Here is a 72,089-nt window from a genome sequence, read left to right on the forward strand (position 1 = left end):
TCTGAACACTGCAGCCTCTACTCGTCGAGTGTAAGAGCAAACTCAACGAGTAGCTTGCATTTTTTCATGGACTCGGCGAGTTCATACGAGCAGAAAGTAGAAAAACGATTTTTTTCAAGCAGTTGCACAAATAATCAACAAACAAGCCTAGGCTTTGATACCACCAATGGGTTTTGAGCATTCTAACACTTCCTAAGTATACATGCAACCCTAATAACCTTGGATCTATGTTTGTCTAATTATCATGCAAAGTTGAATTCCAAGGTTATATTCCTATCTAGCATACATGGGGAACAATATTTAACTTGAATGGAAGATAGAATAACTTACCTTGTTGTTGATTGTGATCCTTGAAACCATGTGAGCCTAGCACCCCAAGTGTGATGCCTCAAATGCTTCACACAACACCAAATGCAAAGGAGTAAACTTTTGAGAGAATCTTACACTTGCAAAAATCGGCCTAGCCTTCACTTGTTCATGTGTGTAACCGATTTTGGTGGAGAATGGGTTCCTTATATAGTGTTGACACATCTAGGGTTACACCATGTAAACCCTAATGTGTCATGACTCTTCATTTCCATGACCCATGAGTTTGTAACTCCCATGGAGCATCCTATGGGTGGAACCCAACTTGATGATCCATGGAGCCTTTTAGCCCACTATACACGTATGAATGATTTACATAATCATCCCATATATTTAATTAGTTATCTTTTGATCACTTAATTAATTATAAATTAATTCTTGATCAAACTAATTAAATAATATTATTAATATATTAGAACTTATAATATATTAATAAACTACAAGTGTTATTTATCTCATTTAGTCTATCCAATTGCATGGTGCCATGCAACCCAAATGGACCATGCCGGGTCGGGTCAAGTACATATCAGAAATAGTTATGGACTTAGACACCTTATCCAACAATATCTGCCTCCAATACTCTGTCTGGCAAAACCTAACACCCGCTGGCTACCTCTGTCGGCCTTCCGCCCGGTCACTCTGACTATCATTACTTCTTGCAGATAATATTCTCAGGTTTACCCTAGCCCTGAACCTCCTGGAACACAACTTACTCGACTGACAATCCTTCTGGTACTCCGCGAGTACTCATGCTGGACCTCTTAGGGGTTCACCCCTCTTTTCCTCGTGTTTTCTGGCCTTCTCAAAGCAACGTCCCATATCAACTACTTCCTCTGTCACTGTGAAGGACCCATCCTTCACCAAATCCACTACTCCCACTACTTCTAGTACGGGTCGTTACCGCTAGTATCCACTGGACACTCCTCACGACTATAACTTAGTGCTGAGCACCCATCAATCAACTAGTTTTATTCTACCATAGTCTGCTTACCATTACTACCACTGACTTAAAATCTTGTTGTCCCTTATCCGCCTTCCGGATGAACCGAGACCACCCTCGTCCCTACTAATGTATCAACATCTGGATTACCGACTCCCACAGATTACTACACCCCATCATAATCTCCTAGTCGCTCCCAGCGACTTTTGAATATACTTCAACTATCTGTAACTGCTCAATCTATACTACCATTCTGGCACTACAAACATGGGATCCTTGATCCCCTATCTTGACACTACAGTCCCTACCAGGTCTCACCTGTGCTATTATAATCTCACGGGCCTCTCCCACGGGTCTCACCCGCATATAACTTCAAGTGATCTATCCTCCTAGTCTCACTTGTCTAACCACTCTCGCACGGGGCCTCACCCACAGGTCTCACCCAACCATACTACTGAGCAACCATGCTCTTAGGTCTCACCTATACTGCTACTTACATGCAGGTCTCACCCAGCCACATCCTGGAGCGGCCTCTCCGAAGGTCTCACCTCTCTAGGGCTATACAGGCAAGCTCCCTACTATCCTCAACTACTACCCATTCTTGATCCCTACCTTAATCACTAGGAGATAAGGGCCTCGTCCCAACTCCGCTAACGAAGCTACTAGGGAATGCTACGGCTTACCCGTAGTCTTACAACACCTTCCATCTCTGACTGCTGCTAGAGATATAATTTGAGGCTCCCCCGCCGCTCCACCATGCTCTACTTGCTGTCCCTGCCACTGACTATTAATGCGAAAGCATTCCATGCTATCTGTCCTCAAGATCTTTATTCCGACTCGCTCGAGTCCTACAGGAGATCCTCCAATCTGAATTCCCAACCACGTACTAACCATCACCATTACACACACTAACTGATGGGGAGTTTCTCAAACTCCCAACCCTGAACTCCTCAATCCATCAAACGCTGTGCCACTCCCTTTCCTTCTTAGAGACCGCGTACTCATTCTGGATTTTCGGGCTCTTACCCTTGTACACTCGGAGGGCTCTCCCCCACTTTGATCCTGCTTACACCTCACTACTCGATGCTCGAAAAGAATTCCTGATCCTCGCTACCATTCCATAATCAATCTGCTGAAGAGCCCAAGCTTACCATAGCTAGGGATCTAACCAGTCCATCTCTAAAACAATGCATTTCCGAACTAGCGAGACGTTCCAAGTCCCACACAGGCATGCTACAGTTACTACATCCTAAGTGACCTTCTCCGATAGGGCACATCCCCTAACTACCATTTAGATATCCAAGGTATGCAGATGGCATATAACTCACTCACAAGCGAACCGCACAAAATAAACACTCATACCAAATGATGCAGAACCATAACAATATAATCATGCATAAAGAAAACATAAAACGGAAGTCGCATACCTGCAACGTCCGACGCTTCTCGAGTCTCCTTGGTAGTCATCTGAAAAGCCCTGCTTCCAACCGCAGGCGCCTCTACCCGGCCCTGACGGTCGTCTGTGATTGTAACGACCCAATTTTCACGTCCAAAAATTTCGTTTTTAAAACATTACTTTAGAAAACGTTAATAATTAAAAACATTGTTTGATCAAACCACATCACAACGTAAACCATGTCTAAAAGCCAAATCATACAACCAATCGAAATACCAGAGTATAAATCACAGGGAAATCTAATAGATGCGGAAACCAGTGTGTGTATGATGTGCCGCTACCGCATCAGCTCCTTCCCCTTTGATGAAGAGGTACCTGAAACCAAAACTGTAAACTGTAAGCACAAAGCTTAGTGAGTTCCCCCATTGTACCACATACCATATAATCACATAACATACATAAATTGTCAAACATATCTGGGTGCCCGACCTACCCCTTCGGTCCTCTCGACCGGATACTGCCTAGCATATCTGGGTAATGGCCTCCCCTTCGGTCCTCTCGACTGGATACTGCCTAGCATATCTAGGTGTTGGCCCCCCTTCGGTCCTCTCGACCAGATACTGGGGACTATTTCGAACCTACTACTACTACCACATAATACATATATCACATAGTCTATCAAGCATGGCTGGGCATGACCGCCCCTTCGGCCCTATCGACCGGTATTCTGGGGGACTATCTCCCCCTACTGTCACTAACACCTAAACATAACACAGGTATTAGCAACCCTAGATGAATATCACAAAGACAATCATCTAATCACACATATCCTACCGCTGGGTTGGCATTGTGGCCTTAGAACCACCGCTACTGGAAGGTAACTCGCCTCGGAGTAGCTGCTGATCTGATCGAGAACTGACTGCCTACCGCTGCTGCTGCTGCTCCGGAAATCTTCCAGCTGTAATTCCCACAACATACTCAATCAAACACTGCTAACTATCCTTTGGGTAAAATGACCATTTTACCCCTGATCATGCCCTAAGTCAAAGTCAGAGTCAACTTTCAGTTGACCCGACTTGCCGAGTCCCTGTCCAATCGACTGACCTGGATTTCATTTCTACTTGTCGAGTTAGGCGTTGACTCGACAAGTTCTCCTTCCAAACTGATGTTCAAGTCCTTCATCCTACTCGCCGAGTTGTGTGAACAACTCGGCGAGTTCATCTTCATTCGGTGAACACTTATGCTGCGACTCGCTGAGTTGTATGAACAACTCGTCGAGTCTGATCTTGATCTAAGGAGATTGCCTTGAACTCGCCGAGTCAGGGCAATGAATCGCCGAGTTCCTTCATGGATGAGTTTTGGCTTCCAACTCACCGAGTCCACCCTGGACTCACTACACAACTCGGCACAATGAAAAAGGGGACAACTCGGAGACTCGCGACTAGACTCGCCGAGTCTGCTTCATGCAAGAGCCATAAACACGATTTTTCTCGAATCCAGTCCATGCCATTCATAGATCTGGGTTCCTAGAGCATGAATAACACGTAAAGTTTCCAACTTTACGTGTAAATATTCATCCATGAGGTTTTAGGGTTCAAAATGCACCAAAAGAGTAGATCTAAGGTCTTCATGCAACATGGGTCCATAAAGGCAGTAGATCTGAGCTCCTGGAGCTCAACCATACCTAGATCTAAAGGTTACTCAGCTTATTACGAACCCTCAAACATACACAAGCTTGGAAATGGTTCAAGAAAGACTTTAAAGGAGCTATAAGGGACAATAAGCATGAAAACAAGGGGAAAATCGAGTCATACCTGAGGGAACACACTGAGATAGCTCAAAGATGCTTGACCTCCTCTTCTTCTTCTTGATCTACTCTCCTTCCCACTCCAAAACTTCAAGAGAGCACACCAAATGCTTCAAACTCACAAAGAAACAACTTTTGAACGAGGTATAGAGCTCTGAGGGTGAATGGGGGCGAGATTGGGGCGGAATGAGAGTTTAAATAGGGTGCAAACCCCTGAAACTTAGGGTTTCATCCAACAACGGTGACTCGCCGAGTCCAGGATACAGACTCGCTGAGTTGCCAACTTAAAACGTGTCACGGGTCCCGGCTCTACTCAGCGAGTCGGACCTATGACTCGCCGAGTCCAAGGCTAAAAATGGAAAATACTCAAATAAGATTTACATACCAGGAACCAGGTGCTACAGTGATCCTCAAGGTTGCAAGGGCAAGTGCCATCACCCCACCTTCCGAAAGCAAACTGGGACACTGGGCCTTCTTGTGGCCCTGCTGATTACAGTGAAAACATATCAAGTTTGATCCCTGTGCGGTGGTAACAGTACAATCCCTGCTGAAATGACCAGTCCGGCCGCACTTGAAACAGCCAGACTCACCACCGCTACCACTCCTGCACGCACCCCCATGCATCCTGCCACACTTCCCGCACCGACTGTGGTCCTGATAATCCCTCGATCTCGAATACGATCCCTTGGGCCTTTTGCCCGAACCTGTGGTTATCTGAACCTCATCCGGCTTCCTCTTCCGGATATGCTCCAAATCAATTTCTCTCTCTCTAGCCCACGCGATCATATCTTCCAATGTTTTGCAGCTGGACCTACTCACGAACTGCCTGATGTCATCTTTCAACATCTCGTGATATCGTGCCTTCTTCATATCCTCACCCGCAACATACTGCGGAACAAGAGGGGCCCTCTCCCTGAACTTGGCGGTGATCTCCGCCATAGTCTCAGTAGTCTGCGTCAAATCCTGAAACTCGCGTGCCAACTGCTGCACCTCAATAATCGGTGAAAACTCACCCCTAAACCTGGTTGAGAAATCGCTCCATGTCATTGCGTCCAACGTGGCATCATCACCAATGGCATGATCAATCTCCTCCTACCAATCCCTCGCTCTGTCCTTCAGAAGGCAGGAGGCGAGTTTAATCTTGTCCCCCTCAGGGCACCGGATCGTACAGAACACGTTGGCAACATCAGCCAACCACCTGCTACTAGCAATGGGGTCCCTAGCCCCATGATAATCTGGTGCCCCACAAGCCCTGAAATCTCGGAATGTCAAAGTACGCACTCCCATCAAAGCCATCATCTCGGTACGAAAGGCTCCCAACCTCTCATCCAAGATCTCCAGTATACCCTCCTTAACCATGCCAAAGATCACAGGAGTCTAGTTTAGTATGTTGCGCATAACCTCAGCTGATATCAACTCCCTCATCCGCTCCTCGAGCTGCTCGACTCCTGAACTCGAGCCTAATCCCTCCCCGGCGCCTGATCCGCCCACTGGTCTCTCTCGCAACGTCACCATGCTGAAAATATAATACATCCACTTATCAGAATACTTATCACTGCTGCGAGACCAAACACACGCACTACCAGTTTCCTGGTCTCGTCTCGGCCTTTCCCGAATCGAGTACGGATCCTCTGCTTTAAGTAGTACGGGCCCATACTACCTTCCACATCTATCTGTACTTTCCTCAAGAACTGCTTCGACTCCACCAGGTCCCTTTTCCACTACTACTGCTCCAAGCACTACCTCATCCTAGGCTTGCCCTAGGGAAATCTCTTACTCAAACCAAACCAGTCCTCATCCGCTGAAGGCCTCCTTATGATGCCAATTATCCATCACCTAGATACCATCACATGTGACGAGGCTCGGATAATCCTTCGAGTAAAAGACTTGTCCCTACAACGGTTGGACTCAAACAAGAGCTGCACAATAGGGCCAAATCCAGCACTCTGAGATTATTCAACCCTGATCACATTACTTAAAACATATTTATCAATCCATAACATAATCAGAGTATTAATTTCCGAAACACATGTTCATTATCAGAGTAAAACATCCCAGGCGGTCTAATCTATGGTGTGTGCCATGCGATCACCTCGAGCTCTTTCCTCCGCTACCGGAAGTACCTGAAACCAAAACTAAAAACCGTAAGCACGAAGCTTAGTGAGTTCCCCCAACCTACCACATACCATGCATAAACACATATTACACATACTGGGCCACGCCCGCTATTCTGGGCCTCTCCCCTACCTCGGGCCTCGCCCGCTACAATGGCCACACCGCTCCAGGCCTCGCCTGGCTTCGAGCCCTGCTCAGGTACAAATTTGTTTCACTTAGGCCTCACCTGTCACTGGGCCTCTCCCGCCAACATCTACTAACTCATAACATATCACAACACATACACTAAACATATACTACCGACTCCTGTTCTAAGGCCTCACCCATGTCTTGCAATTGATGAGTCATGGAACCCCGTCCATGCTCCTACTGATAGTGAGATACGTGCCCGACCCACACTCACTCCTTCACTAACTTGGGCCTCGCCCCTACTCTGCTGCTAATGAGATATGGAACACCGTCCATACTCTGCTGATGGTGAGATACGGGACCTCGCCCACACTCACCTTCCTACCAGACACATACATGTATCATACAGACAACAAGTATAACTATCATGCACTATTCCTTGGGCACCCACCTACTAACATTGGGCGTCGTCCTGAATATCATAATAGCATACTGTGCCTAAGGCTAACCCCCGGGTCTTCCTACTCATGACTACATGGGTCGGCATTGTGGCCGTAGAACTATCCACACAAAAGGGAAACTCACTTGCACTTGTTGAACTTGCTGATACCCCTCTAGTTGCTGCCTGACAACTCTTTGAACTGCAGCTCCACTAGCTCCCCGAGCTACCAATATTAATATAGCACTTAGTCTAACTGTCCTTCGAAAGTCAACTCTGGTCAAAGTCAAAGTCCTGGTCGAGGTCAACCTTCCAAGTTAACCCTACTCGCCGAGTCTGCCTACTGACTCGCCGAGTTCACACGCTTAGATTCCTTCCATTCGCAACTCGACTCGCCAAGTCAGACCATGACTCTCCGAGTCCACCGATTTCCGAGTCCTATCCTGTCCAACTCACTGAGTCTCCACCCGAATCACTGATTTGAGTCTTACCTCGAAGGGTTTGCGTTTCGCGACCTAACTCGCTGATTCAAATAACATACTCGCCGAGTCCAAGGCAAACTTCAACAGACTCGACGAGTTGCTCATCCAACTTGTCGAGTTCCTCCTAATCTTCATGCTACTCGTCGAGTCCACTCGAAGGAATCGCCGAGTATATTCAGTCTTTCATACATTCAGAAGCTTTTTCAGTCATGCAGGGACTCCAAACTGTAGATCCATTCTTCCAAGGCCTATTCCTCACGTAAAGTTGCAAACTTTACGTGTAGCTAAGGAGATCTAGGCTAAACACACCACAAACTAAGGTTTAAGACAACCATGCATCACCTATACTCTCAAGGCTGATACTTTATGACTCTCTAGGCCAAGACACAACTGGAGCTGAAGGGATTCATCTTAGGGACGTCCAAACCCGAAATGTATCATACTTGGTCCAAAATCTCATAAAGAGGGACATGAAATGATCCAGGAATTAACAAGGCAAGGAAGGAACTTGATTACCAAAAATGAGCAGCTAAAGAGATGAATCTTCTGGATCCACAACCTTCCTATTGAACCCTCAACTCCTTCTTCTCCTTCTAGGCTTCAAGAACACTCCAACTCTTCAATAATGGCTCACACACTCAAAGAGAGCACTAGGTTTTTGTGGAATAGCTTCTGGACAATGGGGGCTACAAATGAGGCTGATAGAAGGTGAATGAGATGCTTAAATAGGCTACAAGTCCCGGAATTAGGGCTTTCTCAACCTAGACCAGACTCGCCGAGTCAGTCTCCCCGACTCATCGAGTCAGTCACTTAAACCCCGACACGGATCACGCTCCGACTCGTCGAGTTCTTCCCTGGACTATGCGAGTTGACCCTTTGACTTAGGGTTTTCTTTACTTACTTGGCCTTTCTGATCTTGGGTGTTATAATGAGGGTTTCAAATGCATGAGGTTCAATGAAAAATGCTAGCTTTATAAGTATGTATGGTATGAATTAAACCCAAAACAAAAACTAAACATAGGAACGGTCCGTATTAAAAGAAAAAAGTTGGTGACCCCAAAGTCCCAAACCATAGGGTCTTTTCGTGTAATTTTATAAAACTAAAGTTGTGTTGTATAAGATAATTACATGTCCCAAACCATAGGGACTTTTCGTGTAATTTTATAAAACTAAAGATGTGTTGTATAAGATTATTAGATAAAATATGCATTATTTTGTAAGATTTGAAAAGTAATTCATTATTCGATTATTTGCGCTAGGGGTGTTCGTTTGGATAGATCAGTTTGATCCGTTCCAATGAAGTGAATCCAAATTGATTTCGGTTTTCAAAACATGGATCTGAATAGTCTAAACTAAATTCAAATCTGATCCGGTCCGATCCGATTACAATTCGGTTGGATCAGTTTTTATAATTCGGTTTTCAAAAACCAAAACATTTAAAAACGACATATAATTATAATATTATCTAACTTTACACAATAAACAAAAACAAATTATTTAATTGTGATTTGAAATTTATAAACAACTACAAAGAAGATATATTATAGTTAAATATTTTGTTGATAGAAAACTTTGAGAGAAAACGCATAATAATGTTTTTTTATCGGGTAAAACGTTTTGACCATATTTGAAAAAATAAATTACAAAATTAATAAATAACTATAGATATATATTAGAAATAAATAAATAATAAATATTTATTCGGTTTTTTTGGATTATTCGGTTCTTATTTTATAAACCAAAACCAATCCGAAATAAAAAAATAATAATTCGGTTTTGTTGAAAATTCATCCGAATATCCAAATATCCAAACCAAATCGTCCAATTGAAAAATTCGGTTTTATCCGAATAATGGACAACCCTAATTTACACTTCAAGATCCTTAAAATCAAAATCAGTTGTTAAAAGATTAAGGTTAAAACATTAAAATTAATCATCAAAATCAGTTGTTAAAAGTTTAAGGTAAAAACATTAAAATTAATCATTTATAACTTAAAATAATAATAATAATAACAATAAGATAATTAAATGAATTGCACCTCTATAAACACAAGTAATAATATGTAGTATGTTACATGCTATATGTCGATCAATTTGTATTGAATTTAAAAAATAAAAAAAATAAAAAAATCATAAATACTACTAGTTTTGGAAACACGAATATTTGAATCCGTCCAAGATTTTATGATTTGACCCGTGAATGTCTTTTATCTTTACCATCTCATTTGAATTTCATTCCCCTCCCTTCATCCCCAAAACTTTTTGAATAAAAAAGTTCTGATTTTTATGAATCTTTTAACATGAATCGCAAAAGGTTCTCACTAAATATTTGAAGAAGAAGAAGGCGACGACATGTCAACAGTTTGGTTTTCTTTAAAAAAATCATTCCACTGCAAAACGGATTCTTCAGCAGTCCACGACCCGAAATCCAAGAACCATTTATCCACCATCTTGACCCGAAAACCAGGCAGATGCGGTTGTTCAAGATCCATTGCAAATCTCAAAGATGTCATCAATGGCGGAAGCAAGCGGCATTCTGAAAATACAGTCAATTGCAGTCCAAGATCTATCGGAAGTAGCGATTTTCCAAATCCCATTACCCATGAAGTAATTCTCAATAGTTCAAAATGCGAGCTCAAAATCACCGGATTTAATGGAGGCGCCACCGCTGATGGATCGACATTTGTGGGTACTTTATTGCCCGGCACACCAAGTCCCTGCGCTAACCCCGCAATGCATTTCAAGAAAACGCCATCAAGAAAGATGATAGAAAGAGATGGGAATGGAATCGGAATTGGGAATTCCGGTCATTTAGGTGTTTTCGGGAAGAACAGTGCACTTGTACAAAAAACTAGACACTCATCTGATAAAGAATCCGAAGAGTTTTCCGGCGAGGGAGTCACGTGCCATAAGTGTGGCAAGCAGTTTGGCAAATTGGAAAATCTAGAAGCTCATCATCTATCCAAACATGCTGGTATAATCTTGAATCTCAATTATTAAGTGTTATCATCATCGAAATTTGATTATATTTTTCAGAATTATAATCGGTTTCTCCTATTTTTATTGTGGCTGACTTTAAAACATTCTGTGGAATACGTTGCAGTTACAGAACTTATGGAGGGTGATTCCTCGAGAAAGATAGTGGAAATCATTTGTCGTTCGAGCTGGATAAAGTCCGACAATACCTCCGGTAGAATCGAGAAGATCTTGAAGGTCCACAACATGCCAAAAACCCTAGCTCGATTCGAAGAGTATCGAGAATCAGTGAAAACGAAAGCTAGCAAATTACCCAAAAAACACCCTCGTTGTCTCGCCGACGGGAACGAGTTACTCCGTTTCTACGGCGCCACAATCGCTTGTTCACTAGGCATCAATGGCGCCTCCTCGAGTCTGTGTGTATCGGATAAATGTTGCGTTTGTCGGATTATACGAGACGGGTTCTCGACGAAACGGGAAATCAAGGGCGGGATCGGCGTTTTCACGACTTCGACTAGCGGCAGAGCTTTTGAATCGATTGAAGTGGTTGAAGAAGGGCCGGATACACGGAAGGCGTTGATTGTGTGCAGGGTGATCGCCGGGAGGGTTCACCGGCCGCTAGAGAACATCCAAGAAATGGCGGGGCAGTCGGGGTTTGATTCGTTGGCCGGAAAATTAGGACTTTATTCCAACATCGAGGAGCTTTATTTGCTTAGTCCCAGAGCTCTTCTCCCTTGTTTTGTGGTGATTTGCAAACCTTAATCAAACAAAATGTTCAATCCTTTTTTCATACGTTTCTCTTTAATTTTTTTTTTTTTTAGGGAAAATTACAAAATTAGCCTAATACCTTAATTCCGTTGTGAAAAAAAAAAAAAAAAAAAAAAAAAAAAAAAAAAAAAAAAAACCGAAATTGCAAATTTAGCCACTGAAATCACAGATGAAAATAATCCATCTACGATTTTGCCATTCCATCTGCAAATATACAAACGCCTAAAGCACAACTGCACTTGTATATTCGCAAATAGAAGAATCTATCTGCGATTTTGTGTTCTACCTACGGTTTTGTCATGATTTGTGTATAAAACCGTTTTTTCCCTTTATTTTTCACTTTCCAATTTAGAAAAACTCTCTCTTCCTGCGATTTCCTTTGACAATTTCTTCAACAAAATGAACGATTTTTTCAATAATCCCGAAAATATGGTAAGATTTTAACTCATATTATGTTTTAATCGATATTTATTTAGTGTATTTTTTCATTATTTAAGGAAAAACTACAATAAAATCCCTACATATTGGTCTCATAATCGATTTAGTTTCTATATTTTTTTATTCAATTAAGTCCCAAAAACTGGTAATCGTATTCAATTTAACCCCTTGATCCGGTCAACAGGTCATCCAACTTTCGAAATTTACATTTTTTGCCTATATTTCAAATTTTATTACAAATTTGGTCTAAATTTTACACTTTTGGCCCAAATTTTAATTTTTTTTACAAATTTGGTCCAAAATATACCCTTTTGGCCCAAATTTTAGAATTTTGTTATGAATTCATCCTAATTTTAGTTATTTTTACAACTTTTTTTCTTCAAAAAGTATACTCGTCTTTATCTTATATTATTTTTGAAGTGTACTATGAATTTAGGTAGAAAATATAATAATTTACATTAAAATGACAGTTACATAATGTTAACAATAGGTCATTCATGTTGTGGCATTGTTATCACACAAATAAACATTATTTTTACACAATAAAGAGACTTAAATTAGTGAAAAACAACTTTTAGTATCATTATTTTTTTTGAAGTGTACTATTAAGTTTAAGAGCCAAGAAGGACTAATAAGCACATTGTTGTTGACAATAAGCCATTTATGTCAATGTAGCACTATAACAATGTTATCGTAGCACTATAACACAAAAATGCATTGTTTTTACAGATAAAAAGAAATATACTTAATATCTTATGTTATTGAAAATGCTCTAGAAACCGTCAAAATGTACCATGTCAACAATACATAAAACTCTATCATTTGTAAACCTAGCGACACTATTGATAAACTTTGAAACGTTTATAAATATGACAATATTTTTTTATTGAGCTATTAACTAAGACAACGTACTTTAAAAAAGTTTACCTAATGATGTTGTGCTTTAATATCTTCGTTGAACTTAAAAAAAAAAACTTTGTATTTGGTTTATGGTTAGATAGGTTTTCAAAATACAATGTTATAATAAAAATCAATGAAATTAAGCACACTATTATTTCTTGCATTTAACTATTTCTTTATTTATCATATGTCTTTATGTTGAACATAGAATAAAAAATATATATTTTTTAACATCTTAAACAAGTTAAAAAAGAAAATATTAATAAAACTCATTGGTATAAGTTGAAAGTACTGAACATCTATTTTTAATATTAAATATAACTAAAAAGATTACATTTTTTTTATTAATTACTATGCTTCCAAACGCAAAACATTTGAATTCATAAAGAAAAAACATTAGAATTTTTTTTGAAGAAAAAAAGTTGTAAAAATAACTAAAAGTATGATGAATTCATAATAAAATTCTAAAATTTGGGCCAAAAGGGTATATTGCGGACCAAATTTGTGGAAAAAAAATTAAAATCTAGACCAAAAGTATAAAATTTTGACCAAATTTGTAATATATTTTGAAATATGGGCAAAAAATGTAATTTTCGAAAGTTAGATGACCTGTTGACCGGGTCAATGGGTTAAATTGAATACGATTATCGATTTTTGGGATTTAATTAAATAAAAAAAACATATAGGGACTAAATCGGTTATGAAACCTATATGTAGGAACTTTATTGTAGTTTTCCTTTTATTATTTGTTCTATTACTTTTTGTAAAAAAATGAAACTATATTATTTGTTATTAGGTAATTGTGTTGTATTTGATAGATATAATATTGTTTATTAGTATCCTTAATGTTTTTATGCTATTTTGTTAGTGGTTGTATGAATATACAAATATAGACTGCGTAGAATGTGCATTACCTTGTTGTACATTTAACAAAATGGTTAGAATATGTTGTTATTTTTTTAAGTTGAAAATTTAAAAAAAAAATTGTTACAATAATGGTTACAATATGTTTGGTTAATGATCGTTTGTATATTTGTCGTATAACTTGAAAAATTGTATATAGTATATTTTTCGTTTAAGTTTAAAAATTGTTACAATAATGTTTACAAAATTGTATACTTGTCATATAACTTGAAAAACATATATATATATATATATATATATATATATATATATATATATATATATATATATATATATATATATATATATATATATATATATATTTTTCAAGTCATATGACAAGTCTCATAATACAATTTTGTAAACATTATTGTAACAATTTTTAAACTTAAACGACAAACATACTTCGAATATATATATATATATATATATATATATATATATATATATATATATATATATATATATAAACCAACTGCGAATGTACAAGTAGTTAAAGCATATTTGTGTTTTAGCCACTTATACATTCGCAGATGGATAAACAAAATTCCATCTACGATTTAAGTGGCTAAATTTGCAACTTTGGTTTTTTTAGCTATTTTTTTCAAAAAAAAAATTAATGTATTTTGTTAAATTCACAATGGTCTTTTATTTATTTATTTATTTAGGGTCATTAGTTTACTACGTCTTCTTTTGCTTCGTTTTTCAAACTTGGGAATATACTTTATTGGCACAAGTGCACAAGGTTCTTTGTGTATAAAATACAAATAAATATACTAGTAGTAGCATATTTTGTACCCGAAAAGTAGCTCTAAATTTTCCAAACAAAAATAATGGATTTTGGAATTGGAAAAGTGGATAGTGGTCCTAGATCCTTTAGAAATATAGTTCATGTTACTTGTTATGGACCCAAATTTTTATATTTTTCTGTTTTGGTTTGGTTTGTGGGGCTATGAATTAATTGAACCTCCACCTTTTATCGGAACAACTCGCTCGTTTAGATAAGGTTGTGTCCTATCTCTTTCTTTTAACTTTTTAATCTGGTTAATTTAAAAGTATTCAAGAAAAAATGTGATTGTAAAAGTTTTATTTAGAGAAATACGCATTTCCACTAAAAAAAATAGAAAATTTTCATTTTAAACTTCGAAATATCATATTTGATCAGTTTAATTTTTTAATATTATTTTAACTTTTATAAACCTTCAAAATATCATATTTACCCAAATCGTTTTTATAATGTTTTTAATATTTTATAATCATTTTTTATACCTTAGAATTGTTATAATAATTAAGAAATTTAATCATATTATCTTTACGTCTATGATAATGGAATGCAAACTTCTAAATTGTTGGAATGTCGGTCTCTTGATAGACAAAAATATTCATCTTCAACCCTTTTTATAGAATGTATATTTTGATTGTTTACTTTTTGTTATTGTTGATTATTATCATGTTGTAGATGAATGATATTTTAGATATTACCATTGATATTTTAATGTTTAAAAAGTGTATATACGAGATTTTGATATTTAAAAATGACATATATGTTATTTTAATATTTAAAAAGGACATATATGATATTTAGAAATTTTATAAAGGGTAAATATAGTAGTTAGAAATTTTATGAATGGTAAATATGATATTGTGAAATTTTATGAACGGTAAATATGATATTTTAATATTTAAAAAGAATATATATACAACTCTTCCTAAAAAAGGTACCATGCAAATATTACACGAAATACATAATAAATATTGTACAAAACGCTCAAATAAATAACAAAGAGTTAGGATATCGGCAAGACTAATGCAACATCACTATAAAATCAACCTTATAAACCCAAATGTGGGTATAAATGTACAATAAGTGAAATTGCACTTCTATTTCGTAAATATCATTTTTCTGTCTACACAAAATTGGGATTACATCCACAACCAGATAGAGAAAGGAGAGACACGATTTTTGGTTACACAACGGAAACAAAGGGACTTCATTTGAACCCTAATTTCCTGAATCAAGACCACACCAAAACCCGAGCTATGTGCTTTAGGTCAAAATGGTCAAATATATTACATAACAAATAAAAAAACAAAGAGAGTTAAACAAAATCAAAAGAATTTTAAAAAAAAATTAAAGTATTTAAACTTCAACCGAGTCGGGTATGCTGTCCATGGATTCGGCCCGATGGTGTTCACTATTCATTGAGTTTTGGCGAGTTGATTGACCGATGGTGATAGCAACTTCTGATGATGATAATGAGGAACGTCTTTTTTGATGCCTTTTGTTTTGTATTGTTTTCAAGATATGAGACAACACTTGTACGTTGTCCCTCATTGATGGTCTTTTTCTCGGTGATCGGTTGACACATTTGTACGCGAGTGCCGCCACGTCATTCAGTTCCCGCTCATCAAAATTCCCGTCTAGACGCGAATCCGCTATTTCTTCCCATCCAACTTGCCCTTCTGTATTCAATGCCGCCTATTGACCACAAACAGTCACATTCCATTACTTCGCTTTTTATTTTTATTTTTATTTTGTTACCTTTGTTTGTCATTCCATTCTATTGTACCAATGGAATGGAATCACATATGAAGAAAATAAGAGAGAGGGGGAGAGAGATCTTACTAGCTCAACATACTCCATGAGACCTTTTTGAGGGTTTCTTCCTGCAATAAGCTCGAATAGTAATACGCCAAAGCTGTAAACGTCGCTTTTCTTGGTGAATGCACGTGATGATATATATATATATATATATATATATATATATATATATATATATATATATTCAGGATCTAAATACCCGAAAGTTCCTTGAATATTTGAGGCGTTTCTATTAATCATGTCTTCTCGAGAAAGCCCAAAATCAGCTACCCTAGCGCCCATCAACTCATCTAACAGGATGTTGGAAGATTTTATATCTCGGTGTATAACAGGAGGAACTGCCTGCAAATGTAATCAAAACATGTTTCTTTTTTTTAGACCAATTTCACCATTTTACCCTCGTATTACATAATCAAAATTAAGTTAAAAAGAAACAACTTACTCCATCGTGTAGATATTCTAATCCCCTTGCAACATTGAGAGCGATTTGAACCCTCAAATTCCAGCCTAAAAGTTGACGGTTTTCGTTGTACAAATGAGAAGAGAGACTCCCTTTGCTCATGTAAACATATATGAGCATATGATGTCCCTTTTCTGCACAATATCCTACCAAATTCACAAGGTTCCTGTGATGTAATCTTCCCAATAACATAACCTCCGTATGGAACTCTTTCTCGCCTTGTTTTGAATCGGTTGCAAGGACTTTAATAGCAACAGTTTCACCGGTTGTCATCTGAGCTTTGTAAAGAGGTCCAAATGCCCCTTGCCCTATTATTGACGTGAAATTACTTGTTGCTTTCTGTAGATCTCTGTTTCATCCAGAAAAATAAAGGGAAAAGGGTAAGAAGATTGAAGTTAACAGAAAAAAAAAGTAAGACTTACTTGTAAGAATACTCGAGGATTCCTGAAGCTGCAACCACGTGAGATTTCCTTAGTCCAGTAAACCAAAATGAAATGTCGTTGTGTATAGATGGTCTTGATGATGTCTCCGTACGCATTGATGAATCGGATAAAATCGTACAAGAATCTGCACCATTTGCGCGTATGGGGATGGTTGATGCTCTTCTGGAACTGTTGTTACCTATTTGAGATCGTTTCCTGTGAAACCTAAAGCAGAGTAGTCCGACTATGGCTAAAATTGCTCCGATTACCACGCCAATTGAAATACCGATGATCAGACCTGATGACTTCGCTTTCATCTCTTTGATGTTTCCTACGCAAGCAACTAATTCATCAACGAACGGGAGAAGTATTTGTTACACATCTAGATTTCAATTATGGCCCAATTCACTATTATTGGAAACACGGTTTCGAAACTTTCCAAATTAGAAAGCCAGATGTGGTTTTGTACTTTCTCGTGGAAGCTAACAATTATGATGGGTTTTGGTCATAAGACATCCTATGTGCTCATACAAACCCTAATGCTTGGATCTAGGTTTCTCTATTGTACATGCTTTGAATCCAAGACTATAAACCCTAATTCTAGCATGCAAGTAATCATATTAACATAAGAATGAGTTTATAATGTTACCTTGATTGTTATGTAGCAATAACAATCCCAAATCTCCTTGATTTGACTTTGGAAGGCTTAGAGTCACAAGTGTCACTCCTCTAATGGCTTACAAACACCAAGAGCAAATGGAGAAGGTATAAAGAGAGAGGAGAGAGGTTAGAATTCATCCTTAGGACTCCTTGGGAACAAGTACACTAATTCTAAGGCCTTAGGGTCTTTATATAGGTGTAGAGATAGGGTTTCAGTCATTATCCTTATCTAGTTGCTTATCCACAAAGCAACCATAAGATAAGCCTTGAAAACCCTTATCCTTTATCCTTTGGACAATTTCAAGGATACTTATCTCCTTGAATTCGTTCAACCCATATTTAGGATAACCATTACCATATTTTGTAACTATCACATAATTACAATTCAGCCCCTCTAGTTTAATTAATTACACTTGATCACAAAATTAATTCCTAATTAATTATTGACCAATATTAATTAAGCAAATATGATTTCTCCTTTAATATATTATTCTTATAACATATTAATAAATCATAATAACCTCTCTCTCTTTATTTATTTCTCCAATCAAGTTGCTTTGGTGAAGGCAACCCAAAAGGACCATGCACCATCGGGTCAAGTACATACCAAAATAGTTATGGACTTAGACACTAATCCAACAGTCTCCCACTTGGATATGTCTAACAACTATTATGCGTATGACTTCAGATCCCGATCTGCAATCGTAGCTTTCCAAAGCCACTATCAACTCTGATCGTATCAGATATGCGTGTCCTTAGATAAGGGATCATATATTCCTCCATTCTAGATATCATATGAGATATGATTTCAAATCATTCTCTTTGTACTATATCTCGATTTCCGATTTATGACGACAGACTAGTTGAACAAATCAAATTAGCCCTAGCCCGGCCGAGCATTTACGTTTGTCATCACTAAACCATTGAGGGGCCCAAATATATCGCTTTTATCCTTCTTTGGATAAAAGGAACGGATAAACTTTGATACAATGCTTGCTTGCACTTACTAACCAAATCACACACAACAATATGTTTTATAACACCAAGTTACTAGTGAGTTTACATATTATCAATGTGCAACCGATTAGCAAGATACAACTCACACATCTCGGTTTCAAGAATATAAGATGTTATCGTCTCACCAATCACTCGTGATATAATTCATGGAGTTGTTTAATTATTTTAGTCAAAACCGATTCTAGTCCTTTTTCCCTCTAAATGCGCTATACATTTGGAAAATTTTAGAATGGTCAAACATTAAAGCATTTGCAATCGATCCTATACCCGAAGCGTATTGGACACGATGCACAATGTTTTATTTGCTATGTTCTCAAAATTCGAATTGTGAAGAGGAATGTCGTAATCATAATCGAAATTTTAAGAACACACTATGTACCTTTGACTAAATTTATCAACATTTCTCAACCTAATCCTTTAGATTTGAAATGAAGCATAATATTCTCTCCCTTAATTATAGCAAAACAACTTTACAACCCTTACGACTTTGCAAGGTATAACTCTTGTTTTTCTATAATTAATATTGCCAACTTGCAATACTTTCTATAATAATCATACAATCATAACTTTTATGCTCCCACTATCATGATGATTACTATAAAACATAACACTTATGCTCCCACTAGCTTCGACATGTATTCATAAACATCTTAACTTTCAGAAAGACAATACCTATTGAATTTCTTAAGTCCATGTTTCTAATACTTAGTGCTTTGATAATCTTTTATCAAGGCTTCTTGAACTTATACACCTTTGCCTTAGATAGTTCATATGCGTGTCTTAACAATTAAGACTAATTGCCAAACCTCACAATTCAAATTATGGAAAGGGATACCGTAACCATGATCGAATTCGAGAATGCAATTTTACAATCACTATCTTCTTAAAATCTTTCTTAGTGAAAGCATTTCCTCACAATCATTTTCATGAAGGAGGAAATCTTATGACACTTAGATTTAAATGGTGTATTTGTTCCTATCCATGTGAATTTGTTAAAACCAAAGTTTACGACAAATTCAAACTCATATGGACCGAGCCTTTTTTTTAATCTTGATTTCTTGCCTTATGGTAGCACAGCTGCCCACCATGTCTTCCAAGTAGTTAAGCAGCTCACCTTTTCCTATCAATGTACCTTTCCTTGATTAAGGTGCCTTGCCTTTTATGCATTCAAGATGAGAACTCTTAGGACTCACATGCATAATTAACTCAATTGGAACAACACAGAATCAAAATATTGTCAACACGATAGGTTGTAAACCTCAACTCGTGTGCTAGTGATGATCGATAAGGTTTATTTGATTTGTTCTTGAAACCTTTCCAGACCAATAGGACTCCCACTGACTCTTTGACATATAAGATTCTTTTGTCAATAAACATTTCTTGACAAACAAATATTCAAGAGTTAGTGTAGTTTTTATCAAAACACTTCATAAATTGGTCCTAGTCGATCTTTGTCTTATTCAAGACATCACAACTTTCCACATTTGATAAATGTTATAAACCTTTAATACTTTTCACTCATTGTCACAATCTTAACTTTAAGACTTGTTATTGGAACGAAGTATGATAGACTTCTTGATTTAACCATTTCTTCAATCCTTGATTCCTCTTCTTAAACATACAATTGTACTAAGACTTACTTGGAGGATCAATTGAGACATGGTTCTAAAGTACTTAAAATTACCATCATAGAGCTCCTGTACATATATTGTATTTCCATACAAATCCTTATATAAGCTAGTATGTATATATATTGCTCCGACAAATACCCAAAGCAATATTATACCGATAGATATTTTTAAAATACTTTATTGAATTCACATTAAACCAATAACGAACAATGTGTTTATTTATTAACAGAATTTTATGATATGATGATATCTAAGAAAATGAATGATGCCGCCAAGGGAGGGTGCATCTTCGATGAATGCCTTGAGTATGGATAATGATGTCACCCAACCCAACGTCCATCTTAGGTAAAAGTTTTAAGCTTTGTTTCTTCAAGATTGTTTGTTAGGTAATGCGAATTTGCACCAAGATTGACCACCATAGATAAAAATGAAACTAGCAAGGAGCTAGAAAACAATTACGAAAAGTTCATGGGATTTTGGAGCCAATTAACCCACCCTATCGAACATCTACTATTTCTATTTGAATACCACAAAAAAATTATAGAATCAATTATCACACATCTTCGTATCTTTCCTGTTTGAAACACCATATCATTCCGAAATCTCCCAATGTACCAAAATGTAGTACATGCAATCGCATCAGCCACCCTTCTTTTTCTCGAGTTCAACATGTCATTATCAAGGAAGCTAAATAACCCATGAACCGTATCAAAATCAGAATCATCAATGTTGAGCGAGGAAAAAATATTATTCCAAGTTCCAGCTGTCATTTCGTACCTAATAAAAAGATGATTGAGTTGCTCCACCTCAAGTTGACATGTCGGACACAAAATTGAAGGAACATCCCTGTTTCTTTTTGTTAAGTTACCTCAGGCTCGAAGTCTATCCAATAAAACACACCATATCAAAATATTTACCTTTCTTGAGACAAAAGGATTTCATATAGTTTCCATTCCCAAGGAAGGTAAAACTGCATCATCAACCCACTTCATAATCTCTCCAACTGTGAAACACCCATCGACACCAATTTCCCATACCCATTTATCCTCTTGATTAGACAAAATAACATTCTGAATATACTCCATCAGATCCGAAAATTGAACAATTTATTCACCCATGTGTATATGATGTCACCAAGACCAAGACCAATCTCCATTAACCCTTCTATCTGCAACGGTACAATCTTTATCCAACTCTAGCTCAAATAGTATCGGGAATCTAGTCGCCAAAATCTCATTGTCTTTCCATAATTTAGTGATTTTCTCATTACCAACTCTTCTCTTGATGTTTATGAATAGAAATCAAAACCCGAGCCCAAGACCCAGACTCAATACCTCAACTTCGATTAAAACCCCCCACTAGACCTATACAACTCATTAACAACTTTCACCCAGGACAAGTTATCATCATTCAATAATCTCTACCACCATTTCTGAAGAAGATCCAAGTTAAAAGCACCTAGACTCCCAATATCAAGACCACTCGTTTTCTTGTCTGCAAGCATCACATCCCATTTAACTCATGACATTTTACAAGTATCCTCTTATTCTCCCCAAAAAAAACTGAGCACGTAAAGCTTCTAGAGTCTTAACCACTCCAGCATTCATGAGAAAAAGAGACATGAAGTAAATTCCAAGAGACATGGAAACAATTTGAGAAACATGGATCGACCTCCAATAGATAGAGGTGACACTTTCTATTTAAAAAATTTCTTCTGGAACCGATCAATAATGACTTTCCATCCTACCTCCTTAGACATATTGTGAATCACCGGAAGACCCATATAGATAAATGGAAGTTTATCTGCCCTGCATCCCACACCAGAAGCAAAATCCTCCACCTTTTTAACTGAAACACACACTGCATAAAGATTGGATTTATGTAAATTAGTATTTACACCAGATACCATGTAAAAACAGTGAAGAACTCGAACAATGCTAACGATATTAGAACAGCTCCACTCACCAAGGAAAATCACATCATTCGCATAAAATAAGTGTGACATCCTCAAATTATCTATGCCAACCTGCAGACCATAACAAAAATTAGCCTCCTTTGCATCCTCAATGGACACATGCAACCATTCTATAACGAGAATGAAGATGAAAGGAGATAAATGATATCCCTATCTCAAACCCATGTGAAACTGAAACTTTATTCGTGGGACTTCCATTGAGCAACATAGAAGACTTAGCAAAGATTAAACATGCTTGAATCCAAGACCTCCATTTAACTTCGAAATTCATCAACCGCATGATGCGATCCAGAAAGGACCAAGAAACCATATCATATGCTTTAGCAAAATCAATCTTCAGCAACATCATTTTCTTACGCTTCTTCTTGTACCACTCAACCACCTCATTAATAATCATCAAACCTTCTAAAACATGACGATCCTTGACAAAAGTTGATTGCTCACAACTCACCACCATATTTATAATACCAACCAACCGTAACACAAGGATTTTAGCAATAATCTTATATTGAATTCCAATGAGATTAATAAGACGAAAATCATTCATGACAAGTGGGTTATCAATCTTATGAATTAAAGTAATGAAAGAAGAATTGCATCTTTGTGGAATTCTAGCATTTTGAAAAAAAAAAAAAAAAAAAAAAAAAAAAAAAAAAAAAAAAACGCCGTAAAATCTAGAATGTCTTCTTTAAGAATCTCACAATAAACCTCTATAAATGAGAAAAATCTTCCGGGTTTGGAGCCTTATCATTGACACATGATCAAACAGCTTTTTTGACTTCCTCAATCATAACCACATGCTCAAGACGGAGATCATGAACATTCGAGAGAGCTTTAAATCAAGATCTCCTCCCGACATCTTCAACATTTAGAATTTTTTTTGAACTTCTCACGAAAATGATTCAAAAAGAGTTATTTCACAAGTGTTAGATTCGTGGCCCACTCTATCTTTTTCACAAGTGTTAATTTCATTAAGACGACTCAACGGTCTATCTTTTTCTTGGTTTCTTTTAGCTTTGACTTCACACCATGACTTTCTTAGAATATCCTTTAGGCCCTCTGTCCAGCTCTCCCTCAATCTAGTCCAAAATGCCTTCACCACCTCATCAAAACGTATTCTATCTTCCATGAATTATAAAATCTAAACGGACGAGGACCACAATCAGAAGCTTGTTGGGATAACCTAACCAGTCTGTCTATGATAGAACAAATCAGATCCAACGCAGTAGCATGCAAATTTGGATGATGAATGTCTTCAGTCAATAAGAGTCGATAAGAAACGATCAAGCTTACTAGACTTAGCTCCATTTGAACTTACTCAATTTTAGGAAAAAACACTCATAGGAATATCACATAGACCCACCTAAGAAACAAAAGAGTTAAAATCATCATCAATTCCTTGAGAAAAATTCCAACCCAATCTCTCACCTTGATTTCAAGTGGCATTAAGTCACCAAAAATCATGGTTTCATGTTGCATTAAAGTAACCAATAAATCATCGTTTTAGCATCCTCCTGCGGATGCATAAACATTGACTGTGAAACATGTCAATACAGATACCACCCACCCCCCTGCACAATGACAACATACTCCGTACAAGTAATTTTCTTTTTAATAAAGACGGTTGGATCCCATAAAAAAAGAAAACCCCCGACAACCTCAGGCTGAACTAGACGCAATAGTTTTTAAGTTTATAAGTATAATTAGGTTGAATATGAAGTAATACATATCCATATGGTTAATTTATGGTTTTGTGCATAAAAGTATGGTTATAAAAATCGTACATCCAAACATGGATGATCAGTATCCACGAATACAGACGGGGATTAAAAGAGATCCACGACTTTTCTCCACAAGTCGAAAGGGTATTGGGCTCAACTATGTCATAATACTTGCAAAATTTTAGTTTTAGGCAACGTAAATTGTTGTAAGACATGATTAAGTTACTCATGAAAATGTAAAACAGGCATTAAGAATATGTAGACTAACCTTCAAGAGTCAAATTTCAAACAAAACTCAACCATGATAAATTCGCAAAAACAAACCAACATAAGAGTATTCTGAAACAAAAATATCAAAAAACCTATTTATCAGCCTTGGCAGCAGTAGCTGCAGCTTGACCTCTGAGACGCCCGGTTCTTCTGGCGGCGATAAGACCAACCTTTTGACCTGGTGGTGCATCACGGCGAACCGTACTTGCATGACCAATGTGTTGATGGTTACCACCACCATGGGGATGCTCGACTGGATTCATGGCGACACCTCTAACCTTAGGCCAGCAGTTTCTCTTCACACGGAATTTATGGTATGCGTTACCAGCTTTCAGCATAGGCTTCTCAGTACGCCCTCCTCCGGCAACCTGACCGATCATAGCACGACATCCACTCGGCACGATCTTCTTTGCTCCTGATGGCAGCTTCACCCTAAACAATCGATTAAGGATAAATAATTGGAATGTATAAAGCATAAATCAACCGAGGATTCAAGTTCTATATGTTTATTTATGACGAATACCATACCTAGTGGTGCCGTTATCGGGATTGTGACTAATAACGATGGCGTAATCACCAGAAGCTCTGGCGAACGAACCACGGTCACCGACATGATGTTCTACGTTGCAAACGACAGCTCCCTCAGGGATAGATCTGAGAGGAAGGACGTTTCCAACCATCAAATTCGCTTTCTTCCCACAGAAAACGAACTGACCGGTGTACATGCCCTCAGCGGCGACAAACAGCTCCTTCTGGTGCTTGTAGCGGAAAGGATGACGGAATGTGACGCGAGCAAGAGGAGCACCACGGCCGGGATCGTGGATGATTTCGGTGATGACACCCTTGAGGTAACCATTGCGTTCGCCAAAGTCGAGGCTGCGGAACCTGGCAGGCCCCTTCCGGTGGTGGGTATGGGACTTGAAGACCGACCCTGCTCCCTTACGCTGTGCCCTAATCACACGTCCCATTTCTGGTTTTCTCTTACCTCTCTCTCTCACACGCACACTCGGTGGCTAGGGTTTGGGGACGACGGCGTGTTCTTGGGAGTGAAGATCTTGATATAGGGTTTGGCAATCAGTAAGAAGTAATATGGGCCGAGTTCTGTTATATGGATAATTTAGATGGGCTGTTATATGGGTCTTTGTATCAACCTCGGCCATTTTATTATTTAAACAAAATTGCAAAAATGGTCATGTTATATATAATTTTTTTGGGTTTCAGTTCCAATCACAATTTTTTTAGATTGGTGGTCATTTTTAGGTAGTTTGTTTGGGATTTGGTTCTTCGGTAAACTGAAAATACTAAATTGCTCTTATTTTATTTATTTTCCATTTTTCTTTTTTTCTATAAATATTTATATATAAAAATAAAAATAGAGGCCAACATACTCTTTCTCTCTCTCTCTCTCACACACACTCTTTGTGTGTGTGTGTGTGATAAACTGAATCCCACAAGCCCCGTCATCTCTTTTTACAACTAATCTCCTCCTTATTCCGATGATTTTTCGATGGAACCGAACGACAAGAACACCGGAGCACTGCCACTGACACCATCAAAGTCGAAGCGTTCCAGCAAGTCAAAGCTACCAAAGAATATAAACCCTAACGTACTAGCCCTAATTGGAAAGCCTTGAATTCCCCATTACTCAAATCAGCGACTAAAGTCCAAAAATTAGCGATGAAGAAACCTAATCATATCTCTTCGCCTTCTCCCAAGAACAAGATTCCGGAGAGTAAGTTTGTGGTGGCGAAGGAGAATTCGAAGAGAGACAAGGATAAAACCCCGATTTCAGTTGATTGTAAGTGTAAGGCTAGTGGTAATTCATAAAAATGTTTGTATGTTGCTTATGAGACTCCTAGGGCTTCTCAGGAAGGGTTTTTCAATCGGACTGAAGTTTCTGTTTAATAAGAAAACCCTAGTTTACCTGTAGGTCTTCAAGGAAAATCCGAAGAAGATGACGTTTTTGAGATGTCCGGTAATAAAGGAGAAAGGAGAGATTGTTGGATAAAGCAAGAAAGACAATTCCTAAACCTATATATGGAAGAGTTTTGCATTTGGTCAAGGCCTTCGAGAATATTCTCACATTACCATATTCAATTGAGGATGAACTCGAAGATCAGACAAACAAAAATCTTGAAAGACGATTCTCTTCTACTTCATTCAACCCATCTGATCTCTTACTTACTGCAGAAAATATAGGGTTGTGTTCTTCACTTGATGGCAACCCTGGAAGGTTGGTTGGTCATCATCTAAAAACTATGCTATGAAATTTTTGTTAAAGCAGAAGAAACGGATTCATCATCTTAAAGTTTTGAAGGTAGTAGATCGAAAAGACGAACACTCAAGGCTACATCCCAGTCCATGAAGAAAGTTCACTTATAAGTTACAACACATGTACCTTTTATAAATTTATTGAATTGAGCACATTAACTCATGAATCTGCAACATTTAAAGAGGAAGAACAAAACAAGAAGAGTTCGTGAAGAAAGTCCAGTAGATGATAATTCAACAACAAAAGCAACGGATTCCCATCCGAGAGAGAGAGAGAGAGAGAGAGAGAGAGACAGAGAGAGAGAGAGAGAAAAGAAAGAAAGAGAGAGAGAGGGGGGAGAGAGAGAGAGAGATGTGGGCCCAAATTAATTAATTATTTTCTTTTTCATTTAAATTAAATAGAAAAAACATAAAAAAAAATATCATAAGGGCATTACATTCATTTCAATTTTATGAGGGATCAAATTTACGTACAAACATGGCCAAAAAGACCACGAAGCCAAAAAAGTAAGAGTTTTGACTAAAACCCCAAAAAATGCATACCACAATTACCATTTTTGTAGTTTTGTCTATTATTTATAGTTTGTTGAAATGATTTGTTGAGTTTGCTACCTATAATATTAAAAAAAAAAAAAAAAAAAAAAAAAAAAAAAAAAAAAAACTTTTTCTTTTTAACCTTATGTGTATGGAGTAATTTTATTATTTATTGGTATGGTAAAAAGGTAGCTGATTATAATATTCGATTTTGGTTGCAATGATTGAGATTTATTAAACGTCCATATTGTTGTTAGGAGTTTTGAAATCCATTATTTCTTGTAATGATAGAGTTATATCGCATCGGATATCAAAATTTAAAAGTCATGAGGTAAGGGTATACATTTATATGAAAGATTACTTAATGGTGGAACATATATGACACCTGGTAACATTTGAAGGCCCGATTGAACATTTTAAAACAGAGAAATTAAAGACCTTCAATTAATTTTATTTCCGAAGAATTGGATGGTCTTTGTGAACATACATTTTATTTTATAGGTAACATCGATAAAGCTACGCGAAGGCTATGAACTTAGAAATGGAGAGCAATTTGAATCCCTAATCAAATAGTTTGTGATTAAGAAGTGGGAAAAAATGTTTTATCAACTAATTGTTGATTAATTGGCAAATTACCAAATCTCATGTTGTCATAGCACTAGGTATAAGTGTTTTGAAAATACGCTTTAACAACCAATGGCTAATGATGATTACGATAGATGGTCTTGCTAGGATCTTCCTATATTAATAAAATAATAGTTTTAGTTGTCACATGTTATTCTATTACGTATGTGTATTTATTATTTGCTACATGACAATTTCTTAGAGCTCCTATCTATAATCATATCCCCTAAAATTAGAGTTTTTGGCAAGATGGGTGTTTCTAGAAAACTTATTTACTCAATGGGTATAGTTTTAAAAGTGTTTACCAATTAAGGTTATTTTGTCATTTAATAAAGAAAAAATAATAATGGTGCCCTAAAACTTTTGTTTACTAAACAAGAGTCAAGGAAAGACGCAAGCAGGAAATTGCACTCCATCTATGGATGGCATCATCTCTGATTCGTCTCTCTCTCCGATTGCATGTCATGCGTTGATCACAACTACAGTCAGTCACCACTCAACCTTCGGCTATACCAGACCACACCTATGTCAATCCTCCAACCCATGATTCCATCTTAGTTTCGAAATTGAACTCCATTCTTTGATTCTAATACTTTCATCTTTTTTTTCTGAATGGAATAGATGTTGGCTATAGCAAAAAGATGATTCTAATTTCAAAGTTTGATTTCAAAATAGATTTCTTATGTTAGATTTCTGAGAATTATTTTTGTTTACTGATTTATGAGGTTTTGAATAAAATAAGGTTTGATTTTAGATTGCTTGCGTAGCATCCTAAAAATTTAAGTCAATTTAAAACTTTTTAAAACATTTAAAACCATTAAGTTATTACAATTTGTTTTCAAAATAGTTTAATCATCAGAGCATTCCTAGAATCCAATAATAAAATCATGAGATATGAGGAGCTGCACGATCATGCCTTCGCATTCTCGCGATCATCAGAAGTACTTGAAATATAACCAACAACTGTAAGCCCAAAGCTTAGTGAGTTTCCCCAAAATACCAACGCCATACAAATATAACCATATCATATCACAAATACATAACATCATGCATAATGAGCCTTCAGCCTGACTGGACCGCCTCGCAGGGCCTACAACCTATCTGGACCGCTCCCGAGCCTTCAGCATGACTGGACCGCCTCGCAGGGAGTATAGCCTATCCGGACCGCTCCTGAGTTTTCGGCATGATCGGACCGCCTTGCAGGGCCTGCAGCTTATCCGGACCACTCGTTGGGTATGTATAACGCCCCGTGTCTGGTACATAATTGATCTACTTTTATATCATTTTGTATTAGTGACTCGACGAGTGGCAACCCTAACTCGTCGAGTAGATGTGCGGTTGGGATGTGGGTTTAAGTAATCTACTCACCGAGTCCGCGCTTGGACTTGACGAGTAGGTCGGTCTGGATGAAACCCTAATTAAAGGGTTTGCACCCTATTTAAACAACATTATGAGCTTCAAGTCCAGCCTCCATTGCCTCCAGAGCATTTCTTTCGAAACCTTAATTCACTTTTGGCAAGCTTTAGCTTTCTTGGTGACTTGGAGGGTTTTTGGTGCATTGTGTATCTAGTAGAATAGTTGGAAGGAAGAAGGATCAAGAAAGAAGGACTAGATCCAGGAGCAACATCAGTTTCTCTTCACTTTCAGGTAATCAAGCTGATATGTGCATATTTAGTTTGTATTAAGTATAGATTTTTATTCATTTATTAGCTAAATTATTGCATTTCATGGACAAAAGGTACTTAAAAGTGTTTGAATTGTATTTTTAGTCCAAAAATGAAGCTCGGAAGCAAAAGGAAGCAGGAGAAGCGGTTAGGAGCTCGGGAATTGGATAAAGAAGAAAAACACCAAAAATAGCACCTACTCGGTGAGTAAGGCCGACTACTCGGCGAGTCCAAGTGAAGATAATGACTCGGGAACCCAGATGCTTATCGCATACGGATATTGTGAGATGGACTCGACGAGTCGCCACCTGACTCGACGAGTCGATACGCAAATATATAAATAACTTCTCAGATCGAAGAAAAAAACTTCTGGGACAATTCTGGAGTAATTAGTTGCGATTCAGAAGCCAGAGAAACCCTAGAAGACGAAGATAGAAGCTACAATTCAATCCCGAAGGAGATTTGAGGCAAATTCCATCATTATACTTAATCTTTTGTTTTCCACTATGGTTAGACAATTAGAATTCTTTTTTGTGTTGTTATTTACTTCAATCATGAGCTAAAACTCTTAAACTTCTGTTTGGGGATACAAAATTGAGACTATGGTTTGATTATTGGTAGGATTAATTGAATGTTGGTGATTTATTTGTTATTTTAACTTGCTAAAGAACCTTGTGTGCGAGTGATAATTAATTTTCTGTTAATAGGAAGGTAATTAAATAACATGAATATCGTTTGATTATCAACCTCATATACCTTGTGACTACTTTGTTATATGTCTAGGACTAATGGACATGAAACTAGAATTAATAAGAAAATTAAGTAAATTCATGTGCAAGCTTGTGTGATGACCATCAACAAGAAGTTAATTAAAACCAAATTGATTAACTATTGTAAGTCTAAAGTAATCCGAATAATTAATCTAGTGAACTAAATTGAATTAGACAACTAATCACTGCTTAAATTAGTTTATTTGCTAAGGATTATTGTAGTGAACGCGAACCTAATCACTTGAATCGGTAACCAACAAAAGAATTAATTCATTGCACTATTACCTTGAAATCAACCATAGGATCAATTGAGTTGAACTAAATAGAAGTTCATTTGTATTATTGAATCTAGTTAATTCTTTGTTTTTCTAGTTTTTAGATTAAGTAATAGTTAGTAAGTTTCTAGTCTTGTAAAACTAGAGAAAACCCTCTACTTATTAATTAATTTAGATAGAATTAGTTTTTATTTTTAATTTGCCATTCCCTGTGTTCGATACCCTACTTGTTTAAACTATTCCACAATTGATAGGTACACTGCCTTTGTGTGTTTATTTTACAACTAAAAGTAGGATTAAAACTAAGTGAGTTTACGCATATCAAGTTTTTGGCGTCGTTACCGGGGAACGATTCTAAATATAGCATTAAATTCTAATTCAATCGATCTTTTGTGTGAGATTTATCTTACACAAAGTTAATTACTGTTTAATTTAGTAAGTAGTATATATATAAAAAAATAATAAATAAATAAATAAAACCCTGATTTTACCTTGGACTCGCCGAGTGCATTCGCGCAGACTTGGCGAGTACGACGCTGAATCAGCTTTAATTTTATTATATTTTTTTGTTCTTTTTACGCGTTTTCTGTTTTGTTTGCAGTTGTTTCATGACCCGAGGATCTGATACACCTCTGGTCCCCCCTCTTGAAGATCCGGAAACCGCACTAAGAAGGAGCAAAGGCAAAACCGTTGGAGAATCCGCTTCTTCAAAGAACTCACCACTCAAAAACCTCAAGTCTGTCTTCAGCAAGAAAAGGAGCAACAAATCAGGAGCATCCTGTGCCTCGTTGACAATCGAAGATCCAATTCAAAAAGACACCGAGTACGAGACCGAGGAAGAGGACGAACCCACATACGAGCACGGATCCGAGTTTGAAGACGATTTAGCTACCGCTATGGCTAATATCGATGAAATCCCCATGGGGGAATGGAAGAAGAGGATGCGTGATGACACCGGCCCGGGAGTTGTGCAACCCGCAATTCCCGCAACCATTACTTTCGAGCTAAAGGGCCATATTCTCGCTCAACTCAAGGAGATTCCTTTTTACGGGAAAGATCACGAAGACGCCTACAAGCACTTGGATGAAGTAAATGATGTGGCTGACTACTTCAATGTACCAAATGTGCCTCGTGAGACCCATCTACTTCGCATGCTCCCAGTCACATTTAAAGGTGTTGCGAAGGATTGGCTCAAGTCACTTCCTCTCGGATCGGTCACCACATGGGCCAAGATGAAAGAGGAATTCATAGACCAATTTTGCCCGCCTTCTAAGATAGCTAAGTTGAAGAAAGCCATTTCCAACTTCGAGTAACAACCCGGTGAATCTCTTTATGAAGCTTGGGAAAGATACAAAGGTTTGCTTAGAAATTGCCCACACCATGACCTTAATAGCCAACAAGAGGTCTCCATTTTTTATGATGGAGTCAATGTCACCACAAGGCAATTGCTCGATTCACAAGGCCCGCTCACCAGAAAGCTGCCTCCGGAAATCAAGGAGTTAATTGAGGAATTCTCTAAGCATTCTAGAGAATACCACAATCCGAGAAATGAAGTAAGTCGGGGAGCAGTGAACTCGGTGAATGATAGCATGGCGGCGGTAATAGCTAAGCTCGATAGTCTAGATAGAAGGATGACAAAAATGGATCAAACAATCCATGCTATTCGAGTTGGATGTGAAAATTGTAGCGGGCCCTACCTCACCAAGGATTGTGATCTAGACGAAAACAGAAATAAAAAGGCTCAAGTGTTTTACTCTAGTGGCGATAGATACGACGAAGATTGGAGGAAACCGAAGAAGGAATGGCTCCCATACGAAGAATATAAAAAGGCTAAGAAGGAGAAATACAAGCAGAAGGAGAGGGGATTCTATCAAAAGGAAGAGTCGGTGATGGAAAAGAAAGCCAATTTAGAAGAAATGCTCACTAGATTCATAACCGCGTCCGAAAAAAGACACGATGATCACGATGTAACAATGCAAGAGACCAAAAATATGTTAAGGAATCAGTAGGCATCCATTCTCAACATTGAGAAACAGCTGGGACAGCATGCACATCAAGTGAATGAAAGAAGACCGGGCCAACTTCCAAGTAACACCGAGAATAATCCAAGAATGGAAAATGTGAGTATGGTAACTTCCAGATGTGAAAAAAATTTCACACAGGCATAGAGGGTCCCTAATAGCAAGACAGAGAAGATAGAAGAGTCGATTCCAGCTAAACCCGACCCGACTCGCCGAGTCCCTCAAATGGACTCGACGAGTCCATGTGTGCAAGACAGAACTGCCATCCACTTAAAGCCATACAATCCCCCTCTACCATTCCCAATCAAAGCCATGCCTGTGGAAAAAGTGGAAGCTTATAAATCCTTTATGAAGCATGTTAAAGACCTCCAAGTCAATGTGCCATTTGTAGAGACGATGCTTACAACCCCCAAGTACTTCAACTTACTAAAAGGTCTCTTTGCTGCTAGGAAAGACTTGGCTGAAATCGCAGAAATAATGTTGAGTGAGTTACCTGAAAAGAAGGGCGATCCGGGAAGTATCAAAATTCCGTGTTAATTTGGAAACACATTTGTCACTCAAGCGTTGACCGATTCCGGTGCAAGCATCAACCTGATGCCTCTTTCCTTCTTCAAGAAACTGAACTTACCAGAGCCAAGACCGGTAAACATGAAGATCCATTTGGCTGACATGACGACAATTCATCCAAAAGGAGTTTGCGAGGATCTTCTCATTAAAGTTGACAAGTTCATCTTCCCAGTAGACTTTGTGGTGCTAGATATGGAAGAAGACCCCGAAGTTCCAATTATTTTGGGGAGGCCGTTTTTAAACACCGCGTGTGCTTTGATTGATGCATGTGAGTCTACACTTACATTAAGGGTAGGAGACGAGTCATCAATATTCAAAGCTATACCAGAAGTCAAGCAAGAAGTGAAAGGGAGAGAAGAGATCTCATTTATCGATTTAGATGATGAGATACTACAAAAAGAACTTGAACTTTTGCAAAAAGAAGACCCAAGCAAGTTTCTGCTACATTCTGGAGAGGATGGAGATGTTAAAAAGGACTTGGAGGAGTTAGAGAAGCTACTGGAAGGATCTGATTCAGAAAACACTCAAGAAAAGATGGAATACGACCAGACTCGCTGAGTCACTCTATTGGACTCGCCGAGTCCAGTCGAATTTGACAACAAATCGGACAACTTCAATCTGCTTGTTGCCAATTCTCTGCATATTCGGGGCGATGATATTTTTCATGATTCTTTAGAAGAACAAACAGCAGAAGGTGAGATGGATACGGAAGTCCAACACGCACATATAGCAATTCTTGATGCAATTCCGCTTGTAGATGGGTTAAACGTAGAAAAAGAAGACAAGGCAATGGATAGGAGAGTGGAGGCTGATCAAGCATTCAATACCAAACCTAGAGCATGAACTTTCACAGAATATGAAGTACTTAAGTTTACTGAAAAAGAGGTGAAAGAGATGGAGAAAAAGAATGGGGTGAAGAAGAAAAAGAGGAGGAAAGAAGCCCAATCAGCCGAGGATGATGCTGTAATAAAGAAGAGAGAGGAATTGAAACGGGCTTATAAAAAGAAGGTTCACGCTTACAAGACAAAGTACAAACCACAAAAGATAAGGTGTGAATTCCCGATGCTAGAAGATGACGAGACGTAGACGGGAAGGAGTTCAGCTAACGACTCCTTAAAAAGAAGCGCTTGGCGGAAGGCAACCCGTTATTTAGAGTTTCCTTTCTTTTACCTTTTCTTTTGTTTGCATTTTTTCTTTCGTTTTGAGAATTTTAATCTTCCAATTCATCGGATATGTCTGCTTGAGAGTGCGTATGGACTAAGTGTGGGGTGAAAAAAAAATTCTTTTCTAAAGAAATTACAAAAAGTGTTAAAAATATTGGATTTTTGCAAGAGACTCGCCGAGTCTAACCATGACTCGATGAGTCCGTATAGATTTCAGAAAAAAAACATGCATTACGACCAGACTTGCCGAGTCTGACCCTGACTCGACGAGTCGGTATTATTCACAGAAAAAAATAATAATAACACTTACTTTTACACCTGGTTTAACCCTAAAAGACTAGTTTTTTTTGAAACAACATCACCCACTCGCCGTGTGCCTCTTACTCCATTCTCTCTCAAGCTTTCATCTTTCTTTTCATTGTTCTTCAACATTTTTCAAGTTTCATCAAGGAAAGGTAACAAATTTCTTCTTCTTTTCTATTAAAAGTATGATATTAAGAGCATCTATGATGGACATTGCATAGAAAAACCCGATTTTGGAAAAATAGTAAATTCTAGGGTTTTGATTTTTCATGGATTATGATGTTTTGCCTGCTTATTCTTGCCTAATACCGTATATACATGTGCCTAGACAAAACCCTTGAAGTGATTTGCAGATTTCATGGCCCAATTTCAGCAAACTCGCCGACTGACTCGTGCAGTTCATGCGACTCGCCGAGTCATACATGGACTCAACGAGTCGAGTCGGGGAAACTTGTGCATGACTGTTTTAAGTATAATCTACGTTTCTGGGTTTTTGTATCTTTGTTTTGTAGATGTTTAGCAGAAGGCAGAGTTCAAGTGCAAACCAAGAAGATTTTCCTTGGTTGAACTTCCCACGAATCGAGTCCGCTTCAACAATGCGGAAGTGGAAGAAGAAGTTGGCTGACATACGAAAAAAAGAAGTGTACGTGCCTAACAGGATAGATTGGGAGTGGTTACAAAGTGTTCGCTATGAAGAGGAGTTAGCTCCTTATCTTTTGAAGGAATTTACCCATGGAGGCGAGACAATGATTTGTGACGGGTGGAGCCGGGTCTTTCGAATTCAAGAGTCGGTGTATTTGGAACTATGCTTAGAGTTTTTCTCCATGGTGTCTTTCACGGGGGGAACAGATTGTTATCACCCAGCAAGTTTTAGTTTTTGCCTTGGGGGTGACTTTCATCACTGTTCTGTGCTCGACCTTTCTTGTCGATTAGGGATTTATGACCAGCCCTTGGTCTCAACAGCTATCTTTCGGGCCTTCTTGGAGCAAACCCACACGGTGTTTCCCGATGGAGTAACTAGCACGGGTTGGTGGAACACAATTGGAAACAAAGTTTATATTCCGAAGTCGGTACAAGAAGGGAGCATTAGATCACCTATCCACCGCTTTATACATCGTCTCATTTCATCCACCATTAATCAAAGAAAGGATGATGACAAGGTTTCTAACCTTGATGTCTTCTATCTATGGAGCATTATCACACCCGACATTTTTTGCAACATTCCTTGGTGTTTGGCTTCATATCTATCGGAGGGTGCGGTCAAGGATCGGAAAACTTCTCGTATTAATGGTGGTATGTTTGTCACCCGGATAGCTAACTCATTTGGGTTGATGAACCGTGGTGCATGGAACTTTATGACAATGATTCCTTCACCTCCATTCAATCGAATTCTTTTCCGGCGAGCAAGAATTATTGAAGACTATGGTGGTGGTCATTATGCTATCCTGCATGATGATCCCATTGTTGGTCCCAAAGCACCGGGAAGGAGGGTTCAATCGAGACGGGAACGGGATGTGGAGGAAGAGCCGTCGGTGATTCCGGTTGAAAATGAAGAAGTACCAATGGATTGGTACAATGTGGAGATGAGGCGGCTACAGGATCAAATGGCGCGTGGGATCAACTTCAGCAATCAATCCCACATCCAATTATTCGACCACTTCAACATCCCACATATTGATGGTGGCAATTATCAATTTATTTCGTCGTGGGATGATGTGATTAGTGCACGAAGGAGTGGTGCAGGAGGAAGTGGAGCAGCCGCGGATGATGATGATGAGGAAGATTAATTTATTTGTGTTTTTATTCAAACAATTTTCATTTTCTATTTTTATTTTTATTTGGTGTGTATGAAGTTGTTAACACTTTTATTATTTTGCTTAATGATTGTTTACATTAGTCATTTTTCAGGATTGGATTAGGAATGCTTGCTTAGGAAGGGTTTAAAGTTATAGAGAAAGGGTGTTATAACGAGTGCACGAGAGTCAAGGAAGTGAAACGTTAAAGTCAAAGTGTCGAGTCCGGTCCCTAGGGATATGAGCAATTGAGTCTAGAAGTGAGGAGGAGTTTAGAAGGGTTTTTAGAGGCTGGAACAATTGCAAAATATACTGTTTTTTCCGTCCAGTGGCCTACTCGTCGAGTGCACTAAACTGACTCGATGAGTCGCCTTGTATTTCCGCACATTCTGAGATGGTCGCACTGGTAGTCGACGAGTCCCATATATGACTCGACGAGTCGATCATTTTTATACCAAAGGACTGCTGATTTGATGCTGCTAAGTGTACCACTTGATCACTTATTCTTCCATATCGATTCCTGAGGAGTTTACACTGTTTTACCTGCATATTTGGAGCTACCACATGAGATTTTGATGCCCAAGTCATGGATGCGTTGTTTTCTTGGCTAAAGTCAATTGAAGTTGGAGCTTGAAAGAAGAGTGTCAACATATCGACTGCTACCCCAGGGGAGTTTGTTCCAATTTTCTCTATATTTGCATTTTTATTTTTGCATAATATGTGTTAGAACAAAGTTCTTTCAGGATCGTATGATTCTAAGCAAAATATTAATAAGAACGTAAATAAGAACACAAGTATTGCGATGAAGATGTCGAATGATTAATGCAAAATACCCCAGAAGAGCTCGATTAAGAACTTCAATCTGTAGAAGTAAAATTAGGGTTACAAGAATCAATGTGAATGACTAATCTCTTATATACGCATATATGCATGCATATATTTATAATAAAACCCTAACAACTTTTCTAGATAAAGGAAACTATTCTAGATAACTACGGATGGATAAGCCCAATCCGTTTACAAAACAAATAATCCAACACGCAACACTTAAAATATTCAACAATCTCCCCCCTTTGCGTCTTTGGAGCAGAATCTCTATTCTCTTTTAACACCAGTGGTCTTCTTCACCGTTTCAAATATCCTCGGTATAATGGCCAGAACATGTTGTCTAAACGTTATATACCACCGAAGCATATTTGTAAAATTTTTCTTGTCTGATGCTGAGTTCTGCTTGCATCGATGAATGATGTTGATAATATGCTCCAAACAATCTGTTGAAAATAGATGCTTGTCTACCAATGCAAACAGAAACTTAAGCCTGTCACCCTTAGTGAACATGACAGTCAAGTTAGTTGAATCAATCTGCCCCAACTTCATTTTATTTACATCACCGGGCTTAGATGTTGGCTTGACTGTCGGCTTTTTATTCATCACCCTTGCTATCTCCTGATCCATTGTGGCAAGCTCATGGATATAGGAGGCCAACATCCTTTTAAGATGTTTCGAAATCGGCTCATACTCTCGTTGATTTGAGAGCAGAATGTTGTATAGCAAGATCCAACCATGAGGATTAAGATTGGGAAGATCTGCCAGAGATATGAAATATTTCGTGTTTGCAGTACCACAGTTAATCTTGAAATGAACATTCATAAATCTCCCAGCAAGTGATGAGTTCAGTACCTTAACTCTTGTAATCTTCTGTGCACTCCAAGTCAAGTACTGCGGTTGACCGTTCTTCAAGTAAAAATCAACTAACTCCCTGTCAACCTTCAAGTTTGGAAAAGGAACCTCAGCAGTGACCTCAAAGCAATGACAAGTGAATGCTCTTTTGGTGATTGGCATGTCAAACTGCGAGTCCTTTGAGTTTTCACATTCAAAAGAAGCAATCGGTTCCAACCAATACATGGAAGGAAACTCAATCGCTTGAGTGATAAGAGTATCTCTGTCCCATTCTGGAAACAGAGTCTTCTTACACTGTAAAATATCCTCTGCCTCTTTAGTCTTTTTCTCCTTCTCTTCAGCCTCCCTTGCCACTTTCATAGTCTCATCAAGCTCTTTGTCTCTTTTTTTTTTTCGCTTGAGAGCTTCAACAGTCATCTCTTCAGGATCAGAGTCACTATCGTCTATGATTTGCTTTCTAGAAACCGAAGCTACATTAGCCTTCGGTTCTGTTTTGACTTTACTCTCCTCTCCCCCTTGTGTCGGAAGAAAGACTTTCTCCGAGACACCCTTCATTTCACTGAGTAGAGAAATAGCAGGAAGAAGTTTAGTTTGGAGATGCTTCTGAACAGTTAAATTCAGAATTGGATCATGGGCTTCGAGAAGAGCAGTCAACATATTCTTCACATCACCAACACAACTTTGAAAAACTGCCCTTTGAGTTTTGAGCAGTGAGATCTCCTTTTCATTATGGGCCAGTTGGACTTTCTGTAAATCAATGGTTGCCTGGTGTTTTATCAAGTCCTCCTTCAAGTTGCTTTCTGTAGTTAAAGTAGCAAAACGAGAATCCAAGGATTGAAGAAAAGTGGTGGATTCTGTTTTGAGATCAGCACGAAGGGCATCAAACTTAGTAGTCTCTTCTTGAAGAGTTTGAGAGAAGGAGTCAAAAGAATCCACAACTTTCCATGTAATTATAGTCCAGAATCGACCACATGAGATTTCAGAATGACGGGTTGTGGTATTCAAACTCCGTAACACTTGGGACCAGATTATTGTGCCATAATCCAGATTTATCTCGTTATATAGACCATAAAGCATGGTGAGAAATCCTTTGCTAGTGGTATCAGAACCACCACTTCTTTCCGCTAAACCCTTGATGAGTAGGGTCAGCAATCCATTCCACTGCGACAGTAGGCATGACTTCTTGACCTTCGCCACCGTTGTAAGAACGTCGATGTACCCCATTTCTTACAACATTGTGAAAATTTGGGTTATAGTGATGAAGTCTGGAGAGATGATGGAGGAATCAACTGCAAGCCCTAAAAGGGAACAAAACTTCGTCTTTGAAATTGAGGATTGCTTATCGTGAATACTGAAGTAGATGCGATCCTTGTTCTTGTCATACGTCTGTAACAACCCAAAATTTCCGTACCATCTTTTTTAACTCTTTCGTAGTACAATTTATGCAACCAATCGTCGTTTCCAAATTCGATTTCCGACCTTCTTTTTGATTAAGTCATTAACTGGTACGTATTTAAAATGACTTAATGGGTGTCTTAATACATTTAGAAATCATTTTAACACCCAACTTTATTGATCGGAATAATTCTAGAAATTACCGTATCGGGTTACGGCAACTCAATCGGGTACGACCAAAAGCCTCGTCTAACGCCGGTATTGGGTAGAATTTCACCGTGTTCAGGTTTTAGAACCTATATAAACATGTTTAAGCCTCCATTTGAAGCCTTTGGCCAATTTCTCATTTAACTCTTCCAACCTCTTTCCTCATCCAAATTCAAAGGTCCAAAACTAAGATTTAAGGCTTCCAATCAAAGAGGTAACACCCCTAACTTGTTATTCAACCTCTTTAGGCTTCAAATTTATGTTTAAATTATGTTTTGGGACCAATAACATGAGTTTACGGCCAAGGAACAAGCTTGGGCCGTAAACTCCTAAAGATGGGGTTTTTAAGCCCTAAAACCCCTCCTAAGCAATGTTGGACATTAGATATAGCTTAATGACTTAATGGAAAGGACTTATAACATTTAAAACATTAATTTTGAGCCATTTGAAGGAGTTTACGGCCAAGGCATAAGCTTGGGCCGTAAACTCATATTCATGGGGTTTTTGAGCCAAATAACCCTTCCAAATCATAGTTGGGACTTAGATATGACCTTAAGGCTTGCTAATCTAGACTTGGAACACTTTAAACATGATTTTTGGGGGACAAAAGTGAGTTTACGGCCAAGACATATTCTTGGGCCATAAACTCCACTTAAATGAGGATTTAGTGCCTTAAATCATGTCCAAATGCCTTGAAACTCAACCAATGGCCTTGTGGTAAAATCTAGATGCATCAGTTTAAGAGTTTTAAACACATCAAAAATGTCATTTATAGGAGTTTACGCCTAGGAACATACCCTTGGCCGTAAACTCATAAAACTTGTTAAATGATGCATCAAATACACTCAAATGGCTTGCATAAATTTCTAGAATCACATGTGATTGTTTTAAGCATCAAAAACTAACTTTTTCATAGGTATAAGAGATTTTACGGCCTTAGAACATACCTCTAGGCCGTAAACTCCAAAAATTATGTTAAATGGTGTTCTAAAATCATAACAAGGCTTGGAAAATTAACTAGAATCACATGTGATTGTCCTTTGTAGCTCAAATCAATTTTCCTTGGCCATAGGTGAGTTTACGGCCATAAACTCTTATGGGGTGGCCGTAAACTCCCATTTAAGTGTTAAAATTTCATTCAATCCATTCCAAGGCATTTTAGAAATCCATTCCAACAATCCCCATGTCCATTTAAGCCATTAAACACTCAAAATCACACCCACATGAGTTTACGGCCGTAAACTCATGTATGTGTGTGTTCAATGGCTGTAAACTCCTTAAAATGTTTACTCTTGGGGAGTAAACTCAAGTCCCAAGTCCCTAGTGCCATTACACGTCTGAAGATGTCACCCGGGTCACTCCAAACGCTCATTTTGAGGTGTTTAACCTCGTTGGAGTGTAATGTTCCATATGATTAGTGAATGTATCCATAATTGTATATATATGGACATTATTTCATTTTACATAGGGACATCGCAAGTAATCAAACCCCGAACCAACGTTTAGTATCCAAAACCGACGCATTTCCGAGTCCGGTGAGTTCATACCCCTACCCTTTTTCACTGTTTTCACTGTTTTTTTTTTTTTTTTTTTTTGGGGGGGGGGGGGGGGGGGAACACAAGCAAAGTACAAGGGAATTCTTGTACTCAAAACATGTTTTCAAATGCGTGTTTCATATTTCATATGCTTTTATTATTGATTACCATAACTGATAACCAATTGAACATGCAGATCACGTAACATATATTTGTGAAATAGGTCTTTAAACTGTTAGGTTTTACATATATTTCACAAATGGATTTCCATATTTTATCAGTTAAAAGCATAACATTAAACATTTGAATAATACCTGTACACTGTTTTGTCCTCGGTAACACTCCACACATATATGCGAGTGGAGGACTATCATATTATTACTAGTAAATTTGTTAATCCTGTATGATTGGAGACACGTCCTCGGCGAACACTCCACCGAGATACGCGAGTGGAGGACTACACCCATAACCAGAATCTCTGGTATTTAGAGAGCGTGACTTGAGTGTATAGATCTATACGGGGCTGACTACCCCACACCTGGCTGCTAGCTACAGCCGAACCGAAATGGTTCAAGGGTGACGAAAGTCATAAGTATGTGGACTACTTATTGCCACATGTGGACTACTTATTGCCACAGGTTTTTCAGTCTATTGTATGGTTATGGAGCTCGCAATTAGGATAACAGAGATTTACTTATAGTAATAATGAACCACTTTATACATCATTTACATCTTTTACATCTTTTACGTATTGTAACTAACATTCAGGAAAGTACGGGACTTTCCTGGGAAAAACATGGAACCTAATCACGTTTACATCTTTTACATCTTTAACATCGTTCACATTAGAAACCAACATGCAGGAAAGCATGGGGCTTTCCTGGGTAATACTTACATATCAAAAAGAGTAACAAACTGGATAACATTACATCTTTTACAATTGGTAAAATACAATAAGGAAAGTATGGGACTTCCTGGTAACACATGATAAGTAAACAGAACAGTTTAACAAGTCAGATAACCAACTATACATTTTCACATGAGTAGACATGTTTTCAGTGTACAAACTTACTATACTTTACATTTGTGAAACAACAACCAACTTTTAAGAAAATATGGGATTTTCTTGGTATACATAACATTTCAGAAACAGAAAGGAAACTTGAAACATTTTCACAAACAAAAACCGCTTATGAACTCACCAGCTTTATGCTGATTTTCAAACCGCTTGTGTTCTCAGATCAGCGTTAGAACAGGTACCCGAAGATCCTTGTTGCTTGAAGACGGAGTACATGAAGATCCGTTTCATTTTGTTTATATATACTATGTATCACAACTGTACAAACTCTACTTTTGAAACAACTATAAAACTTTATTATGTAATGTAATGGTTGTCTTACTTTACTTACTATGTGCATTGGATTTGATACTCAATGTGGAGTCAACCCCGGAAATGTTTCCGCCTTCGGTTTTCGGGGTGTGACAACGTCGCTGATGAGTATACTTGAGAAAGTAGCGACATCGGAACTGCTTCGACTAGGATTAGGGCCATTACCAGTGAGGAATACTTCAAACACTCCACCACATGCAACATGTATGAGTCATATGCGAATGGACTCAGTTCGATGATCAGATTTTGGTTGGGTTGTATTGTAAGCAAGGAAGATGTAGCGGTTTGATCATGTGTGGAGGATGAGGTCGCCATTGTTGAACAAAGAAGAAGATGAACATTTTAATCTTTTTGTGAGAGAGATAAACTGTGACTTGGTAAATGACAAAGAAAACAATCACCCCTATTTATACGATTGCCTGGAGAGAGAAACCGTGATGATGAGGTTACTAAAACATCGCCTGAAAAAGCGAGATTTGACAGGGTGGTTAATCCCAGGAAAACGTAAGCACGCGTAGGTTTGAAACGGATCAAATTCACGCGCCCAAATCTTATCTTCAAACCGTTTGAAATTCCCTGTTATCCCGTGTTTGGTTACAACGGATAACCAAAACTTATACCAATCAGTAATTAGAATGTTGGAAAATATTAGTTTTCGTGCAAAAGAGTGTGAAAGATAAAGAAATAAAACAAGTATGTATGGGGTGTGAGTGCTATCCTTTTAGAGAACAGAAAGCAGAGGATTCCGGGAAAGAATCACTTCCTTCATATTCAAGAGAGACTTGAAGTGCTTGTGCGGTTTCCCGAAAATACGATCAACTGTTTGTCAATAAACAATGAAAGGCTTCTTTTAATCATATGCATTGGGTGGCTTTCCTCCAACCAAATATCGAGTTTTAACATAAAACCGATTGTTGGTAGAGGTACCTGTGAGACCGATGTGATCTATTGAATAAGTAGGTGGGATATATTATGTTTATGACTTATAGGAAGTAGAAATAATAAAAAAAAAAACAAACTGGATCTCTTTGGGAAGAAATGTCTTGGATGTAGACGATTTCGTAAAAGATCACGCAAAATAAAAAAGATTTCCTTAGGTAACCAGTTAAAGCTTGAGTATTTCACTCACAGTTAATTCATTATTGGTGTTGAATTTTGGGTTTCACTTGGAAGGTGGTAATCGTATCTAAGATCATTAACACAGATTTTGTGTAACCATAAACCTCAGTGGTAAAGACCGAGAGTCTCAAGGGTTACGTTAGTGAACCGAAGGTAGATGGAGAATATAAGTAGATGGTTAAGGAACCGAATGTACCTTCTGCTAGATAATCGTGACAGAGCAAAGAAACTCTTAACTCAAATGAGAAGCGTAAGGTAGCTTTAGACCGAGTGAGTTAAAGTATCCTGATTTGGAAGAAACGATGGGTATCAATCGAATCATTAAGGCTTACTCGAGATCATAAAGGCTTTAAGACAACATACAACAGCATGCTTCTAGGGACACTTAACTAGTTTGTATAAAATTTAAATCATACCTGCTTTGAGAGTTTTCAACGGTTATTCTTGTATCAGACCTATTAATAACAAAACATACAAGTAACAAAAAAAAAAAAAAACAGAAAGATAAAATATTTTTGGATTTTTGGATATTTTCTGAAAAAAAAATATTTTTGGATTTTTGGATATATAAAAAAAAATAAAAATTAAAAATTAAAAATAAATTAAAAAATAGAAATTTCAGACGATTAGTGAGAGCAGACATAGCGAAGCCGAGATTCACGGAGATGAGATATACAGTGCGTTCTGTTTAATTTGAAAAGACTAGAGCAGAGATAGACCGAGCGCTCTATCTATCTCTGTCGTCCTTATTTTAAGGAGAAAATTGAAGATTCGGTACCGACTATCCTTCCATCATCCCCAAGCCTTGTAAGATTTTATTGAAGGTTGTTTCTGGTAAGGCTTTAGTAAAAATGTCGGCCAGTTGATCAGCAGAACGAACAAAATGAACTTCGACATTCCCGTCTTCTACATGATCCTTCATGAAATGGTACCTTAGTGCTATGTGCTTAGTTTTCGAATGTTGTACTGGATTATGACAAATCCTGATTGCACTTTCTGAGTCACAGTAGAGAGGGATCTTTTTCATACTCAGTCCATAATCTCTCAACTGACTTTGAATCCAAACAACCTGAGAGGTACAAGATGCGGCAGCGATGTATTCTGCTTCTGTTGTAGACAAGGAAACACAGGTTTGCTTCTTTGATTGCCAACTGACAAGTTTTCCGTCAAGGAATTGACATCCTCCGGTAGTGCTTTTCCTGTCCAATCCACATCCTCCAAGATTAGCATCTGAAAAGGCTTGTATGAAGAATCCAGATCTTGCAGGATACCAGAGACCGAGAGTTGATGTCTTCTTCAGATATCGAAAAATATTCTTTACAACAGTCATGTGGGGTTCTCTTGGATTAGCTTGAAACCTGGCACAATAACAAACAGAGAACATAATATATGGTCTACTAGCTGTTAGATACATGAGGGATCCTATCATTTATCGATAAAGAGTTATGTCTACAGCCGGTTTCTCCAGAGATGGGGTCAGCTTGGTACCGAATGCCATTGGAACCTTTACTTTTGAATCACCCTTCATTCCAAACTTAGTCAACAGATTTTTAGTGTATGCTTCCTAGTTTATAAAGATACCCTCTGGTCCCTGTCTAATATTCAAACCAAGGAAAAAGTTAATCGGACCCATTGTGCTCATTTCAAATTTAGTCTCCATCGACTTTTGGAATTCAGCAGTTAAGCTAGGATTCATAGAGCCGAAGATGATATCATCAACATAAATTTGAACAATCATTAGATGTTCGCCTTCCTTCTTTCGAAAAAAAGTTGGGTCAACCGAACCTTTTTTAAACTTTGATATTTTTAGAAAACGGGTAAGAGTTTCATACCAGGCTCTTGGTGCTTGCTTTAGCCCATAGACAGCTTTATCCAGTACGTAGCAATGATCCGGGTACCTTTCATTCACAAAACCGGGTGGTTGCTCAACATAGACAGTTTCTTCTAATTCTCCATTCAAGAATGCACATTTGACATCCATTTGGAAAACTTCAAAGTTCTTGTGAGAAACATATGCTAGGAAGATTCGAACAGACTCTAATCGTGCCATAGGAGCGAACGTTTCATCATAATCAATCCCTTCTTCTTGACAGTACCCTTTTACAACCAACCGAGCCTTGTTACGAATGATATTTCCTTCTTTATCCAACTTATTTCTAAATACCCATTTCAATCCAACAACAGAGGCATCTTTCGGTGTGGGAATCAATCTCCATACTCTGTTTCTTTCAAATTCATTGAGCTCATCCTGCATTGCTTGAACCCAATCAGAGTGATCGAGTGCATCATTTACTGTTTTCGGCTCTATTTTGGAGATAAAAGAATTAAACATACAAAATTCCACTTTGGAGAATAATGTTGTTTGTTTTGCCTTCAGTTGATATCTAGTAAGAACACTTTCAGACGATTCACCAATTATTTGCTCTTTGGGATGGTTTTTTGTCCATTTTACAAGCGGAGGATAGCTTGGATCATATTCTGGATTTAATTCTGCTTCAACTTCAATTTCAACATCTGACTTATCTGCTTCACCTTCGTCAGTTGAACAATTACTTGTTGTTACCTTCTCCCCCTCGACTGGCGAAGTGTAGCCTATGTCTTCAACAGAATCAGCAGTAGGAGTCTCCCCCTCGATTGGAGTTACGCTTGGTGTTTTTGGTTCTGTTGTTTGAGTATCAGATGTGGCGGAATGGTAATTCTACCCCTCGAAAGAAACTCCAGATGGTTGGAAAGTGTTATCATCCTCCCCCTGGAACGTTGAATCGGAGTTTGAAGTACTTGGTGTTTCGGTTTCCAATGATTTGGCAGCTTTGTCTATGACTTTCTTCATATTATCTACCTTGTTGTCTGCTGCTCTTACTTCCGAATGGATTGCCTTTTCCGGTTCATCGAACAACCGAATGTATTCATCAAACAGATTTGATATTGGAACCGAGACCTGTCCAGATGTGGGAAAGATGTCTCCAGAGGCATCTTCTGTCCGTTGAACTTTCTTTATGTAATTATCGTCAAAGGTGACATAGTAAGTCTCTTCTATTCTTTTGGAATGCTTGTTCAATACTCGGTATGCTTTTGATGACAGAGAATAACCCAGAAAGATCCCCTCATCGGCTTTAATGTCAAATTTATTTCGGTTTTCTTTAGAGTTAAGGATAAAGCACCTGGAACCGAATATGTGGAAAAACTTGACGTTTGGTTTCCGATTGTTTAAAATCTCATAAGGAGTTAATGAGAATCGCTTGTTGAGGAGGGACCGACTCTGAATATAGCAGGCCGCAGCAATGGCATCAGCCCAGAAGTATAGAGGTAGAGAGGCATAACTGAGCATGATCCTGACTGCTTCACACAACGATCGGTTTCATCTTTCAATGATTTCGTTTTGCTGTGGAGTATAGGGAGCCGAAAAGTTGTGTGTGATCCCCTTATCGGCCAGAAAGTCTTCGAAATCCTTGTTTTTGAATTCCAGCCCATTGTCACTTCTGATGTTTCTCACCGTCTTCTTTAGTTGAACTTCCACTTGCTTGATGAACATTTTCAGCTTGGGAGTTGCATCTAATTTCTGTCTAAGAAAGAAAACCCACGTGAAACGTGAAAAATCATCTACAATTACCAGAATATACTTACTTCCTCCGATGCTCTCTATAGCAGATGGTCCACACAAATCGATATGTAATAATTCAAGTGCTTCCACGATCTTGGTATTAATGCGTATTGGGTGGCTTTTTCTGCTTTGCTGTAACAGCCCGGAATTTCAGGTATTTTTATAATATTGTTTTTGGGGTGTTTTAGGAAGGGACTCGGTGAGTTGGAGCCAGACTCGCCGAGTAGGACCACAGACTGGGTCGCGGGTTCACGACTGGACTCGACGAGTCCATTATGGACTCGGCGAGTCTGCGCTGTTCAGCGGAAACCCTAGCCGTTTGGTTTTGGATCATATATAACGCCTTTTAGGCCGTTATTGTCCGTCTTTTAGCCAATTGAGAAGAACCCTAAGCGTCTGTGGACATCTAGAGCAAGATTTGAGGCTATTGGAACTTTGAAGAGATTGTTGGGCAAGAAGGAGAGGAGTTTTGGCTAAAGGAACAGCAAGGGATCCGAGTTCTGAGGTTTGGGGACACAGAGAGTACGTTTTTCAGGTAATACTTCGGATCATTCCTGTTATTTTGATGTGTACACGGATTTAGGGTTTATGAAACCCATTTGGTGATTAGATGGATTATTATGTTGTTACCCAAACGTTTATACCCCAGTAATAGGATGTTTAGAGGTCCAGAAAGTCCCATGATTGTGTATTTCGGGACCATACGTATTTCAGGAAGCAGTTGATCGACTGCATGGCATGGACTCGCCGAGTCCAATGAACAGACTCGGCGAGTAGCTTGAAGATTCACTGGGACTCGCCGAGTTGTTCTTCAGACTCGGCGAGTGGAGTCGGGGTGGCCCCGCGATTCTTCCATGTGGATCTCGTCGAGTCAAGGGGGATACTCGACGAGTAGAAAGGGAATATCAGGGAAAGTTGGAGAGGACGTCTCGACTCGTCGAGTCACCTTTGCACTCGACGAGTCCGGTCCAGTTGACCATTGACCAGAGTTGACCTGCATATAATTTCTTAGGGTCAGTTGTCTTGAATGATAAGAGTATTAATAAGGGTATATGGTATTATAGGGAGTCTGCAGATCGGCGGATCGAGTGCGAGTGATTTCAAGAGTTGACAGTTTTCATTACCACGAGGTGAGTCTTCTCACTATACTACACCCGGAAGGGTTTGACTATGAGACCGGAAGGTCGGATATGATATGTGTTATTTATGCTATAAATAGAAAGGTAGTTGCTATGCATGCTATGTGTGTTAATGGGCCGGAAGGCAATATGTTATGTGACAGAAAAGTCAGGTATGATATATGATACATGTGTTTATGTGTTAGAGTAAATGTATTATGTGCTGTATATGTTTACGGGCCGGAAGGCAATACGTTATGGGATGGAAGGCAATATGTTACGGGCCGGAAGGCAATATGTTATGGGCCGGAAGGCGATTATTTTACGGGCCGGAAGGCGAAGTGTTGTGGACCGGAAGGTCAGGGCCTGGAAGGGCGTATGTGTGTAAGTCGTATACTGGGGAACTCACTAAGCATTTATGCTTACAAGTTGTTATGTATGTGTTTCAGGTACTAGCGAGGACCGTGGGAAGGCGCCGGCATGATGCATACACACTGCTGCTATTTGAGATCTTGGGGATTTTATATATGTATTTGATATGAAACATGGAATGAATACTATTGGTTGAATGAAATCACTTTATTTTAAATGAAAAATTTATTTGAAAATTTGCGTTGTTACAATTGGTATCAGAGCCTTGGTTTGAGGGATTCGGGTGTACCTTCGTAACTGAACTCAAACCGAGGATTTGAGGAAAAATCTTTTAAAAATAATAAAGACATAAATTTTTATAAATAGTAAAATGGTAAACAAGAACGGAGCAGTGTGTACGATCAGCCAGCGCCCGAACGGTAAAGATCCCCAGAATACCTTACAATGTTATGTTATGCACTGAACTATGAATTGTTATGCATGCTAGAAGACTAGGTATTCATGATAGGACTAGATAGTGCATACTAGAGGTAGAGTACTCACTATTCGGGGTTTAGGGAGGAAGATTTGGGACGAAAACTGATACGGTGTGGTCGGTAGTATTGGGCCCGTACTACTGAAGACACCGGGTCGGTGGAAGACCCAAGTAAGAATCCCTGGATATCGGAGACTGAGTAGGGTTGCGTTATCGAGTACAATTGTACTTGATGGAGTCTCTGATAATTTTATGTTGTATTTCAGAGACATCATGGTTACCACACGTCATGGGGCGAGTTCGAGCAGTGTGAGCGACGAGGATATTCGTCAGATGATTCAGGAGGAGGTAGCTGCAGTGATCCGGGCTGAGATCCCGGAGATGTTTGGGTCTATTAAGACCACACTGATGGAGACATTTGAGGAGCGGTACGCCGCACTGATTGAGGCTGCAGCCACTGCTGCTACCGCAGCTGTGGCCGCTGCCAGGCCGCAAGGGGGCGATTCGTTGCTGTTCCGGGAATTCAGCAACACGAAACCCCCTGAGTTCGATGGGACGCAGGATCCGATTGCTGCGATGAGGTGGATCGCCGACATTGAGGGGTGCTTCTACACTTGCTCATGCCCGGAGCACCTGAGGGTACGGGTCGCCTTGAACCAGCTCCGTCTGGGAGCGAAGGATTGGTGGAAGTTCGTGACGGCGAACTTCACTCTGGCGGAGATTACAGCGGTGACATGGGAGAGGTTTACTGAGATGTTCAGGGACGAGTACGCTCCCCCAGTGGAGAGGGAACGATTGATTCAGGAGTTCTTGACCCTTAAGCAGGGTACTGATTCCGTTGCGGTGGTCACACGGAAGTTTCACGAGAGGGCGATGTTCTGCCCAGAGCTGGTGTCTACAGAGCAGTCACGGATGAGCCGGTATTTAGGCGTTTTGAGGAGGGATATCTGGGAGTTTGTGTCAAACTCCACCTATCGTACTTTCACTGAGCTTCAGGCGAACGCCAGGAAGCGCGAGATCGAGTTGGAGACTCAGGCCAGGGAGGAGGCCGAGTCTCGGCAGGTGGACCGACGACCGACACAGTCTCAGCCGGCAGCCAAGCGGATCAAGTCCACTGATTCGAGGATGGGAGGTCCGAAGGGACGCACTTGTGGAAAGTGCGGCAAGGGTCATGAGGGGGCGTGTCGAGCTGGTGGTTGCTACAAGTGTGGCAAGGAAGGACACATTGCCAGGGATTGTCCTAAGGGGTTCATGGTTTGCTTTCACTGCAACCAGACAGGCCATCGGAAGGCCGAGTGCCCGCAGCTTCGTCAGGGATCTACACCTACTACCAGGACTACTGAAACCCGACCGGCGAAGGTCGAGGCCTCGAGGGCTCGCGGGAGAGCCTTTTAGCTGACTGCAGAGGAGGTCCGCGCTGCGCCCGATGTTGTGGCAGGTATGCTGTAATTCACGTATTTACCTTAAAGTCGAAATGTTATGCTTATGTTAATGTATGTGTAGGTACTTTTCTTGTGAACTCTATGCCTGCTCTAGTGTTATTTGATTCGGGTGCGAGTAGATCCTTTGTATCTTTAGCTTTTAGACAGCATATCAGCATTAGTCGTGAGCCGTTAAGTCGGCCTCTGAGCGTTTCTATAGCGGCCGAGAGGGTGGTTTGTGCCACGGAGGTTCTTCGGGGATGCGTACTAGAGATTTTCGGGGTAGCGTTTCCGATTGACCTAATTCCTATTGCGATGGGGGATGTCTGTGTCATCATGGGCATGGACTGGTTGAGCCGATTCAGCGCTGTCATCGACTGTGAGCGCCAGCTGGTGACTATACGAGACCCTAGTGGGGGAGTTCTTACGGTATACGGCGAGGGTACCCGTTCGGGATCAGCTTTTTGTTCGGCCGCTAGGGCGAGGCAATGCCTATAGCAGGGATGTAGAGGTTTTGTGGCGTATGTGATGGATACGCGGGAGGCTTCCGAGAGACCGAGGACAGTGGAGGAGGTTCCAGTGGTGCGCGAGTTTCCAGATGTTTTTCCTGAGGAGTTGCCGGGAGTACCTCCTGCGAGGCAAGTAGAGTTTGGTATCGATCTGATTCTGGGGGCTGCGCCTATTGCGAAGGTGCCTTATCGTCTTGCACCTCCAGAGATGCAAGAGTTGTCCTCGCAACTCCAGGAGTTGCTGGGGAAGGGATTTATTCAGCCGAGTAGCTTGCCGTGGGGAGCACCGATTCTGTTCGTCAAGAAGAAGGATGGTTCACACCAGATGTGCATTGATTACCGGGAGTTGAACAAGGTGACGTTCAAGAACCGCTATCCGTTACCTAGGATCGATGATCTATTCGATCAGTTGCAAGGGGCATCTTGGTTCTCCAAGATCGATTTGAGATCAGGGTACCATCAGGTAAGAGTGTGGGATGAGGACGTCCAGAAGACAGCATTCAGGACGCGGTATGGGCATTACGAGTTCGTGGTGATGCCTTTCGGGCTCACCAATGCCCCGGCAGTGTTCATGGACCTCATGAACAGGGTATGCAGGCCGATGCTGGATCGGTCTGTGATTGTATTTATCGACGACATCCTAGTGTATTCGCGAACTAGAGAGCAGCATGAGGGACATTTGAGGGAGGTCCTTGAGGTATTGAGGTCGGAGAAGCTATATGCAAAATTCTCCAAATGTGACTTCTGGTTGCGGGAGGTCCAATTTCTTGGACATGTTGTTAATCAGGCAGGGATATTGGTCGATCCGGCCAAGGTGGAAGCAGTGATGAGTTGGGAGGCACCGAAATCACCTTCCGAGATCAGGAGTTTCCTTGGGTTGGCGGGGTACTATCGGAGGTTTATTAGGGACTTCTCCAAGATCGCGGTACCGCTCACCAGATTGACCCGGAAGGGTGTTACATTCTCATGGTGACCCGAGCAACAGACTTCCTTCGAGACACTACGTCAGAGACTGTGCGAAGCCCCGGTATTAGCCCTCCCGGAGGGGATGGAGGATTTTGTCGTATATTGCGACGCGTCGATTTCGGGACTGGGTGCAGTGTTGATGCAGAGAGGCCATGTGATAGCTTATGCATCGAGGCAATTAAAGCCTCACGAGGCGAGATATCCCACGCATGACTTAGAGTTGGGGGTAGTAGTGTTCGCTCTCAAGATTTGGAGTCACTACCTGTACGGGGTTCGTTGTACTATATACACGGACCATAAGAGTTTGAAGTATTTGATGGATCAACCCAACCTAAATATGCGTCAGAGGAGATGGTTGGACGTGGTTAAGGATTATGACTGTGAGATCCTATACCACCCAGGCAAGGCTAACGTGGTAGCCGATGCATTGAGTCGTAGGGCGGAGAGCACTCCATTGCGAGACGTATGTCTGAGACTGACGGTGATGTCTCCAGTATTAGATGCTATTCGTGGGGCACAGGACGAGGTTGTGAGATCCGAGATGCAGAAGAAAGAGCGGGTCGTTGGGTTAATTTCAGAGTTCGTTAAGGATGGACGAGGACTTCTGACATTTCAGGGTCGGATTTGGGTACCATTCGTGGGCGGTACGCGTGCTACTTTGATGGAGGAGGCTCATAGATCGAAATTCTCGATCCATCCCGGTGCTACGAAGATGTATTTGGACTTGAGGAAGGAATATTGGTGGCCTTGTATGAATAGAGACGTCGCATGGTTCGTTGAGAGGTGTTTGACCTGCCGTAGGGTTAAGGCCAAGCACCAGAGACCGCATGGTAAGTTGCAGCCCTTGGAGATTCCTGAGTGGAAGTGGGAACAGATTACTATGGATTTCATCACCAAATTGCCGAGAACTACCAGGGGAGTCGATGCAATTTGGGTGATTGTGGATAGATTGACGAAGAGTGCACACTTCCTTGCCATTAGCGAGAGTTCATCAGCGGAGAAGTTGGCGGAGTTATACGTGAGAGAGGTAGTATCTCGACATGGAGTGCCGATCTCGATTGTTTCAGACCGTGACGTACGCTTCACTTCCAGGTTCTGGAAGAAATTCCATGAGGAGCTGGGTACTAAACTGCATTTTAGTACCGCATACCATCCCCAGACAGACGGTCAGAGCGAGCGGACGATTCAGACATTGGAAGACATGCTTAGAGCGTGTGTGTTAGACTTTGGGGGTAGCTGGGATGCGCATTTGCCTTTGGCTGAGTTTTCCTACAACAACAGCCATCATTCGAGCATTGGTATGCCACCTTTTGAGTTGTTGTATGGTAGGAGGTGTCGGACTCCCATTTGCTGGGGAGAGGTGGGACAGAGAGTGATGGGCAGTACAGAGATCGTACTCCAGACGTCAGAGCAGATTCAGCAGGTTAGGCAGAGGTTATTGACCGCCCAGAGCCGACAGAAGAGTTATGCGGACAGACGCCGGTCCGAGCTGGAATTCCAGGTTGGTGACTTCGTTCTCCTGAAGGTTTCTCCTTGGAAGGGAGTGATCCGGTTCAGAAAGAGGGGCAAGTTGGGGCCCCGGTTCATAGGTCCATTTCGTGTAATTGCAAGGGTAGGACGGGTAGCTTATCGGTTGGAGTTGCCAGCAGAGTTGGGACAGATTCACAATACCTTTCACGTATCACAGTTGAGGAAGTGTATAGCCGATGAATCGGCAGTGGTTCCGTTAGGGGATATTCAGGTGGATGCGAGCCTGAATTACGCCGAGAGACCGGTAGCTATCAGGGATCGGAAGATCAAGGTTCTGCGGAACAAGGAAGTACCTCTGGTGTTGGTTCAGTGGCAACACCGGAAAGGATCGGAGATGACTTGGGAGCCGGAGCGTGAGATGCGGGAGCAACATCCGGAGTTATTTGCAGAATGAGACTTCGAGGGCGAAGTCTAGTCCTAGTGGGGGAGAGTTGTAACAGCCCGGAATTTCAGGTATTTTTATAATATTGTTTTTGGGGTGTTTTAGGAAGGGAATCGGTGAGTTGGAGCCAGACTCGCCGAGTAGGACCACAAACTGGGTCGCGGGTTCGCGACTGGACTCAACGAGTCCATTATGGACTCGGCGAGTCTGTGCTGTTCAGCGGAAACCCTAGCCGTTTGGTTTTGGATCGTATATAACGCCTTTTAGGCCGTCATTGTCTGTCTTTTAGCCAATTGAGAAGAACCCTAAGCGTCTGTGGACATCTAGAGCAAGATTTGAGGCTATTGGAACTTTGAAGAGATTGTTGGGCAAGAAGGAGAGGAGTTTTGGCTAAAGGAACAGCAAGGGATCCGAGTTCTGAGGTTTGGGGACACAGAGAGTACGTTTTTCAGGTAATACTTCGGATCATTCCTGTTATTTTGATGTGTACACGGATTTAAGGTTTATGAAACCCATTTGGTGATTAGATGGATTATTATGTTGTTACCTAAACGTTTATACCCCAGTAATAGGATGTTTAGAGGTCCAGAAAGTCCCATGATTGTGTATTTCGGGACCATACGTATTTCAGGAAGCAGTTGATCGACTGCATGGCATGGACTCGCCGAGTCCAATGAACAGACTCGGCGAGTAGCTTGAAGATTCACTGGGACTCGCCGAGTTGTTCTTCAGACTCGGCGAGTGGAGTCGGGGTGGCCCCGCGATTCTTCCATGTGGATCTCGTCGAGTCAAGGGGGATACTCGACGAGTAGAAAGGGAATATCAGGGAAAGTTGGAGAGGACGTCTCGACTCGTCGAGTCACCTTTGCACTCGACGAGTCCGGTCCAGTTGACCATTGACCAGAGTTGACCTGCATATAATTTCTTAGGGTCAGTTGTCTTGAATGATAAGAGTATTAATAAGGGTATATGGTATTATAGGGAGTCTGCAGATCGGCGGATCGAGTGCGAGTGATTTCAAGAGTTGACAGTTTTCATTACCACGAGGTGAGTCTTCTCACTATACTACACCCGGAAGGGTTTGACTATGAGACCGGAAGGTCGGATATGATATGTGTTATTTATGCTATAAATAGAAAGGTAGTTGCTATGCATGCTATGTGTGTTAATGGGCCGGAAGGCAATATGTTATGTGACAGAAAAGTCAGGTATGATATATGATACATGTGTTTATGTGTTAGAGTAAATGTATTATGTGCTGTATATGTTTACGGGCCGGAAGGCAATACGTTATGGGATGGAAGGCAATATGTTACGGGCCGGAAGGCAATATGTTATGGGCCGGAAGGCGATTATTTTACGGGCCGGAAGGCGAAGTGTTGTGGACCGGAAGGTCAGGGCCTGGAAGGGCGTATGTGTGTAAGTCGTATACTGGGGAACTCACTAAGCATTTATGCTTACAAGTTGTTATGTATGTGTTTCAGGTACTAGCGAGGACCGTGGGAAGGCGCCGGCATGATGCATACACACTGCTGCTATTTGAGATCTTGGGGATTTTATATATGTATTTGATATGAAACATGGAATGAATACTATTGGTTGAATGAAATCACTTTATTTTAAATGAAAAATTTATTTGAAAATTTGCGTTGTTTCCCATTTCACATGCTGCACACAAATGCTCCTTTTCGAACTTTAGAAGAGGAAGACCTCGAACGTGATCACCAATTACCAGTTTGTTGATATCTTTGAAGTTCAGGTGAGATAGACGTCGATGCCAAAGCAAACTTTCATCAGTGTTTGCTTTTGATAGCAGACAGATAGCTGGTGTCCCTCGAATCGGATTAAGATTCAAAGGATACATTTCTCCTTTTCTTGCTGATTTTAGCAGAACTTTCTTAGTTTGTTTTTCGATAATCTCAGATCCTGTATCATCGAATGATACCTTTAAGCCTGTGCCCACAACTAATTGCAAGACACTTATGAGATTGTGCTGCAATCCCTCCACATAAGCCACCTTTCTGATGGAAAAGTCTCCATTAATTATCATTCTGTATCCTTTGATTGTTCCATAGGAGTTGTTTCCAAATTTCACCGAACCGCCATCCTTTAGAGACCGAAACTCCCTTAATTCCTCCTTTCTTCCTGTCATGTGACGCGAGCAGCCACTGTCTATATACCATTCGTCGTCGAACTGCTCGTCACTGATTACCTGCAATTTCAAGCAGATTTAGGAACCCAAAGTTTCTTGGGTCCTAGTGAGTTTTTCACAGAGAAAGGTATTATAGTAGAGGCATCAACAAAATAAGTTCTTTTGACAAGAGTTGTTTGATCTTTTCTTTTGATAGAAAATACCTTGATTTTCATCTTATCTTCTTTAAATTTTAAGGTATTTTTATTAGTTAGTTTAGTGTTTTTCGTTTGATTCTTAGGTTTAGGGGAGGATCGCTTATGTTGATATTGGAACTTGGAGGATCCATATCTAGAATTGGAACTGAAACTGGTGTTAGAACTGAATCTTGTGTTAGGGCTGAACTTGGGACGTTGACCGAAATCTGGTCTAGAACCGAAACTTGGTTGAGAACCGAAAGTCGGTTTAGAACCGAAACTCGGTTGAGAACCGAAAGTCAGTTTAGAACCGAAACTCGGTTGAGAACCGAATTTTGGTTTAGAACCGACACTCGGCTTTTGTTTTTGGGATTTGGAATAATAGGAGTTAGAATCAAAATCTTCCTTTAACTTTTGTTTCTATTTATCCTTGGATTCTTTCCTAGGAGATTCATAGTTAGGATTTTGAGAATTCCAATGCCTTTTCTGTTCATTTAGATTCGAGGCATATCGCTGATTTCTGAGTCTTTTCTGTTCAGCAAGCTCCTTCTGAGATTTGTGAACATTGAAACTTGACTCTGATTTCTCCTTCATTCTCTTGTCTTCCACTCTGGTTTCGGTGCGTTCCTTAGTTTGAACTGTCGATGCTTCCTGTCTCTTTAGTAGACCTTTCGGTTCTTTTCTTTCGATTGGAGCGTCAGGTTGCATTGAAGGTTCTGTTGGAACATATTTCGTTCCGCTTGTGCTGGGAATATTGAAACTTGAAGGTTTATTGATGGGTTCTGGTATGTATCACCCTTTGACTCTCCAAGTGGTTTTCTCAGACAGACCCACAGTCTCATCTGCATTGTCAATTGGAGCAGACTAGAAATAGTCTTCGCATCCTTCAGCATTATCCTCTTCAACTATCGTCCTTAATTCAGTTGTTTGTCTATGAGTGACTCCAGTCACAGCATAAACTTGGTTTGGTACGGTCTGTACCTTCTGATAAACCACAACCTTTTCTTTGAGTTTCGGTTTCTGTTCCTTTGACAGACGAGCAAACTCAACTGAGTTTTTTGAAATAAGAGGCTTTTCACTCTTGGCTTCATCTTTCACAAACTCAGAACAATCAACAATATCCTCTACTGAGATTTCACTCATCTCACTCTCTGTTCAAATTCAGAAGTATTATCTATTATAATTTTATTTTCCTTGACGATTTTGGCATTTGATTCATCGAATGTTTGTATAGTTTCGGTTTTAATATTCATCCTATCATTTTCATCTAATATATCTCTTAACATACTTTTATGTTCCTTAGAATCGATGAAAGTTTCTATTTTATGTAAACCTAGCCTATATGACATGGATGTTTCTTCAGAGGAAACTTCTGATTCACATTCTGCTATAACATCATCTTCCTTAAATTCAAGAAAGGGCAAAATCATTTTATGTATTTTCTTTCCAATTTCACAATTAAGATGTAATTGAGCAATATTAGTATAAAGATGCTTAGCAATTAAATAGAAAACATTTCTTTGTTTTAATAATTTTAAATTGTCTCTTTGTAAATAAATACTCTCATCCTTAGCCCTAACTAACTCCGCTTCCTTCTGCTCAATCAAGATCCTTCTCTCCTCACTTTTTGAAGACACCCTGCCGAGTTGGTCAGTTAGGTTAGAGTTTGCTAAGCGGGTTTACATGAGGCTGCTACTTAGGTTGTTAAATTTAAAGTTTAGTTCATTTAATTCTTCTAGATATTCAGTTTTGGAAATTTTAAGAGATTCAATGAGAGAATGTACCTTTTTGATCAATCGATCGCAGTCGTTGATCTTCTCACTCACTGGCTTGGCTTCAAAACACTTGTTCTCAGTCATGTTCGGTTCTGTGTCTGCACTTTCGGTTGATGGTCCAGCAGTGACTATCAAGCATTTTCCACCAGAACCTCCAGCCTTTCTGTGCGTGGGTCTTCTAACCTCTTCATCTCCAGAATCAGTTGACCAGACTTCTACGCCGCCAAACTCGTCTTCCCCTACACCTTCTTGTACAATTAGAGCATTCATGGAGCTGTTGGAAGTCTTCTTCTTTTTGACTTCTTCAAGTTTTCGCATATAATACGCTTCATCGTCTTCACCCTCTTTCTTCTCAGCCATCTTTCTTAACATGCAATCTTTGGCAAAGTGGTTCTTGCCGTGACAGTAATTGTAGTCGTATCCAGAGTCTCCCGCAAGTTTGTTTTCTTCCACCTTTTGGGATGAGCCTTTCGGTTCTTTTTTTACCTTCTCGGAACTGTAACTTCCTTGCCAATTTCGGTTCTTATTGGTAGGAAATTTTCTTCTAGCAAATTTCTTTGGATTGGTTATCATCAGAGCATACTCCTCACTTGTAAGATCACATTCTGACATTTCTGACTCTTCCTCTTGTTCAACAGTACTTCTTCCTTTAGAGACAAAAGCCAGTGATCCCATGTCAGAGACCACTTTCGCCTCCTTAGTTACAACACTTTCATGTGACTTCAGTATGCCAACTAGTTTCGCTAGAGAGTAGGATTTAAACTGTTCATGCGCCTTCACAGTGGAAACCACAGCCATCCATTCTGGTTTGAGCCCGTTCATGAATGTAACTTTCTGTTCGATCACCTTCCTTTCAATTCCATGCTTGATCATCTTACTTAAAAGATGATTGAACCGATCAAAGGTCTGAATGAGCTTCTCTTCAGGTTTCTGTTCAAATGCTCCGAATTCTGAGAGCAACAGAGTTTGAATAGAATGTTCCAGATCCTCATCAGTTGAGTAGAGTTCCTTCAACCTATCCCAGATTTCCTTAGCAGTTGTGCAAGAGCCTACAAGCCGAAAGGTGTCAGATTGTAAGGCGAATCTTATCATTCGCATGGCTTTGACATTACACAGAATCTTGTCCTTCTCATCTTGCGGCATCTTTTGAACATCTGTTACCAACTTGTTGTAATCTTTTGGTGTCTTGACAATGGTGTTTGTTTCTGAGTGCACAAACGGTCCAAGAACAATTGCTTCCTAGATGAGATAGCCATTATCCTCGGATCCAACCACGTAATCTTCAAAGTGATGAGCCCATACTTCGTAGTCTTGAGTGTAGAGTATGGGTACTCTGGTTGTAGAACCGATGCTGTTTGAGATGTTAATAGGGTTTGAATGCGTATCTTCATGAGACATGGTGAGATGCTAGAATCTTACCTGTAAACTTAAGATTAGGGTTTTATCAAAAGCGTAGTAATCATCGTGAAGAAGATGACGGCTTCGATAAAAGCGGAAACCCTAACTATTTGTGAATACAGAAGAAAAGTGTATCGACGAACACAATCTCCTGCTATGATACCAATTGTTAGAACAAAGTTCTTTTAGGATCGTATGATTCTAAGCATAATATTAATAAGAACGTAAATAAGAACACAAGTATTGCGATGAAGATGTCGAATGATTAATGCAAAATACCCCAGAAGAGCTCGATTAAGAACTTCAATCTGTAGAGGTAAAATTAGGGTTACAAGAATCAACGTGAATGACTAATCTCTTATATACGCATACATGCATGCATATATTTATAATAAAACCCTAACAACTTTTCTAGATAAAGGAAACTATTCTAGATAACTACGGATGGATAAGCACAATCCGTTTACAAAACAAATAATCCAAGACACAACACTTAAAATATTCAACAATATGCAATGAGGGCATTGCATAAAATAAGTGTGGGGTAGGGGGTTAGTCACATATTAGAAAATTTAGAATCTTAATTTAGGCTAATTTTAAAAAAATTGTTGCATACCAAAAATATGACTTAGGGATTTAATTTAGAGAATTTTGGTAAAAGAAAATTAGGATTCCATATTAGAATTATGTTGATAATTGCATGAAAACCCAAATGTTTAGTTGAGCCTATATACGTTCTAGTGCATTTGTGGCTTCCTTATTCCAGTGAAATCATGAGACAAAAACACGACCTTGCTCAGCCTAAGGGATGCAATACGTTTAGCAGCCTAAACCTGAAATGTATCTAGGAAAATTGTTATCGTTAGCCAATAAAGGTTGAGATTGAGCGCCCCTGCTTAAGCATGTAGGGATTTGAGTGAAAAAAGTGAGGAATACATGTAAAAAAAAGAGAGAATTAATAGAAAAGTTGTAAGAATTTTGGAGCAAATAAAGTGAAGATCTAAAGATCAAAATTCCAAGAAATCCAAAAAGTTGAAGATACCAAAAATCAATCAATACAAGGTGGTGAATTCAAAGAGATCAAAGATCAAATCATCAAGGAAGTGAAGAATTCAAAAGAGCTCCATAGTGGTATCAAAAAGTTGTAATTCTAGATTATGTATGCTTGGGTTGCTCAATTAAAAAATACCTTGACGGTAAGAGGTTTTCTGAGGATGGATTCGGAGGGTTGCATAAAATGAGCATAGTTCGGGGTGAGTGGACGAATGTTTATGAGGATTGTGAGTATTAAGAGTATGGGGGGTCCTTAGGAAAAATTTTAGACACAAATGCATGCGCTGCGGTCTTGGCATAATGGCTGGGTTAGATTGGAGTTGTCATACATAATTCTAATGTCTTAAAATTCAGTTTTGCTTGGGGGCAAGCAAAAGTCAAGTGTGGGGTATTTTGATATGTGCATATTTAGTTTGTATTAAGTATAGATTTTTATTCATTTATTAGCTAAATTATTGCATTTCATGGACAAAAGGTACTTAAAAGTGTTTGAATTGTATTTTCAGTCCAAAAATGAAGCTTGGAAGCAAAAGGAAGTAGGAGAAGCGGTTAGGAGCTCTGGAATTGGATAAAGAAGAAAAACACCAAAAATAGCACCTACTCGGCGAGTCCAAGTGAAGATAATGACTCGGGAACCCAGATGCTTATCGCATACGGATATTGTGAGACGGACTTGACGAGTCGCCACCTGACTCGACGAGTCGATACGTAAATATATAGATAACTTCTCAGATCGAAGAAAAAAACTTCTGGGACAATTCTGGAGTAATTAGCTGCGATTCAGAAGCCAGAGAAACCCTAGAAGACGAAGATAGAAGCTACAATTCAATCCCGAAGGAGATTTGAGGCAAATTCCATCATTATACTTAATCTTTTATTTTCCACTATGGTTAGACAATTAGAACTCGTTTTTGTGCTGTTATTTACTTCAATCATGAGCTAAAACTCTTAAACTTCTGATTGGGGATACAAAATTGAGACTATGGTTTGATTATTGGTAGGATTAATTCAATGTTGGTGATTTATTTGTTATTTTAGCTTGCTAAAGAACCTTGTTTGTGAATGATAATTAATTTTTTGTTAATAGGAAGGTAATTAAATAACATGAATATCGTTTGATTATCAACCTCATATACCTTGTGACTACTTTGTTATATGTCTAGGACTAATGAACATGAAACTAGAATTAATAAGAAAATTAAGTAAATTCATGTGCAAGCTTGTGTGATGACCATCAACAAGAAGTTAATTAAAACCAAATTGATTAACTATTGTAAGTCTAAAGTAATCCGAATAATTAATCTAGTGAACTAAATTGAATTAGACAACTGATCACTGCTTAAGTTAGTTTATTTGCTAAGGATTATTGTAGTGAACGCGAACCTAATCACTTGAATCGGTAACCAACAAAAGAATTAATCCATTGCACTATTACCTTGAAATCAACCATAGGATTAATTGAGTTGAACTAAACAGAAGTTCCTTCGTATTATTGAATCTAGTTAATTCTTTGTTTTTCTAGTTTTTAGATTAAGTAATAGTTAGTAAGTTTCTAGTCTTGTAAAACTAGAGAAAACCCTCTACTTATTAATTAATTTAGATAGAATTAGTTTTTATTTTTAATTTTCCATTCCCTGTGTTTGATACCCTACTTGTTTAAACTATTCCACAATTGATAGGTACACTGCCTTTGTGTGTTTATTTTACAACTAAAAGTAGGATTAAAACTAAGTGAGTTTACGCACATCACAAGCTCAAAACTTGACTTGTGGTTTTATAGATTTTCTCCTTTACCCCTTTATAGAGTTTTGGGGTCAATAAGCTTGATTCTTAAGACTTGGACGTCCCATGTCGATTCACCTTCAGATCTAGACTCTAGAACCGAGTTCATGGCATAAAGATGCAAGCTTTATGGCCATATTAGCCCATGCACCCCTTTAGACTTCATTTTGGGTCCTTAAAGCTTATACTTCCATGCATGCACGTAAAGTTCATAACTTTATGTGCTAGATCGATCTTAGAAGCCCATATCTACCTTTTGGATGAGAGTTGTACACCACAAATCAAGATTATAGACTTGGACAATATGCAACTTGACGAGTTGTTCTTGGAACTCGGTGAGTCTGTGGCTTCAGTCCCCAATCTATTGTGGTTTAAAGGGACCCAACTGAGTGATAGCAGGCATTTAGACGAGTGCAGATGAGTGATTTGACATATTGAGATATAGCCACAATATGGAAATCATGTGACTCGACGAGTGTTAGAACACACTCAGCGAGTCCAAGGCAATCTCCTTACCCACAAGAATAGACTCGACGAGTTGTTCATACAACTCGGTGAGTCATAGTCTGGACGTGTTCATATGATGAAGATAAACTCGACGAGTTGTTCATACAACTCGGCAAATCGGATGAAGATTGACTCAAGGAATTATAAAAGGAGAACTCGCCGACTCTTTGCTAAGCTTGACGAGTAGAACCGGGTAAGGGGGCTGAAGAAAGGACAAGGACTCGATGAGTCGGGACAAGTGGAAGTTGACTTTGACCAGGGGAAAAATAGTCACTTTACCCTAGGATTTGTTATCATTGTTTGATTAAGTGTATTTATGGGAATTGTATCTGGGGAGTTACTGGAGCAACATTCAGATAATTCCCGATCAATGTTCTAGCAGTCAGCCTTACGAGGTGAGTCTCCTTCCAGTAGGAACGGGTCTATAGCTATAATGCCGACCCGTTTAGATAGTAGTAGTTCAGTATGCTTGATGTCTCTGTGATTCAGGCATGTCTATGTGTTATGTGTTTCGGGCTGCGGTCCGATGCAGTATGCAGTATATGTGTTATTATTATATGTTATGAATATGTTATACCGTGTTAAGTCAGTTCCGGACTCCAGTCTAATGCAGTGGGCAAGGCCCTAGTTAGTTCCAGACTTCGGTCTGATGCAGTGGGCAAGGCCCTAGTCAGTTCTGGACTTCGGTCTGATGCAGTGGGCAAGGTACTAGTTAGTTTCGGACTTCGGTCCGATGCAATGGGCAATGCCCAAGTCAATTCCGAACTCCAGTCCGATGCATAGGGCGAGGCCCTAGTCAGTTCTGGACTTCGGTCTGATGAAGTGGACAATGCGCAATGTGTGCTTTATTTGTTATTGCATGGTATGTGGTAGTTTGGGGGATCTCACTAAGCTTCTTTCTTACAATTTCACTTTTGGTTTTAGGTACTTCAGCTAGCAAGGGGAAGGGCTCAAGTTGATGGCATGACACACACCACAATTTTAGCCTGGGAGTTAGACTCTGATATTTTGATATGACTTTGAAAACAGTTGATAAGAGACATATTTTATGACATTTTGAGACACACGACTTATGTTTTTCTTATATGATATTTGGATATTATGGTCTTAGTAATGTTTTCAAATGAAAATTTTGGCTTGTATTTTGGCTTGTTTCAAGCTGGTATCATAGCCTTAGTTTGAGGGATTCGGGCACACTCTCGGGTGTGTCTGAACTCAAACTAAGGAAATGGTATAAGGTCTTCAAAATAAAAACATTTTCTAAAGAAACTTTTGAAAAGAAAGTTAAAAATAAAAGAGGTTTTGAAAAGGGAAAAAGGGTGTGGTGCATGCGATCAGCCGAGATCAAGTAAGTACTCCCAAATTACCAATACAAGTTTATGTTATGATTATCAGTTTCAGTAGAAAAGCATGATAGAATAGGACTAAGGATCTAGGAAGGATGTCTTATGTGCCTTCTATATGTGTTTCAGCATTATGAGAATTACATGCTAGTATCGAGTAGTTAGTAGTAGGATAGCTCGTTTAGGTTATTCCTGATAGTATGAGCTTAGAATCGTATGCTAGTACAGATTCTTGTTTGAATATAATTTCTTGGGTTATATTTCCTTTTTTGTTTGAATGCTACTTGCTTTGTGCTTTGTGGGCTCTGAGTGATTGGAGTTGGGCATTAGGTGAATACGTCACATCACATGTGATCAGGGTTGAATAATCTCAGAGTGCTGGATTTGGCCCTATTGCGCAGCTCTTGTTTGAGTCTAACCGTTGTAGGGAAGAGTCCTTTACTTGAAAGATTATCCGAGCCTCGTCACATGTGATCGTATTCAGGTAGTGGCTAATTTTCATTACAAAGATACCTTCAGTAGTTGAGGATCGGGTGCGGGTTCCCCTAGGGCAAGCCTAGGATGAGAGTAGCAGAGATCAGTGGTGGTAGAAGGGACTTGGTGGAGTCGAGGCAGTTCTTGAGGAAAGTACAGATAGATGTGGAAGGTAGTATGGGCCCGTACTACTGAAAGTAGAGGATCCGTACTCGAATCAAGAAGGGTTGAGATAAGACCAGGTAACTCATAGTAGATATGATCCCTCAAGGTATAATTGTATTCTGATGTTGTCGTTATGTGTTTTCAGAATGGTGGTTTTGTACCCTAGACCAGTAGTCGGCAGTTCCAGTGTCGGAGAGGGACCAGGTTCAGGCTTGGGGGTCGAGCATTTGGATGAGCAGACTAGGGAGTTCATTTCCTCAGAAATCACACGCAGCATACTTGAGCAGACTCATGTTATCTTTGGTTCGATCAAGGAGGGTATTTTGGAGCTTTTGGATGAGAGGATGAGTACGTTCTGAGCTGAGGTGGCGACCATGATGGGGTCGCGCACGTTCACATTTAGGGAGTTCAGGGCTTGTGGAGGTCCACATTATCAGGGGGCCCGAGACCCCACTACGAGTACCAGATGGTTGGCTGATGTGGCCAACACTTTCCGCACTAGCAGATGTCCCGAGGGGGACAAGGTCCGACTTGCATCCTATCTTCTAAAGGGCAGGGCATGTGATTGGTGGGAGGAGGTCGGACATGTCATCGAGAATGACGCAACTCTTGATGCTATGACCTGGATGGATTTCACGACCAGGTTTAGAGCGAAGTTCGCACCTATTATTGAGGTGCAGCAGCTTGCTAGGGAGTTCCAGGATCTCCAGCAGACGACAGAGACAGTGGCAGAGATTACCGCCAAGTTCAGGGAGAGGGATCTTCTCGTTCCTCAGTATACGACAGACGAGGAGATGAAGAAGGCCTGATACCATGAGATGTTGAGGAGTCATATTAGACAGTTTGTGAGCCGTTCCAGCTGTAAAACGCTGGATGACATGATTGCGAGGGCTCGTGAGAGGGAGATTGATTTAGAGATGGAGAGGAAGAGGAAGCCAGCGGTGGTATCTGGCACAGGGAGTTCGGGCAAAAATCCCAAGGTATTTGTGATGGGTTTTGAGCATTCTAACACTTCCTAAGTGTACATGCAACCCTAATAACCTTGGATCTATGTTTGTCTAATTTGTCATGCAAAGTTGAATTCCAAGGTTATATCCTATCTAGCATACATGGGGAACAATTTTAACATAAAATATAGATAGAATAACTTACCTTGTTGTTGCTTGTGTTCCTTGAAACCTTGTGAGCCTAGCACCTCAAGTGGTGATGCCTCAAATGCTTCACACAACACCAAATGCTCTTGGAAGAACTTATGAGAGTATACTCACTTCTTCAAATCGGCTAAGCCCTCTATTTCTTTGTTGCCACCGATTTGGGAGGAGATCATATTCCTTATATAGTGTTGACACATCTAGGGTTAAACCCTAATGTGTCATGACTCTTCATTTCCATGACCCATGGGTTTGTAACTCCCATGGAGCATCCATGGAGCATCCTATGGGTGGAACCCAACTTGATGATCCATGGAGCCTTTTAGCCCACTATACAAGATATGGATGATTTACTTAATCAACCCATATATTTAATTAGTTATCTTTTGATCACTTAATTAATTCTAAATTAATTCTTGATCAAACTAATCAAATAATATTATTAATATATTAGAACTTATAATATATTAATAATCTCCAAGCGTTATTTCTCTCATTTAGTTTATCCAATTGCATGGTGCCATGCAACCCAAATGGACCATGCCGGGTCGGGTCAAGTACATACCAGAAATAGTTATGGACTTAGACACCTTATCCAACAGTCTCCCACTTGGATAAGTCTAGTAACTATTACTGCAAGTATGACTTCAGGAACCGATCGGCAATCGTAGCTCTTTACAAGGTTTCTCGAAACTTGAGAAGATGATGGTACGCCATTTAAGATAAGTGATCATATAATCCTCTGTTCTAGATATCAGTCGGACAAATACATGGAACAATGTCTTACTTATTGTCCAACATTTGTTTCCCGATTTCCGATTTGTTTGACAAAGAACTTTATTGAACACATCAATCTGGCTCTGACCGGGCCCGGTACATAGGTCAAAACAAAATCATCGAGGGGCCCAGATATCAGCTTCTAATCCAAGAAGGAACAGATAAACTTCGACTCATATGTTTGTTCTACTACTTATTGAATTACACATAAGAGCACGATTTTATAACATCGAGTTACCAATGCGTTTTTCGTACAATCAATGCATAACCAACTCGTAAGTAACAAATCATATCTCTGGGTTTAAAGACTTATATGATATTACCGTCTCACGATCACTCGAGATAGAATTCCATGAAGTGATTCCAGTGAGCGTGCGTTGAGTCCAATGCTCAGAACTTATGAGCACTCATGATTGTTGTAGCCTTGTCCCAGACCTCTACAATCAAACATGACAGTCTTGATTCATACCTACTTCCGACATATGACCGACTGTGGAGGTTTGAATAATATGTTATACCAAACAAAATTATTCTGGAAGTCAAAACATGCAAAAGAAATATAGTAAACGATCGACAAGAGATAGCAACACTTTACTCATAAATAAACACTTTTATTCATCATCAAATGTCAATTACACTTTACAAATTTCAAGATTATCTAACTACTAAATCTAATATCATCCTTCAGCCCTATGCTCCGAGCATGCTGGAGATGCTTAACCCGAGTCAGTCCCTTCGTGAGGGGATCTGCCGGATTCTCATCTGATGATACCCTCTTTGCCACGAGGAGTCCTTCTTCGATCCGATGTCTGATGAAATGGTATTTTCTGTCGATGTGTCTGGATCTTCCGTGATCCCTTGGTTCCTTGGCTAAGGCAACAGCACTTTCACTATCACAGAAAATTTCCATCGGCTCTTTAATAGCTGGTACAACTCCAAGGTCTCCAATGAAGTTCCTCAGCCATAACGCCTCCTTTGCTGCTTCGCTAGCTGCAATATACTCTGATTCACAAGTAGAATCTGCCACTGTCTCTTGCTTGGAACTCTTCCAAGAAATTGCTCCTCCATTTAGGGTAAAGACCCAGCCCGACTGAGAGCGGAAGTTATCCATATCAGTCTGGAAGCTAGCATCACTATACCCTACAACTCTCAAGTCATCACTTCCACCGAGGGTAAGGACCCAGTCCTTAGTCCTTCGTAGGTACTTGAGAATATTCTTTACCGCAATCCAGTGTGCCTTGCCAGGGTTCCCCTGAAACCTGCTAACCATGCTCAAGGCAAAGGCTACATCAGGTCGAGTACACGTCATAGCATACATGATCGAACCTACAGCCGAAGCATAAGGTAATCGACTCATTTCTGCTATCTCAGCCTCAGTGCTAGGGCTTTGTGTCTTACTCAGCTTGGCGCTACTCTGGATGGGCAACTCTCCTTTCTTGGAGTTTTGCATTCTGAATCTCTTCAGAATCTTCTCCAAGTAGGTACTTTGACTAAGTCCAATTAGTCTTTTACTCCGATCTCTCAAGATTCTTATCCCCAAAATATAGGCAGCTTCACCAAGGTCCTTCATAGCGAAACACTTTCCAAGCCAGGACTTTACTTCCTGCAAGGTTGGAATGTCGTTTCCTATGAGTAGTATGTCATCCACATACAATACCAAAAAGCTAACTATACTCCCACTAGCCTTGACATATACACAAGATTCATCTTCACACCTAGAAAAACCAAATTCCTTGACCTTTTCATCAAAGCAAAGATTCCATCTGCGAGGTGCTTGCTTCAATCCATAAATGGATTTCTCAAGCTTACACACTCTATTAGGGTACTCGTTACTGACAAAACCCTCTGGCTGACTCATGTAAACATCTTCAGCCAACTTTCCATTAAGGAAAGCGGTTTTGACATCCATTTGCCAAATTTCATAGTCATGAAATGCAGCTATGGCTAACAGAACCCTAATAGACTTAATCTTGGCTACCGGAGAAAAGGTCTCATCATAGTCCACTCCAGGAATTTGAGAGAAACCCTTTGCAACCAGTCTAGCCTTATAAGTGTGTACTTTACCATCCATGTCGGTCTTCTTTTTGAAGACCCATTTGCACCCTACAGTCTTTCGACCTGGTACATTCTCAACCAAGTTCCAAACTTGATTGTCATACATGGATTGTATCTCGCTATCCATAGCCTCTTTCCATTTAGCAGACTCGGGGCCCGCCATGGCTTCCTCGTAGCTGTTAGGGTCATCTTGACTTACTAGTGTCTCATCACTAATAAGTGTCTCACCTTCTGCAGTGATATGGAATCCATAGTAATGCTCAGGTGCACTCCTAACTCTCGTGGAACGTCTCAGAGGTACAGATTCGTCAATTGGCTCAACAGGAGTTTCCTCCTCAAGTTGAGGGCTAGAGTTTGAAGTTCCTTCACCACTTGATTCTTGAATTTCTTCAAGATCAACTTGCCTCCCACTGTCTCCTTGGCTTATAAACTCTCTTTCTCGAAAGACTCCTCTTCTTGCTACAAAGACCACATTGTCACTAGGTCTGTAGAAGAGGTAACAAAAGGAATGCTGTGGTAGCCGATGAAAATACACCTCTCGCTTCGGGGTTCGAGCTTATCATGAGTCTTGCGTCTCACGAAAGCCTCGCAGCCCCAAATCTTGATGTGGTCTAGTTTAGGTACTTTACCAGTCCACATCTCGTGAGGAGTTTTGGCAACTTTCTTTGTAGGGACTAGATTAAGGATATGGGCGGCAGTCTCTAAGGCATACCCCCAGAATGAGATTGGTAGCGAAGCTCGACTCATCATGGAACGAACCATGTCCAACAAGGTTCGATTACGCCTCTCAGCCACACCATTCAACTGCGGTGTCCTGGGAGGTGTCAATTGTGAGACAATCCCACATTCCTTTAGATAGTCGAGGAACTCTGAACTAAGATACTCACCACCCCGATCGGATCGAAGCATCTTAATGTTCCTGCCCAATTGATTCTCGACTTCCTGTTTAAATTCCTTAAACTTCTCGAAAGTCTCTGACTTATGCTTGATTAAGTAGACATATCCATATCTACTGTAATCATCGGTAAAAGTCAAATAATAACGATTAGCATCTCTTGTGGCATGTTTGAATGGTCCACACACATCCGTGTGTATAAGGTCCAACAAACCTTCACCCCTTTCACACGAGCTTGTAAAGGGTGACTTTGTCATTTTTCCAAGTAAGCATGATTCGCAACTATCATTTGACTTTAGGTCAAACGACTCCAAGACTCCATCCTTTTGGAGTTGGCCTATGCGTTTCTTGCTTATATGTCCAAGACGACAATGCCATAACGATGCTTTATCCAAGTTATTATTATTAGTAGAATCAATACACAAAACATTATTTCCTAAGTTATCTACAATAGATACAGCTTCATACACACCATCACAAGGTAATGCTTTAAAATAAAGTACATTATTAAAGAAAGCATTAATCGAACCAACTTCATTATCAAACGAAAAGGTGAAACCTTGTTTGTACAATGCATGAAAGGAAATAATATTTCTTGCCATTTCTGGCGAATAACAACATTTATTCAAATCTGAATTTAACCCACTACTTAGCGATAAAGTATAAACTCCAATCTTGGTGACAGGTGTAACTTTCCTATTCCCCATGATTAAGTTTATTCTTCCTTGCTCCACATTCTCACTTCTTCCTAGTCCCTGCAAGTCACAACAAATATGAATACCGCAACCTGTATCAAGGACCCAAGATTTCGAATGGGGTGAGTTATTAGAAATGATAGTGTAAATACCTGCATGGTTGGGTTTGACTTTCCCATCCTTTACATCTTGCTGGTACTTTGGGCAGTTCCGCTTCCAATGAGCTTTTTCGTGGCAATAGAAGCATTCAGCCTCTTTTGGGTCAGAAGAAGGAGTAATGAAACCTTTCTTGGTTCCACTTGAAGAAGAGCCATCAAGGGTCCGAGCCTTGGTACCCTTTGAAGATCTCTTTCTCTTCCTCCCTCGACTCTGCCCGATTGCCAAGACCGGAGTTGTTTCTGGAGTAGGAGTGATAGCAACCGACTTCCCCTTAAGACCTGTTTCTGCGGTCTTGAGAAGTCCCTGAAGTTTGCTGAGGGTGACCTCTTCCTTGTTCATGTGATATGTCATGCGGAATTGATCATAGCACGATGGTAAGGAGTGCAAAATGATATCTATTGCAAGCTCCTCAGGGAAGTTCACATTGAGCTTCAGCAACCGATCCACATACCTTTGCATTTTCTGCATGTGGCTCGTGACGGACTCTCCGTCCTTCATCATGGTTGTTATCATGGAGCAGATGACTTCGTACCTCTCTTGTCGTGCACTTTGATGGTATCTTTCCATCAAATCTTGGTGCATTTCATAAGGGTAGAAGTCTTCATAAGACTTTTGGAGTTCAGCTGTCATGGTGGCTAACATGATGCAAGCCACCTTGGTTGCATCTCTTTCATGAGTATGAAAGTCAGCGATCTCCTGGGGAGTTGCAGTGGACTCGTCAATTTCCTTAAGCTCCTTGTCAAGGACATATTCTTTGTCCTCGTAGCGGGTAATCATCCTGATGTTTCTGATCCACTTATTGAAGTTGGATCCATCAAAGGTGACTTTCCCACATAGACTCATAAGAGTAAAGGAGCCATTAGGATTCGAGCCAGAAGCATTATTTGAAGACATCTGAAAAGAACAACAAGTTTAGTTTAGATTTAAGAGAGTCCTTAATAAAACACCCAAATGTAATATTAAGGCTAGGATCCAATCACAATATAATATAACTTAGAAGAGGTATGCCGTAATCTAAGCTATACCATATTTGAAAGGTAGGTGAATGACGATTCACCAATTTCCACCACGAAAACCGAAATATTAAATATTTAGTTTTTATTGGTTTTAGAAATTCCTAGATTCTTTGAGATCCAATGAACTTTTCAAAGGCATGTTTCGATCTCGGGAGTGCCCTCCAGGTTTTGTGACTGGGATGCCGAGGATCACAAAACGAGGTGTGAAGTAACCATGCAAATCACTTGGTACCCTTAAAGTTTATCACTCAATCGATGTGCCGATAAACCACACACGCTCCACCGATACTATAATAAACCTTAAGTCACCCTTTACCTACCTTGTTAAGTCCAATTTAGTGTGCCGGTTAACCACACACGCTCCACCAACGACTCAGACAAAGTGTAAAGTGTAATTTCATGGATTAGCACCTT

The 72,089-nt window shown here is 39.7% G+C and overlaps 3 protein-coding genes and 1 non-coding gene across 4 annotated transcripts; 1 reads left to right on the forward strand and 3 right to left on the reverse strand.

Moving 5' to 3' along the window:
* Positions 1-9,897: 9,897 nt before the first annotated feature.
* On the forward strand, positions 9,898-11,440 carry LOC144998361 (uncharacterized). Its single transcript, XM_078958144.1, has 2 exons — positions 9,898-10,648; positions 10,778-11,440. Exons 1-2 carry the CDS (start codon positions 10,027-10,029, stop codon positions 11,410-11,412), a joined length of 1,257 nt encoding a protein of 418 aa, XP_078814270.1. The 5' UTR covers positions 9,898-10,026; the 3' UTR covers positions 11,413-11,440.
* Positions 11,441-15,787: 4,347 nt separating this feature from the next.
* Positions 15,788-17,510, reverse strand: LOC144997782 (calcium/calmodulin-regulated receptor-like kinase 1). Its single transcript, XM_078957649.1, has 4 exons — positions 17,144-17,510; positions 16,704-17,070; positions 16,286-16,603; positions 15,788-16,138 (listed from the first exon to the last, which is right to left on the reverse strand). Exons 1-4 carry the CDS (start codon positions 17,458-17,460, stop codon positions 15,800-15,802), a joined length of 1,341 nt encoding a protein of 446 aa, XP_078813775.1. The 5' UTR covers positions 17,461-17,510; the 3' UTR covers positions 15,788-15,799.
* Positions 17,511-24,382: 6,872 nt separating this feature from the next.
* On the reverse strand, positions 24,383-25,483 carry LOC144996912 (large ribosomal subunit protein uL2). Its single transcript, XM_078956699.1, has 2 exons — positions 24,946-25,483; positions 24,383-24,849 (listed from the first exon to the last, which is right to left on the reverse strand). Exons 1-2 carry the CDS (start codon positions 25,383-25,385, stop codon positions 24,510-24,512), a joined length of 780 nt encoding a protein of 259 aa, XP_078812825.1. The 5' UTR covers positions 25,386-25,483; the 3' UTR covers positions 24,383-24,509.
* A 6,352-nt stretch (positions 25,484-31,835) lies between these two features.
* LOC144999140 (small nucleolar RNA R71) lies at positions 31,836-31,942 on the reverse strand. Its single transcript, XR_013660661.1, has one exon. It is a non-coding gene; the product is annotated as a small nucleolar RNA R71 (small nucleolar RNA).
* Positions 31,943-72,089: the final 40,147 nt, after the last annotated feature.

This window comes from Lactuca saligna, chromosome 5, assembly GCF_052625555.1.
Source record: "Lactuca saligna cultivar CGN05327 chromosome 5, ASM5262555v1, whole genome shotgun sequence".
NCBI classification, from domain to species: Eukaryota; Viridiplantae; Streptophyta; class Magnoliopsida; order Asterales; family Asteraceae; genus Lactuca; species Lactuca saligna.

Bases quoted from the DNA above. Each gene is read 5' to 3' on its own strand.
- LOC144998361 (XM_078958144.1), top strand. From the start codon at position 10,027: ATGTCAACAGTTTGGTTTTCTTTAAAAAAATCATTCCACTGCAAAACG. The intron at 10,649-10,777 runs GTATAATCTTGA...AATACGTTGCAG, and splicing joins TCATCTATCCAAACATGCTG to TTACAGAACTTATGGAGGGT.
- LOC144997782 (XM_078957649.1), bottom strand. From the start codon at position 17,460: ATGAAAGCGAAGTCATCAGGTCTGATCATCGGTATTTCAATTGGCGTG. The intron at 17,071-17,143 runs GTAAGTCTTACT...TGGATGAAACAG, and splicing joins ATCCTCGAGTATTCTTACAA to AGATCTACAGAAAGCAACAA. The intron at 16,139-16,285 runs GTAAGATCTCTC...TGTGGTCAATAG, and splicing joins TCATGGAGTATGTTGAGCTA to GCGGCATTGAATACAGAAGG.
- LOC144996912 (XM_078956699.1), bottom strand. From the start codon at position 25,385: ATGGGACGTGTGATTAGGGCACAGCGTAAGGGAGCAGGGTCGGTCTTC. The intron at 24,850-24,945 runs GTATGGTATTCG...TCGATTGTTTAG, and splicing joins CCCGATAACGGCACCACTAG to GGTGAAGCTGCCATCAGGAG.